Source organism: Pseudophryne corroboree, unplaced genomic scaffold (genome assembly GCF_028390025.1).
Source record: "Pseudophryne corroboree isolate aPseCor3 unplaced genomic scaffold, aPseCor3.hap2 scaffold_505, whole genome shotgun sequence".
In the NCBI taxonomy this organism is placed as follows: Eukaryota; Metazoa; Chordata; class Amphibia; order Anura; family Myobatrachidae; genus Pseudophryne; species Pseudophryne corroboree.
Window position 1 is genome coordinate 321,978 of NW_026970110.1, and position 72,089 is coordinate 394,066.

Here is a 72,089-nt window from a genome sequence, read left to right on the forward strand (position 1 = left end):
GAAGTCTGTTTAATGTGAAAACAAGGTGAAATCTAATTAGCACACAAGTAAGGAATTAAGAAAATCTTTATTTAAGGGTGAAGATGTTTCTCACAAAATCGTTGCCCCAATGCATCATTGAAATTCAAGCTGGAAAGATGATTTTAATATATCACTTGTACATTTTGTATTGCTCTTCTGGTGACAATGTAGTTTGTTTTTGTCAATTACCATTTTAATAATAGGGTAAAGAAAATTAAGTGGATTTTTGAAAGAAAACAATACTGTCAATATACTATTAAAACAAATTAAAATGGTAAAAGTTATTGTACTTTAAGTAAAAATAAAAGAGCCAAAATATCAATCCCAGTTTTGGATTACTTTAATTAACAAAAAAAAATGCATATAGCAAAGGATAGTTTCAATCTGCCTACCTCTGGGTTATGGGCCCAGCATGCTTCCATTGCTGTACTCTGCTGCACATGTAAGTGCAAGAGATCCTGAAGCACTCACTCATCATGGGAAAGTACCAATGTGTTTCTTCGTTGGTTGATGGAAGAAACATCTTACAAAAACTCTCCAGATTATTGACTTTTTAAAGTTTTTCTAGGAAACGTTTTAGATGAATGCTTATTAGCCTTTGTCAGTAATTACTTCTGCAAAGTGTCTCTGTGGCGCAATCAGTTAGTGTGTACGGCTACTAACCAAAAGGTTGGTGGTTCAATCACACCCAGGAACGTAATTGACCTTGTGATCAGATTTTGGTGATCTTTAAGTAGACAAGTCAAAATTTCAAACCCCCTGTTATGGTTTAGGGTACCTGGCCTTCTCTGATGTAATCAGAGTTAGATTTGATTCAGTGATTTTATAAAAACAGCTAGGAAGCACAATTTAGCAGTGGGATGCAGAGAAAAAGAAATATGCTGGCAAAAAAATCCAATTGAGTGATTAAACAGCTCTTCATTTTCTGGCTTTATTTTTATGCTAACAAATTTGTTCTCTGAAAAGTGTCCACAAAGCCAAGTCTCTGATTAACACCTTTGTAGGGATGGTTTTTCACCTATTACTAAATTAAACTTGCTTCATTGGAAAGGCAGCAAGATGCATCCTCATTTCAATGTCTACTGAAATAATACAGGTTGACACCAGGAAACATTAACGCCACTGCATCCTTGCTGCTTTCTCATGTGGAAGTCTGTTTAATGTGAAAACAAGGTGATATCTAATTAGCACACAGGTAAGGAATTAAGAAAATCTTTATTTAAGGGTGAAGATGTTTCTCACAAAATCGTTGCCCCAATGCATCATTGAAATTCAAGCTGGAAAGATGATTTTAATATATCACTTGTACATTTTGTATTGCTCTTCTGGTGACAATGTAGTTTGTTTTTGTCAATTACCATTTTAATAATAGGGTAAAGAAAATTAAGTGGATTTTTGAAAGAAAACAATACTGTCAATATACTATTAAAACAAATTAAAATGGTAAAAGTTATTGTACTTTAAGTAAAAATAAAAGAGCAAAAATATCAATCCCAGTTATGGATTACTTTAATTAACAAAAAAAATGCATATAGCAAAGGATAGTTTCAATCTGCCTACCTCTGGGTTATGGGCCCAGCATGCTTCCATTGCAGTACTCTGCTGCACATGTAAGTGCAGGAGATCCTGAAGCACTCACTCATCATGGGAAAGTACCAATGTGTTTCTTCGTTGGTTGATGGAAGAAACATCTTACAAAAACTCTCCAGATTATTGACTTTTTAAAGTTTTTCTAGGAAACGTTCTAGATGAATGCTTATTAGCCTTTGTCAGTATGTACTTTTGCAAAGTGTCTCTGTGGCGCAATTGGTTAGTGTGTAAGGCTATTAACCAAAAGGTTGGTGGTTCAATCCGACCCAGGAATGTAATTGACCTTGTGATCAGATTTTGGTGATATTTAAGTAGACAAGTCAAAATTTCAAACCCCCTCTTATTGTGTAGGGTACCTGGCCTTCTCTGATGTAATCAGAGTTAGATTTGATTCAGTGATTTTATAAAAACAGCTAGGAAGCACAATTTAGCAGTGGGTTGCAGATAAAAAAAATATGCTGGCAAAAAAATACAATTGAGTGATTAAACAGCTCTTCATTTTCTGGCTTTATTTTTATGCTAACAAATTTGTTCTCTGAAAAGTGTCCACAAAACCAAGTCTCTGATTAACACCTTTGTAGGGATGGTTTTTCACCTATTACTAAATTAAACTTGCTTCATTGGAAAGGCAGCAAGATGCATCCTCATTTCAATGTCTACTGAAATAATACAGGTTGACACCAGGAAACATTAACGCCACTGCATCCTTGCTGCTTTCTCATGTGGAAGTCTGTTTAATGTGAAAACAAGGTGATATCTAATTAGCACACAGGTAAGGAATTAAGAAAATCTTTATTTAAGGGTGAAGATGTTTCTCACAAAATCGTTGCCCCAATGCATCATTGAAATTCAAGCTGGAAAGATGATTTTAATATATCACTTGTACATTTTGTATTGCTCTTCTGGTGACAATGTAGTTTGTTTTTGTCAATTACCATTTTAATAATAGGGTAAAGAAAATTAAGTGGATTTTTGAAAGAAAACAATACTGTCAATATACTATCAAAACAAATTAAAATGGTAAAAGTTATTGTACTTTAAGTAAAAATAAAAGAGCCAAAATATCAATCCCAGTCTTGGATTACTTTAATTAACAAAAAAAATGCATATAGCAAAGGATAGTTTCAATCTGCCTACCTCTGGGTTATGGGCCCAGCATGCTTCCATTGCTGTACTCTGCTGCACATGTAAGTGCAAGAGATCCTGAAGCACTCACTCATCATGGGAAAGTACCAATGTGTTTCTTCGTTGGTTGATGGAAGAAACATCTTACAAAAACTGAGCGAGTGTCCACGAGTCCTCTGTGTTGATCTAACCAGAAACAGGTCCAGCGCAAGCTCTGTGTATTGTCCCCTTACATATTTGTAGATGTTGATCATATCCCCTCTTAGTCTCCGCTTTTCCAATGTAAACATGCCTAGTCTTTCAAGCCTTTCCTTGTATTCCATCATCTCCATGCCCTTAATTAGTTTGGTCGCCCTCCTCTGTACCTTTTCAAGCTCCAGGATATCCTTTTTGTAGTACGGTGCCCAGAACTGTACACAGTATTCAAGGTGTGGCCTCACTAGTGATTTATATAACGGGAGTATAATACTCTCGTCCCTAGCATCAATACCCCGTTTTATGCATGCTAATATCTTATTAGCCTTCTTTGCTGCAGTCCTACTTTGGGTACTACTGCTTAGCTTGCTATCTATGAGGACACCTAAGTCCTTTTCCAGTACAGAATCCCCTAATTTTACCCCATTTAGTAGGTAGGCATATGTCTTATAACTTTTTTTTTCAATATATAAACATTTTTATTATAAGATTTTCAATGACACAAGTACATCCAAGTTGCAGATTATGGATTGTGAAGGACAAATCAACCATATAAACAATTTAAGCAATTTAAATTGCACGCAGGTAGTAGAATATCAAACTCCTTGGATGAAAGTTGGTCGTAATAAACTAGGATAGAAAATAATAAAGTAGAAAATAAGATTTTAAACCTACCGGTAAATCTTTTTCTCGTAGTCCGTAGAGGATGCTGGGGACTCCGTAAGGACCATGGGGATAGACGGGCTCCGCAGGAGACATGGGCACTTTAAGAAAGACTTTAGTTCTGGGTGTGCACTGGCTCCTCCCTCTATGCCCCTCTATGCCACAGTTAGAGAAACTGTGCCCAGAGGAGACTGACAGTATGAGGAAAGGATTTTGTTAATCCAGGGCAAGATTCATACCAGCCACACCAATCACACCGTATAACTTGTGATAAACTACCCAGTTATGAGTACGAAAAAACAACATACTGTAGCATCAGTGCAGGACCGATGCAACTATAACATAACCCTTATTGAAGCAATAACTATATACAAGTATTGCAGAAGTAGTCCGCACTTGGGACGGGCGCCCAGCATCCTCTACGAACTACGAGAAAAAGATTTACCGGTAGGTTTAAAATCTTATTTTCTCTAACGTCCTAGAGGATGCTGGGGACTCCGTAAGGACCATGGGGATTTTACTAAAGCTCCAAAACGGGCGGGAGAGTGCGGATGACTCTGCAGCACCGATTGAGCAAACATGAGTTCCTCCTCAGCCAGGGTATCAAACTTATAGTATTTTGAAAAGGTGTTTGAACCTGACAAAGTAGCAGCTCGACACAGCTGTAGTGCCGAGACCCCTCGGGCAGCCGCCCAAGAAGAGCCCACTTTCCTCGTGGAATGGGCCTTGACCGATTTCAGTAACTGCAATCCAGCCATAGAATGCGCTTGCTGAATCGTGTTACAAATCCGGCGAGCAATAGCCTGCTTTGAAGCAGGGGCACCAATCTTGTTGGTTGCATACAGGACAAACAGCGCTTCAGTTTTCCTGACTCTAGCCGTCCTGGCTACGTAAATTTTCAAAGCCCTAACCACATCAAGTAACTCGGAATCCTCCAAGTCACGCGTAGCCAAAGGCACCACAATAGGTTGGTTCATATGAAAAGATGAGACCACTTTTGGTAGGAATTGAGGACGGGTCCGCAATTCCGCTCTATCCACATGGTACACCAAATATGGGCTTTTATGTGACAAAGCCGCTAATTCCGACACTCGCCTAGCCGAAGCCAAGGCTAATAACATGACCACCTTCCATGTGAGATATTTTAACTCCACCGTTTTAAGTGGTTCAAACCAGTGTGAGTTTAGAAAACTTAACACCACGTTAAGGTCCCAAGGTGCCACCGGAGGCACAAAAGGAGGCTAAATATGCAGCACTCCTTTTACAAAAGTCTGAACTTCTGGAAGAGAAACCAATTCTTTTTGAAAGAAAATGGATAAGGCCGAAATCTGGACCTTAATAGAGCCTAATTTTAGGCCCAAATTCACTCCAGTTTGTAGGAAGTGAAGGAAACGGCCCAGATGGAATTCTTCCGTAGGAGCATTCCTGGCCTCACACCAAGAAATATAATTTCGCCATATTCGGTGTAATGTTTTGACGTTACATCCTTCCTAGTCTTTATCAGCGTAGGGATGACCTCAACCGGAGTGCCTTTCACTGCTAGGATCCGGCATTCAACCGCCATGCCGTCAAACGCAGCTGCGGTAAGTCTTGGAACAGACAGGGCCCCTGATGCAACAGGTCCTGTCTTAGAGGAAGAGGCCACGGATCTTCTGTGAGCATTTCCTGCAGATCCGGATACCAGGTCCTCCGTGGCCAATCTGGAACAATGAGGATAGTTCTCACTCCTCTTTGTCTTATTATCCTTAACACCTTGGATATGAGAGGAAGAGGAGGAAATACATAGACCGGCCGGAACACCCACGGTGTCACTAGGGTGTCTACAGCTACTGCCTGAGGGTCTCTTGACCTTGCGCAATACCTCTGTAGCTTTTTGTTGAGCCGGGACGCCATCATGTCTATCTGTGGCAGTTCCCACCGACTTGTAATCTGTGCAAAGACTTCCTGATGAAGTCCCCACTCTCCCGGATGTAGGTCGTGTCTGCTGAGGAAGTCTGCTTCCCAGTTGTCCACTCCCAGAATGAACACTGCTGACAGTGCGCTTGCGTGATTCTCCACCCAGCGAAGAATTCTTGTGGCTTGTGCCATCGCCACTCTGCTCCTTGTGCCGCCTTGGCGGTTTACATGAGCCACTGCGGTGACGTTGTCTGACTGGATCAGAACCGGTTGGTCCCGAAGTAAGGTCTCCGCATGACGGAGCATTGTATATGGCCTCTAGTTTCAGGATGTTGATGTGAAGACAAGTCTCTTGACTTGACCAAAGACCTTGGATATTTCTTCCCTGTGTGACTGCTCCCCAACCTTGGAGGCTTGCCTCTGTGGTCACCAGGATCCAGTCCTGAATGCCGAATCTGCGTCACTCGAGAAGGTGAGCACTCTGCAGCCACCACAGGATCGATACCCTGACCCTGGGGGACAGGGTGATCAACCAATGCATCTGTAAATGTGACCCAGACCACTTGTCCAGTAGGTCCCATTGGAAAGTCCTCGCATGGAACCTGCCGAATGGAATGGCTTCGTATGATGCCACCATCTTTCCCAGGACTCAAGTGCAGTGATGCACTGACACAAGTTTTGGTTTCAATAGGTTCCTGACAAGAGTCATGAGTTCCTTGGCCTTTCCTATCGGGAGATAAACTCTCTTCTGGTCTGTGTCCAGAATCATGCCCAAGAAAGACAGACGAGTCGTAGAAACCAACTGCGACTTTGGGATATTGAAAATCCAGCCGTGTTGCTGTAACACTTTCAGTGAAAGTGATACGCTGTTCAGCAACTGCTCTCTTGATCTCGCTTTTATGAGATCGCTCAAGTACGGGATAATTGTGACACCTTGCTTACGCAGGAGAACCATCATTTCCGCCATTACCTTGGTGAAAATTCTCTGGGCCGTGGAGAGACCAAACAGCAACGTCTGAAATTGGCAATGACAGTCCTGTACCGCAAATCTGAGGTACGCCTGATGAGATGGATAAATGGGGACATGAAGGTATGCATCCTGTACATAAATGCGGACAACAGGTGTCAAGCCGTGTGTTGCCTTTGTCAAGCTGTAATAAGTAGGGGTAAGGACGTTAACCACCTCAGAACATCCTCACTTATACGTCACCTGCAGCGCATTAATCATAAGTCAGTGACAAGTTCAAAAACTTTGGATGACAGCGGAAGCAGTCCACTGACCACTAAATCCCTTCCTCTTGTAACCAAGCTCCTGCAAACCACACCACCAACTCCCTTAGTGTCAATTTCCTCCTTAGACAGGAAAGCCAATAGTCCTGCAGGCCATGTCACTGGCAAGTCTGACGAATCCTCTCCTGCCTGGGATTCCTCCGATGCATCCTTGAGTGTAACGCCTACTGCTGCTGGCGCTGCTGTTGTTGCTGCTGGGAGTCGATCGTCATCCCAGAGGGGAAGTTGGAAGACCACTTGTACTACTTCCAGTAGGCAATTGACTGTCCAACAGTCCTTTGCGAGGAAGATGAAATATCACAGCAGTCATCCTGCTGCAAAGCGGATAACTCAGGTCTTGTCAGCCTGGGTGGTGAGAAACGTGGTTCCGGTATCCATCGTTAATTCAGAGGCAACTAGAGACTTGATTGAGGTACTGTGTCCCCGGTACCAAATGCCATCTAGGTTCCATTTCTCTAGGCAGGCGATACCGAAAATGTACACAGACCTCAGAAAAAGAGTCACCAGTGTCCTAAAAAATGCAGTTGTACCCAAGGTCCACTAGTCCACATGTCCGTGGTTAAGTGGAGCAGGGCAGACTCAGGACTATATGACTGTGACAGCCCACTGGGTAGATGTATTGCCTCCCGCAGCAAGAACAGCAGCGGCGGCCCCAGTAGCAGCATCTCGCAAATGTCAACTCGTTCCTAGGCAGACTACGCTTTGTATCACCGCTTTCCATAAGAGGCACACAGCTGACAACCTCTTACGGAAACTGAGGAACATCATCGCAGAATGGCTTACCCCAATTGGACTCTCCTGGGGATTTGTGACATCGGACAATGCCACCAATATGGTGCGTGCATTACATCTGGGCAAATTCCAGCACGTCCCATGTTTTGCACATACATTGAATTTGGTGGTGCAGAATTATTTAAAAAAACGACAGGGGCGTGCAAGAGATGCTGTCGGTGGCCCGAAGAATTGCGGTCCACTTTCTGCATTCAGCCACCGCGTGCCAAAGACTGGAGCACCACCAAACATTCCTGAACCTGCCCTGCCATCCTCTGAAGCAAGAGGTGGTAACGAGGTGGAATTCAACCCTCTATATGCTTCAGAGGATGGAGGAGCAGCAAAAGGCCATTCAAGCCTTTGTGCGTTGGAAGGCACAAAGTAAGCAGACGGGAGAAGTCAGGATAGTGCGCAAGGGCATAGAAGGGAGCGGCTCAAGAAAAGAGAAGTGGAAACAGACAGCAAACTAGGCTGGAGAGAGACCTGAGACAAAGAGATCTGAATTATACGAAAGCCGACCAGGGGAAACACAAATTATGCAGTCAAGTTTCCCACATTTGGGGAAATCGCAGGAGCAGCACACCCAGAGTGCAATGGGAGAGCCTTGCCCTGGGAGACGCACCTTCATGATCATAGTATCTCACCTGGCAGGTAAGTAGGATTTGGGATAGAGCTGGGGAGGGTCGCTGCTCGGGCACCCCCCTGTCAAGTGAAGGAGATCCAACTGAGGCAGCACAAGGAAACTCTCGAAAGAAGAACAAGGCTAGAGGAAGATCTGAGACAAATAAATCTGACTTTTACCAGAGCTGACCAGAGGAAAGCACAAACACAGTCCCCCACTACCACAAATAATGCAGTCGAGTTTCCCACATTTGGGGAAATCACAGGGGTCAGCATACCCAGAATGCAATGAATGAACCTCACCCTGGGAGAACAATCTTCATGAAAATGGTATCTCCTATGCAAAATAAGTATGATTTGGGATAGGGCTGGGGAGGGCCGCTGCTCAGGCACATCTCTGTCAAGTAAAGGAGATTCAACTGAGGCAGCACAAGGGAACTCTCATCTGGGGACAACAACTGCAGGTAGAACACATATTTTCAGATGAACATGGTAGGGCAGAAGGCTGCCAAATACTGAAGCACCCCCAAACAACAAACCAAATGCAACAACTAGTGCAAGCATTCCCGGGGGAAGGCATGCAGCAGATGGATTTGCATATGGTGATGTCATCCAAGCAGTGGGTCAAAGTTGGCTTCAACCCTCGTCTGCATATGAAAAGAGAAAAGGGGCGTGCAGGGCATGGCGGCCTTTTGCGGCGCTTGGATGACCCCTAGTTCGCATTAAACACCTCCACCCTCCTTCGGTGTGGGGCTCATGTTGGCTATGCCCCAACCCCTGAAGCATTCAAGCTGATTTCTTGCAGCAGCTGGGCACTGTAACAGCTCCAGAGCTGCTCTGTAAGGCAAGTAAAAAGGCATGGGCCCTGCAACACTACCTGTAGTTTGCATTGTGCATTGGAAGGCACAAAGTAAGCAGACGGGAGAAGTCAGGATAGTGCGCAAGGGCATAGAAGGGAGCGGCTCAAGAAAAGAGAAGTGGAAACAGACAGCAAACTAGGCTGGAGAGAGACCTGAGACAAAGAGATCTGAATTATACGAGAGCCGACCAGGGGAAACACAAATTATGCAGTCAAGTGTCCAACATTTGGGAAAACCGCAGGAGCAGCACACCCAGAGTGCAATGGGTGAGCCTTACCCTGGGAGAAGCACCTTCATGATCATAGTATCTCACCTGGCAGGTAAGTAGGAGTTGGGCTAGAGCTGGGGAGGGTCGCTGCTCGGGCACCCCCCTGTCAAGTGAAGGAGATCCAACAGAGGCAGCACAAGGGAACTCTCGAAAGAAGAACAAGGCTAGAGGAAGATCTGAGACAAAGAAATCTGACTTTTACCAGAGCTGACCAGAGGAAAGCACAAACACAGTCCCTCACTACCACAAATAATGCAGTCCAGTTTCCCACATTTGGGGAAATCACAGGGATCAGCATACACAGAATGCAATGAATGAGCCTCACCCTGGGAGAACAATCTTCATGACCATGGTATCTCCTATGCAAAATAAGTATGATTTGGGATAGGGCTGGGGAGGGCCGCTGCTCAGGCACATCTCTGTCAAGAATTTATAAAGTCTATACATATATATAACCAAATGTCAATATATATATATAGAACCCAGCGCTCCTATCAAAACGTATCTATTTCACCAATTTGTTGCTTATTTCATCTTTATACATCTATTAATTTTCACCATATATTATAAAATGCTGCTCCCATAGGTAGTACTGTTCTACCAATAATAAACCAAATTTTAAAGATAATCACACTTGTTATCAAGGGAGCGCAAAAAATAAAATATACAAGCTCTTTATTTTTAAAAAATATATATAGACAGAAGAAACCTACATTCAATAAAATACAATGGAGTCAACATATATAGGCACCACTATCCATATCTAAATGTAATCAGTATCTATTTCATATTGCCCTTGATGACAACGGAATGTCTATTAAAGTGTCCAAAAAATCCTCCTGGATACAGCTGTTGTAATTTAATCGTTACTTTCCAATTGTAATTGATACATTAAATTCCTTCTTGTGGATGAACAGCAACAGTTGTAACCAACGCCTCTTATTTACTGCAGTTAAAGTTCATATGTAATTCACGTGAGTAATGAAAGAAAACAGGGGGAGAGCGCTGTGATGGTTGGTGAAACACAGCGGTATGCTACGACCCCCGTTAACCGTGGCTGGATCTTATTGGCACTTGCGGTCGGGATATTCCTCCCTGCCGTGGGGTAGAGACCTCCTTTTGCTCGCTCTCAAATTGCTTTTTCCCCTTCACCGCTGTCTTTGCATCAGACGTCCGCCGTGATGTACCTCGTTCATGAACGGGCTTATATCTCAGCAATCAGAGTGTCCGGTAGTCACCTTCCTTACGCGTTTCTCCGCTGTTATCCAAGAGCGGTTTCGTCAGAGGATACATCAGCAGCCTAGCAGGCTCTTTTTAAAATGCACCGGACCAATAGCATTACTAATTAGTTGATTGGATACATACATATACTAATTGGATGCATACATGTAATGACTCATATATGGAACAACTTTCTAATAGCAATTGCACATATAAAGGCATTTCATAATATAAAAATAAGCAACATGGTGATTAAAAATAATAATAAAATAAGCAACAAGGTGGTTTAAAAAATAACAGAAAATATATAATCTATATACAGATTAACCTCTAATCTTTCAATCAATACCTCATATCTATAATCACATATACATAATTCAGAGACTCAGCACTAAGGATCCCCATTTACTTATATAAAACCTTTTAGGGTAACATAAATCCAGGCCACTACTAAAGCTGCTCTTGTGGCGCAGGGGAAACATCACCTGCACTCTATGCAGCGAGTCCCATGTTAGAATCCAACCGGCTCAGCTTAACATCCATATTATTTATTTACTTTTAATGGGATCATTCTATCAATTCATTTTTACCTTTAATTTTTGTTAATATTATTTCTATATTTCATTATTTTAACCCCTGGAATAATTACATTGCTGCTTAAACAACAAAAAGAATTGAATAAAAAATAAATATTAAACAGACAATTTAAGGATTCGAAGATTTAAAGATTTAAAGATTTTAAAATTTAAAACAGGGAGGGGGGGGGGAAGGGAGGGGGGCCTTTTGGGAGAAGGAGGGGAAAAAAATAAAAATAAAAATATATATATATAGAACCAAGAGAAAGTGTAAAAAGAGGATGGAGGAAGAAATCTGATGTTCATCATTACTAGTGGATTTTACTAAAGAACTTTAAAGGAACACACACAACAGGATTATACAGTTTCATCCTAAGAGGAAAGCTGTTCCCAAAATAGCTACTTCTAATAATTTTGTTTATTTATTAAACATACAATAAATGGATATTCAATAAATAATATATTAGGTAAATCAATAGATAAAATCTTCAGAGACTGCCAATGTTGTTAAGTTCGATGCTCTCATTCAGACCATCAGGTGTAAGGGTACCCAAAGAAAAAATCCAAAATGCCTCCCTTGTCAAGTAAAGGAGATTCAACTGAGGCAGCACAAGGGAACTCTCATCTGGGGACAACAACTGCAGGGAGAACACATATTTTCAGATGAACATGGGAGGGCAGAATGCTGCCTAATACTGAAGCACCCCCAAAACAACAAACCAAATGCATCAACTAGTGCAAGCATTCCTCGGGGAAGGTCTGCAGAAGATGGATTTGCATACGGTGATGTCAGCCAAGCAGTGGGCCAAAGTTGGCTGGAACCCTCATCTGCATATGAAAAGAGAAAAGGGGTATGCAGGGCATGGCGGCCTTTTGCGGCGCTTGGATGATCATGAAGGTGCTTCTCCCAGGGCAAGGCTCATCCATTGCACTCTGGGTGTGCTGCTCCTGCGATTTCCCCAAATGTGGGAAAGTTGACTGCATAATTTGTGTTTCCCCTGGTCGGCTCTCGTAGAATTCAGATCTCTTTGTCTCAGGTCTCTCTCCAGCCTAGTTTGCTGTCTGTTTCCACTTCTCTTTTCTTGAGCTGCTCCCTTCTATGCCCTTGCGCACTATCCTGACTTCTCCCGTCTGCGTACTTTGTGCCTTCCAACGCACAATGCGAACTACAGGTAGTGCTGCAGGGCCCACACCCTTTTAGTTGCCTTACAGAGCAGCTCTGGAGCTGTTACAGTGCCCAGCTGCTGCAAGAAATCAGCTTGAATGCTTCAGGGGCTGGGGCATGGCCAACATGAGCCCCACACCGAAGGAGGGTGGGGGTGTTTAATGCGAACTAGGGGTCATCCAAGCGCCGCAAAAGGCCGCCATGCCCAGCATACCCCTTTTCTCTTTTCATATGCAGATGAGGGTTCCAGCCAACTTTGGCCCACTGCTTGGCTGACATCACCATATGCAAATCCATCTGCTGCAGGCCTTCCCCCAGGAATGCTTGTACTAGTTGTTGCATTTGGTTTGTTGTTTGGGGGTGCTTCAGTATTAGGCAGCCTTCTGCCCTCCCATGTTCATCTGAAAATATGTGTTCTACCTGCAGTTATTGTCCCCAGATGAGAGTTCCCTTGTGCTGCCTCAGTTGAATCTCCTTTACTTGACAGAGATGTGCCTGAGCAGCGGCCCTCCCCAGCCCTATCCCAAATCATACTTATTTTGCATAGGAGATACCATGGTCATGAAGATTGTTCTCCCAGGGTGAGGTTCATACATTGCATTCTGGGTATGCTGACCCCTGTGATTTCCCCAAATGTGGGAAACTCGACTGCATTATTTGTGGTAGTGGGGGACTGTGTTTGTGCTTTCCTCTGGTCAGCTCTGGTAAAAGCCAGATTTCTTTGTCTCAGATCTTCCTCTAGCTTTGTTCTTCTTTCGAGAGTTCTCTTGTGCTGCCTCAGTTGGATCTCCTTCACTTGACAGGGGGGTGCCCGAGCAGCGACCCTCCTCAGCTCTTGCCCAACTCCTGCTTACCTGCCACGTGAGATACTATGATCATGAAGGTGCTTCTCCCAGGGCAAGGCTCACCCATTGCACTCTGGGTGTGCTGCTCCTGTGATTTCTCCAAATGTGGGAAACTTGACTGCATAATTTGTGTTTCCCCTGGTCGGCTCTCGTATAATTCAGATCTCTTTGTCTCAGGTCTCTCTCCAGCCTAGTTTGCTGTCTGTTTCCACTTCTCTTTTCTTGAGCCGCTCCCTTCTATGCCCTTGCGCACTATCCTGACTTCTCCCGTCTGCTTACTTTGTGCCTTCCAACGCACAATGCGAACTACAGGTAGAGCTGCAGGGCCCACACCCTTTTACTTGCCTAAGGGCTGTAACACACTACCCGGTTTTGGCCGGACGGCAATAAGCCGGACAAAAGCTGTCCGGTTTTTTGCCGGCCGGCTGAGCCTTTCACATGCAACAGCTTTTAGCCGGTTTTAATGCTGTGGTTCTAAATTGGGATGAAGTAGGCATGTGCAGCAGCAGCAGCAGCAGCATTTCACAGTGTGTGTGTGACTGAGCAGCATTATCACATGGATCGCAAACGTATTATTGCGTTGTGGTTGTTATATCGTCGCCGACGAGCACAGAGGCATAAGCCTCTTTATTGGGTTTGTCAAAGTCAGAAAAATATCACGATGCACACTGCCATATTTGCACCTCATATGTGTCCCTGCTGCGCATGCGTGCGCTCTCCCGTGCGTGCGCATACTCGCTGTTGCGGGCACCCGCAGGCGCACGGTATGCGCATTTACGGTAGAGTTTGTGTGCGTCTAGCGGGCGACTCGTTCATAACATATTTTAACTATATAATGTATTTTGTAGATAATGGTCCCTTTGATAGAATCTGAAAGTTTGGTTAATTTAGCATGTTCATGGACAGAGAGATCCCTCTTTGTTTGATACGAAGGGTCAGACAGGAGTAATACAGTGGTGTTTAGTATCCATCGGAAGAGTATTTAATTAGCAATATTCCGGTGTTGGTTTGAAACAGATTAATCGCTTGTGCGAATAGTTATGGACATAAGAAGTTTATGTCCATTTACTATTATTTGCACTTACTTATCCATGCGGCGGGAAACCTAGTTTCCCACCCACCTGAGCAGTTGGAAATTGTCACAGCCCACCTGTATGAATCAACCTATGACCTTTTGTTATAATGCGAAGAGGAATTCCTGTGTCCAATGAACAATGAGATTGTAGGGACCATTGAATTGTATTGTGTGTGAGGCATAAATAGACAAGCCGACCACATCCAGCTCTCACTCTTCAACGGTTCTCATTGCTGATAATCGGGAGCTGGATGTCCAGAGGCGCATGCGATCGTTCCCTTTGTGCGTAAGTTTTCTCCGCAATCATATTGTCTTTCTCGTTATTATGGGCCATATCTCTCTCTCTCTCTCTCTTCTCCTTTTTCTCTCATTTTCCCTTAAAACGTAATTGTATTGTATTGTATTTTACTGTGTAGTTATCTGGTTAGTTAGTCTATGTTATATTGTAGTGTATGACTTGTATTGTATTATTCTTTTTTCAAGTATAACATTCATATAAGGCGTTAGACCCTAAGCACGGTATCTGTGTATTTCTTATAGTGTTAAGTATTCTCAGAGCGCTTTTTAGTTAATAAGGTTACACTGTGTTGCATCCACACTCTATCTCTACACCAAGGTTTACTGCATAATACACTGTTTTATGGTATAGTTATAAGGGTTTAACATTGTGAGCGTTTGCGCCGCTGGTGATCTCCTCGTGGTCCTGAGCGTTCGCATCGCTATAGCGAATCATTACGTTAGTCGGCAGCCAATAGCGTGCCTGCCTGTGATCTCTTGGCCGTAAGCGAACGTGACGCTTGAGCGTCTCGACTACGGCTAAGCGATTGTTACGCAACGTGCGTACCCTTACGGTACTCCATACGTCAATAGCGTACAGTGTTCTTAGACCTCTTAAAGGGTTTTAAATAAGATAAATATTTAGCTTTATCAATTGGCGGCTCGTCCGTCCTTCACATATCTCTGCTAGGTAATTTCAGCAGACATTATCCATCAGCAAAGGGCGGGAGATCATATTCCCCGTAGTGCTGTCTGGCTAAGCGTCTGCTTCGCTTAGTAAAGGGTGCTGAAGGAATCCGGAACCGGAGGTAAGAACAAAAGCTAGTGTCTTTTAAAACTGTTTATTTCTGTCTTGCGTACGCACGCACATATCTGCATTTCTTTTTCATTCGTGTATTTTCATATCACTCTCCTGTTTGCCATTTTATAATTGATAAAACGTGCTAAGAGAGATTTGTCGCTATTTCATAGTTAAAGTGTAAAAGTAATATATTAAGGGATAAAGTGTAAAAGCACACACGCAACTCTACCTAAAGGTACAAGGAGAGATTGGTGTGGTGCGTGGTAGACGATCGAGGATCATCTACATTGATAAACGTGTTAGTTGTGTTACGGTGGAGATTTGCTTTGCGTACACGTGTCTCTAACAAAGGGTGAGACTCGCGTACGCAACTCAAAGGCCGACGCACGCAGCGTATATTACGCAAACGGAGCATCCGGGCACGCTCACGTAACTCAAATCACACGGTAGTGTTATTTTAACAGGCGAAAAGGTGGGAACGCGATAAATGGCGCAAGTTTATTTTAGTGTCCGAAATTTAGACTAACAGATCCTTCTCCAAATTCACAACACATCTGGTTTAAAGAAAATTTCTGCGCAGAAATAGAAATAGAAACAAAAGTATATATGTGGTGAGTGAGTGTTTTTGTATATATAAGTTTATACAATTTTCAAGGTTGAACCACAAGAAGTCGAGTTCTCGCAGAGGTACATGCATGTAAGTGTCGTACATGGTGGCGAGGGAGGCATCCCTTGTTAAATATAAAATTTGAGCAGTAGAGTATAGCAGACCAGGAGGTCATACTGTAGCACAGACCAGGAGGTCCAGAACAGACCAGGAGGTCCAGGTACAGCAGACAAAGAAGTCCGCTATAAATAAGAGAAAAGGGCACAACCCAGGGGGTTGGTGCAAAACCCATATAGGCCAATAAAGCTCTGGCTGAAGGAATTCGCAGCCGAAATTTTCGATTCCACTGGTCGCTCAGTACATAAGATTAGTTGCTTATGTGCTGAACGATTGTACCGCACGTAATTGTGTGCATTAGTTAATCTGACCAGTACCATTTGTGTACGCAACCGGTTATAAAACTATTTGTACATTCTGACGTGATTTGTGTAATTTTTTATTTTCTGAAGGGAAGTTCGCTGGTCACTCAGGAATTGTCCAACAACCAACAGTTACTGGAAAGGGTCAATGCTCTGCGGAACACACTCACATGTTCCAGTAAACGAAGGTTCATAGGGGCCCTGGGTCGAGTACGCCAGCACTAGGGCAGTGTGTAGGTCGTATTGGTCGGCGTGGGCGAGTGAGTGGGGTACTCGGTAAACCGCCACCGTCAGCCTATCGTGAACATTTTGGTTATTGTAAGGGTTCGCTGAAGACCCTGATTGAAGGTCAGAGGTGGTGAAAGCAACGCCTGCAAGTTATGGGGGCCAATTGTTCAGGAAGGGGGCGATCAACCTCGGTTCGGGTTGATTCAGTAAACCGACCAGTCGGGTCGGCAAGGTACGTAATGTGTGAAAAATATGGTTCACACACAGAGGTTTTATGTGATGAATGGGAGAGAATGACTGTGCATGACGGGGAGAAATTCCCAAGAGTAGGTAGCTTTAGCCCAGAAGTGTTACAAAATTTAAGGAGGAGGATATGTCTCATTAAATCAACAAAGAGACGAATCCAACATTATGATTATTTGCAGTTATGGCAACAGGAGGGTGAAATACAGAGAGGATTGGCTCTGGCGGCGGGATCTAATCCTGTCAAGAAATTGATAGCCACGGCCCCGCCGCCACCATACATATCGGGAGAGAAATTGGTTGCGGAGAATGACGCATTAGGGTGTAACAAACAAACACTTAGCAACTGCGTAAATGTTAATAAGTTAACCAATGCAAGTACTAACCCGTGCAAGTTGTACCCTGTTTTGAACTTTCCCCAGGAGTGTGATCAAGAGGACGAATCGGCAACAATATCAGCGCTCTCTCTAGCAGCCACCATATCAGAAACAACAGTAGGCACGGCCCAACCCTTAAGATTAGTAACAAAGGCCCCTAGCGGAGGGACAGGTGAGGTCGTATCTACGGGTAAGTACGGCACCATACACTATGCTGAAACCATTTCACCACAGGCTGTAGAATCTACACAGAATGATGTTAGTAGACTTAATCCTGTTAGGGTAATAGCAGTGCCAAATGGGAAAACTGACACAACAGGAATCACTCCTGTTAGGAACATTGCCATGTACAGCCCATTTTCCCGAATGGAATTAAGAACCATAGTGTCCGAATTCCCTGACCCTAGGAAAGATTTAGTTGCCTGCCAGAAATACATCAGAGACCTAGGGAACACTTTAGAGCCCAATAACAAAGACTGGCAGATATTGCTGAGGGCATGTTTACCCTCCAATGTCGACGCAGCTCAATTTTTAGCTGACTGTGGATTGGATCAGGATGTACCTCTTACAGATGTGTACAACAAAGATAATGTAAAAAGAATAAATTTACAATTAAAGGAGTATTTTTCAGCAGTAGTTAAATGGAACAAGATTTTCTCCATTAAACAGAAAGAGTCAGAAACTGCTGCAGACTATTTTCACAGGGCATTACTAGATATGGCAAAATACACAGGTATAGAGGACATTAAAACAAACATAAACCATCGAGAAGTAGCAGTATCTGTACTGATGGATGGTTTAAAAGAGACATTAAAGACAAGGGTACAGACCACGCAACCATGTTGGCGAGGTCTGTCGGTGGCTACTTTGAGAGAGGCAGCTGTGGATCACGATCGGAATATCACCAGACACAGGGAATCACAAGGTGATAAGTTAATGGCCGTAAGTATACAGGCCCTGACCACAAGGCAGCCTTTGTATAAATCACCAAACCCTGTGGGTAAGTCAAATGTGGTAACTTGTTTTTCTTGTCATAGACAGGGACACATGGCACGAGACTGTAGAGCAGGCATTCCCAACCACGGTCCTCAAGGCACACTAACAGTGCATGTTTTAGTGATATCCAGGCCTCAGCACAGGTGACTTAATTAGTAGCTCAGTTATTTTGATTTAACCATCTGTGCTGCAGCCTGGATATCACTAAAACCTGCACTGTTGGTGTGCCTTGAGGAGCGTGGTTGGGAATGCCTGCTGTAGAGTGAAACATTCACAAAACTCATATCAACCCCCTAGACAACGACACGACACACGACATTGGGAGCAGGGTCCGCAGAAACGGAGTTATGAGCCACATGCAGGGGAAACAAAGAGATACCCCCCGAACAGAGACTGGCAAGCCTCTGGTAGTTCCCATTTAACCCCTTCACAAGTAGTTGCTGCCAGCGGGATTCAGGGAGGTCACCATACCCAATAGGGGTGTGGCCATACCTGTAATCTGCAGCCAGTAAAATTGATTGCAAGTCTTGGGAGTGAACCCGAAATTGCAATTAATGTAGCTGGTAAAACATTAAACTTCCTTGTAGATACGGGGGCGGCCAAATCAGTGATAAATTCGACAGTGGGCATGAGAACCACTGGTAAGACAATTCCAGCCATGGGAGTAACGGGAGTAGTCCAGCACTACCCTGTTAGCAAACCAGCCGAGATCACAGTAGGGCCTTTACATACCAAGCATTCCTTTTTGCTGGCTGCATCGGCACCGACTAATCTCCTGGGAAGAGACTTATTGTGTAAAATGGGGTGCGTCATTTATTGTACTCCTGAAGGTGTATTCTTGGACATACCTGAGAATCACGCTCAGGAAGTGCGAGACATGTTAGACTCCCCATCAAAATTAATGTCACATACCATTATGACAAATAGGACTCCATCCCAAGTAGAAGAAATGACATCCCAGATACCAGAGTCACTGTGGACTAAAGACGGACAAGACACTGGATTGATGGCAAACGTAGCTCCAGTAGTTGTGCAAGTAAAAGATGGTAGGATAGCTCCAAAAATCCCACAGTACCCTCTGAAGCCAGAGGTGGAGTTAGGAGTTTACCCAGTAATAGAGCGCTTGCTACAACAGGGCATCCTGGTAAGAACGTCCAGCACTGCCAACAGTCCCATCTTCCCTGTTAAAAAGAGTGGGGGGAGGGGTTACAGGCTAGTGCAGGATCTAAGGGGGATTAACAAAATAGTTGAGAGTCAGTTCCCCGTAGTGCCAAATCCAGCTGTCATCCTTATGCAAATCCCTCCCACTGCGAAATTTTTCATTGTTATTGACCTCTGCTCCGCTTTCTTTTCGGTACCTCTGCACCCTGACAGCCAGTATTTGTTTGCATTTACATACAGAGGAGTCCAATACACATGGACCCGATTACCACAAGGTTTCATAGACAGTCCAAGTATATTTTCCCAGGCTTTGCATGATTGTTTACAGTCTTTCCAACCAGAGAGTGGATCAGTATTAATACAGTACGTGGATGATCTACTACTGTGTTCTGATTCATTGGAAGCATCCCTGAAGGATACGAAACAGCTCCTGTTTCATCTTTCAGACACTGGACACAAGGTTTCCAAAGACAAGTTGCAATTATGCCAAACTAAGGTAAAGTATTTGGGACACTGTCTAACACAAGGACTGAGACACCTGACCGCTGATAGAATTCAAGCAATTAGAGACATGACTCTGCCACAAACCCAGCAACAGATCAGAACGTTTTTAGGAATGTGTGGGTATTGCCGTAACTGGATCCCAGGATTTTCCATTCTAGCATTACCTTTGCAGGAGATGGTTTCCTCAAACAAGCCTGATCGGATTTCGCATACAGACGAGTCTGAGATGGCATTTGAGAGACTTAAACAGTGCCTAACGCAGGCACCAGCATTAGGTATGCCAGACTATGGGAAACCCTTTGAGCTGTACGGAACAGAAAGCGCTGGTTGCGCAGCAGGCGTCCTAACCCAAAAGCACGGTGATGCCAGCAGACCAGTAGCATACTACAGCGCTCAGCTAGACACAGTAGCGCGATCCCTCCCCACATGCTTGCGAAGCGTTGCTGCGATAGCATTGCTAGTAACGAAAAGCGAAGATGTAGTGCTATGTCACAACCTCACAATTCATACACCACATGCAGTGTCAGCCTTGCTAAATTCTGCCCAAACCAGGCACGTCTCATCAGCGCGGTTTACAAGATGGGAATTGGCACTAATGGCCCCCGTAAACATCACCATAAGGAGATGCAGTGCATTAAATCCTGCAACATATCTCCCAGGTGTGCCTGGACAGGCACAAAGGGTGGAGGATGAGAGTGGTGGGGAAGGAGAATTTAATACAAAGGAGGACACACATGATTGTATGGAATATTTGACCCAAAATTTTACCGCAAGGCCTGACATCAGTGACAACCCACTGGAAGATGTAGATCTAACTTTCTACACGGACGGTAGTTGTCACAGACAGTCAGACTCGGGAGACTTGTGTACTGGATACGCAGTCGTAGATGACCAAGGCACCATAGAAGCGGAACCGCTAGGCCCACCTCACTCAGCCCAGGTTGCTGAACTGGTCGCCCTAACCAGAGCATGTGAATTGGCTAAGGGCAAATCAGCCAATATCTACACCGACTCTAGATACGCATTCGGGGTAGTCCATGATTTCGGAGCCCTATGGCGCCTCAGAAACTTCATGACGGCAGCTGGTACACCGGTAGCGCATGCAGCTCACATCAAAAGGCTTCTAACAGCGATACAGGAACCCGACAGAGTGGCTGTTATCAAGTGTAAAGCACACACATATAGCCAAGACCCAGTATCACTTGGTAACAGCCGAGCAGACGAAGCTGCTAAATTAGCAGCTGGTACCCCCAGACAGACAGACACCACACAACTGATGGTATTTAATACCATCAACACACAGAAGTTGTGTGAGATGCAAAATTTGTGTTCCACACAGGAAAAGGCAGTCTGGAAGGCAAAGGGATATGGCCAGGAGTCCTCAGGACTCTGGACAGATGGACAAGGTAAACCGGTGGCCCCCAGAGCATATCTTCCATGTTTAGCTGAGGCAGCTCACGGGCTGACTCATCTGGGCAAGGAAGGAATGTGCAAGTTGGTAAGAGCATATTGGTGCGCCCCAGGATTTTCATCTCATGCAAGTAAGAGAGCAATGTCATGCCTTACCTGTCTGAGAAAGAATATCGGAAAGGCAATACCAACAGAACCATCTCATATCCCACCTACAGGCGGTCCTTTTCAGGTAATACAGATTGACTTTATTCAATTACCCCCTTGTCGAAATTCGAAATATGTACTTGTTTGTATAGATGTATTCTCAAATTGGGTCGAAGCATTTTCTGCGGCCACAAATACCGCTATGTTTACTGCTAAGAAAATTGTGCAGGAATTTGTATGTAGATATGGTATCCCTAGAATAATCGAAAGTGATAGGGGTACCCATTTTACAGGTGATGTCTTTCAAGGAATGTGTAAGTTGATGGGAATTGATAGCAAGCTGCACACTCCATACCGTCCACAGGCGAGTGCGAAGGTGGAAAGAGTGAACAGCACTATTAAAAATAAACTGAGCAAAGTTATGGCAGAGACAGGATTGACATGGCCAGAAGCTTTACCCATTGTACTGTACAGCATCAGAACCACTCCCAGGTCCCCTCTTAATCTGTCTCCCTTTGAAATCTTGTTTGGTCGACAACCGCATGTTATGATTAACCCTCAGGATGATTTGAAGTGTAACAATGAAGTGACTGTAAAGTACCTGGTTAACATGAGTAAACAGCTAAGGAATCAAAATGATAATTTGAAGTTAGTGATTCCTGATTTGCCAGATAGTAATTGTCATGACATTGAACCTGGGGATTATGTAATGATACGAAATTTTCTACGCTCAGGTTGCCTTATTGACAGATGGGAAGGACCATACCAGGTCTTATTGACTAGCACTACAGCATTGAAAGTTGCCGAGAGAGAGACTTGGGTTCATTTGTCCCATTGTAAGAAGGTTGCTGATCCAGAGAGGTCCCGTGATAAGGAACAGACGGTAGAGGAAGTTGTATCACTGGAGTGTCTGTTCCAGGAGGACTGAGGCGGCACCTGAGCATCGAGAATCACAAGATCAAAAGCAGTTGTCGATTCCCTGTTCCCTTTTATTGTTTTTCTCCACTTCCCATCCCCTCTCCCTCAAATTATTTTTCCCCCTTCTCATTCTTCTTCGTTTCCTCCTAAGATGGACTTGCCTCAAGAGACTGTGATCCGGATTTTCCTGTTGACCATGATGTTGACCAGAGCAGTCTGTTCCGGCGAGAGTACCATGGAGGTCGAGAGAGGTTCTGGAATGGGTTCTGATGACAGAGATGGAGGCGTAGTTTTCCAAGAACAACTTAACCAACAAGTAAAGGCGAGTATCAGAAAACGATCCGATAGCATTGACAATAGAAGGAATTGTGAAGGATTGTTAGCTGAAGAAAACTGTATCTGTAGGCTCTGTGACAATGTAGTTGAGGATGGGTGCATCAAGAAATGCCAATCCAGTTTTAATATCCACATGGACCGGCATCCCTTGAGTGACTATCACTCCTTAGTGGGTAGTGTGTTAAATCAAACAGATTGTTGGGTATGCTCTCAAGTACCTCAAGGTCATAGCAAATCAGGACTAGTACCATTTCCTTTAACGGTAGGGGAGGTACTTGAGCTAAAGGGTGGGAGACCGGTGGATAGGAGGTTTAATATCTCCAGTCCTCCTAGTTTGAAGCTCCACCAATATCATGTGGATAGATCCCTAATATGTTTTAACATTACCAATCCCCGAAAGCCGGGAAATTGGGAAGTGTCATGGAGTAACCAAACCATGACCCTTTCATATAGGGCAGATAGAATGCCTACAGATACAGAGCTTATACGCCACATAGCCAGTAGAGAAAAGTCTTTCCGATATAGGTATACCCTAGGAAATAGGATTACGAGAGTTGGAGAGGTATCACCAGGATACTGTGCACATATCGTACAAACTGGTACGTGTACTAGACAGATGGGAGAATTAGGGTTAGGAGATTTCACATGGAAGATGTGTAATATGGTTATGTCCTACTCCGTCCCATATGTTCTCCCCGATGATGCATATTTCATATGCGGGAGGAAGGCGTATAAGTGGCTTGCCCCAAACTCTGAAGGATTGTGTTATATTGGAAAAGTACTGCCTGAAGTAATGACTGTATCACATGCCAAAATGAAAGATATTCACCGTGGTGCCCAAACTCCTTATACTCATACTCATTATGAGCACGTAGTTAAACGGCACCTGATAGAAAGAACAGAGCATCCGGCCTCTGACATGATCCATGAATCCACCGGGATTCAGTTTCTAATCGCGTTAGATATCACTCGCACCGCTAGAGGAGTGCTGAACTATAGATACATCTCTGCGCTTGCAAATTTGTTAGATAATATCACAGAAATGTATGATGACACGTTTAGGTATACTGGAAGAGAACTTCAAGCTTATAAAACAGAACTAGTTCAGCATAGAATGGTTCTCAATTATCTCACAGCAGTAACAGGTGGATATTGTGTCACACTGGCAACGCAGTACGGCGTGAAATGTTGCACATATATTACAAATAGTACCGAGGACCCGGTCGAGGTCATAGACCAAAAGATGGACGACATTCTCCAATTAAAATGGGAATTCCGCAGGAGACACAATCTCACCCTTGCTGCTGTGAGTAATGAGCTGACTAGTTGGGTGTCATGGTTGAACCCGCAAAATTGGTTCTCTGGTTTAGGAGAATGGGCTCAAGGAGTCATAATGGATGTAGGGAAGTTTCTCCTATGTATCTTAGGTGTTGTCATAACGATTGGTTTGATATTTAGATGCGGTCAGGCTTTAATGAAGTGCAAACGTAGTACCAGGGTAATGAGTCTAAGGAGTGAGGAAATTGTAATTCCAATGGATTTGATTTATGACCCAACTGTAGAAACAATGATGTGATGAAAATGCGATTATACGGTCCGTTTCTTTCACCTGTTTTTCCGGTTTCTCCAAGGTAAAAAGACCTACGTTTGACGAGGAATTTGATGATCCTGTATACAGACAACTGGTGGATTAAAGAAGAAGTTTTGACAACCTTATACACAGAGATTTGATGAACTATGCCATAGACCCCCAGTTTCCCTAGAAATTTTAAAATTACGCTAGCCCAACACTTTTTGTAAGTCTATGGACATTGACAAAGCTTTTTGCCCACGCCTTTTGGCAAAAGCACAAAGAAGACTGCATTCAACAGACACCGAACAAGACTTCAACCGACAAATGTTCATTAACCTGACATAGAATACCACTGCATTTACCATAATTATGTCTTATCTTCATCTCTACAACCTTCAGGTAATGACACACATAGTCGATAGGGAATACAGGCACAGATACCAGCAATCACATATCCCCCCCATTCATGTATCATCAACTAAAATGTGCTCCCCATTTTGTTGCAACCAAAAGCCGAAGAGAGCTCGGTAAAGTTTGACAGCCCATCCACAGACCCGTACCACGGGATAAGAAGGAATTCAAATGTATACTTCGCAATACCTCGTAGCTTGATTTAAAACACGTACGGCACGATGATACATGACCCCCCAAAACACGGATTCATACACACATGCTTCTGCTATCTCACTAGGTCATACCCTTTTCTCACCTCCTCCTCTCCTCCCCTACCCAACCATAGAAATATTTACACATGACATATATTTTTCTCTTTTTGAAATGTTTTAGGAAGTGGCAGTTATTGCTGACTGCCAAAGGGTGGACTGTCAAAGTCAGAAAAATATCACGATGCACACTGCCATATTTGCACCTCATATGTGTCCCTGCTGCGCATGCGTGCGCTCTCCCGTGCGTGCGCATACTCGCTGTTGCGGGCACCCGCAGGCGCACGGTATGCGCATTTACGGTAGAGTTCGTGTGCGTCTAGCGGGCGACTCGTTCATAACATATTTTAACTATATAATGTATTTTGTAGATAATGGTCCCTTTGATAGAATCTGAAAGTTTGGTTAATGTAGCATGTTCATGGACAGAGAGATCCCTCTTTGTTTGATACGAAGGGTCAGACAGGAGTAATACAGTGGTGTTTAGTATCCATCGGAAGAGTATTTAATTAGCAATATTCCGGTGTTGGTTTGAAACAGATTAATCGCTCGTGCGAATAGTTATGGACATAAGAAGTTTATGTCCATTTACTATTATTTGCACTTACTTATCCATGCGGCGGGAAACCTAGTTTCCCACCCACCTGAGCAGTTGGAAATTGTCACAGCCCACCTGTATGAATCAACCTATGACCTTTTGTTATAATGCGAAGAGGAATTCCTGTGTCCAATGAACAATGAGATTGTAGGGACCATTGAATTGTATTGTGTGTGAGGCATAAATAGACAAGCCGACCACATCCAGCTCTCACTCTTCAACGGTTCTCATTGCTGATAATCGGGAGCTGGATGTCCAGAGGCGCATGCGATCGTTCCCTTTGTGCGTAAGTTTTCTCCGCAATCATATTGTCTTTCTCGTTATTATGGGCCATATCTCTCTCTCTCTCTCTTCTCCTTTTTCTCTCATTTTCCCTTAAAACGTAATTGTATTGTATTGTATTTTACTGTGTAGTTATCTGGTTAGTTAGTCTATGTTATATTGTAGTGTATGACTTGTATTGTATTATTCTTTTTTCAAGTATAACATTCATATAAGGCGTTAGACCCTAAGCACGGTATCTGTGTATTTCTTATAGTGTTAAGTATTCTCAGAGCGCTTTTTAGTTAATAAGGTTACACTGTGTTGCATCCACACTCTATCTCTACACCAAGGTTTACTGCATAATACACTGTTTTATGGTATAGTTATAAGGGTTTAACATTGTGAGCGTTTGCGCCGCTGGTGATCTCCTCGTGGTCCCGAGCGTTCGCATCGCTATAGCGAATCATTACGTTAGTCGGCAGCCAATAGCGTGCCTGCCTGTGATCTCTTGGCCGTAAGCGAACGTGACGCTTGAGCGTCTCGACTACGGCTAAGCGATTGTTACGCAACGTGCGTACCCTTACGGTACTCCATACGTCAATAGCGTACAGTGTTCTTAGACCTCTTAAAGGGTTTTAAATAAGATAAATATTTAGCTTTATCAGGTTCACCCAATAAACTTAAGAAGAGATGAACTGAATACATTCAACTCACTATTTGAAGACCTAAGAGCAGATGAGAATAAATTCTTCAATTATTTCCGCATGTCCTTGTCATCTTTTGACGAATTACATATGCGGCTGAGAGCCCATATTCAACATGAGAACACTACAATGCAAAATTGTATTCCACCTGTTCAAATGTTAGCAGTTACACTGAGGTAAGTAAATCAAAGACATTTGAAAGTACAATGTTTTTATTTCACACTGAAAATGGACATATTTAAAGTATGAGCAATATTTGCAATTAACTTATATCCAAAACATTAGGTAACAAATGTAACAAACAGCCAACGGTGGAAATTAAATTGCATGTGTTATGCACCATGTGTGTGATTTGTAACAAATTTGGTTGAATCAGGGCTAGATTGGTATTTATAATGGGTGCAGTGATGAAAAGTCCACGGAACTGTATGAACCAGAAGACGGTGCAGGGGATGGAGTTTGAGAGGGACAACTTTGAGGGCTATTTATTGGAGGCATGTTTCCAAAATGTGGGTACAATTGAGATGTTAGCGGAGGTTGGGCTTGTTGCATAGGATTTTGGCCATAAGGTTGTTGTAGAGGCATTGCTTGCAATAGTGTTTGGTGCATTGGCATAGACTGATAAGGCAGGGGCGAAGGCTGCAAGGATCTCCGCTTCTGCTGATTTATATTAGAAATCAGTTGAAGAACCCCCATTTGGAACTGTAATATTTCATCTTCGTCTAATTTCTCTAAAGCAGGCATGATCCCCTGAAAGAAAGATATATGACGATTTGGCTTTTCAGGTTCCAGAGCCTTTAGCAGTTTTAATTCTACTTCATCTGGCTTACGGCGGCGTGTTTGTGGTCGAAAAACCACCATGTGTGGCACTGGCTGCTGGTGTTAGTAGAGTCTCTGTTGTATTTTTGGGCTCATTTTCAGGAACTGAGTTTTCCCTCACAGCATCTTCAACTGGGTTATCTGGTATGACATCCTCCAGAGTGAATTTTCTTCAGTATCCCGACACACATACAATTTTTTTAAGAATTGCATCTGGTCATGAAACACATATTTCCTATGCTTCACTGCCCCAGCTCCAGATCTCTTGCTTTCTTCGATTTTTTTGAAAGACTTTGCAAAGGAGTCTCGAATATTGCTCCATCTTCTCATGACTTCTTTACCTAGAACAATATCATTCAATAACAATATAAATGTTTTACATTTTGTAATGTTTACCAAAGACCTACTGACCAATTACTCATAGTTTGCATTTGTTCTTTTCAGATATCTGGCAAGTGGGTGCACTTTTACTGATCTACACTATAGTTATCGAATTGGAATTTCAACTGTAAATCAGATAATTAAAGAAGTTTGCCGAGCCATTTGGTCAGTCATGCAATCAGAATGCCTACCTACACCTACAAAAGAACACTGGCAATCGATAGCAGCTGATTTTGAGAAAAACGCAAACTTCCCACATTGCATAGGGGCATTAGATGGCAAACATATCCGACTAATTTGTCCATCCAGCAGCGGCTCAATGTACTTCAATTACAAAGATTACTATTCTGTAGTGTTAATGGCCATTGCAGACTCCAAATACCGCTTTGTCTACGTGAATATAGGAAGTTTTGGTAAAGACTGCGACTCTGCTATCTGGAAAAGATCTAGTCTGTGGAGGTCAATTATAACAAACACACACCAACTTCCAGACGAGAAATGTCTACCAGGAACAGAAAGTCCTAAAGTGCCATATGTGTTTGTGGGTGACGAAGCATTTGCACTTCATAAGCATCTACTCCGACCTTATGGTGGGCCAAACCTGACGCAAGACAAAAGAATTTTTAACTACCGCCTGAGTCGAGCCCGTAGATATGGCATTCTAACTAATAAGTGGAGAATTTTCCATAGACCAATTAATGTCAATCCCGATTTTGCCGTTGACATTGTCAAGACTTGTATAATTCTCCATAATTTTGTTAGGGCTAGAGATGGGTTTCAGATTGAGGACACTACATCAATAACAGGCTTGGAAGATTGGCAACGTGAACCCACAGCACGAGGAGGCATGACCGCAAACAACGTCAGACAAATATTTGCCAAATACTTTGTAACAGACATTGGAGCTGTGTCCTGGCAAATGTCAAAAATCTGACTGTAGTCATTTTCATTAAACTGTGCTAAAAATGTAAACACAACAGGAGATTTATGGTCAGCTGGGCCCCAGTCGTGTTTCGCACAGTCCTCCCGCACCTTGTTTGATGACGTTCACCTGTCACATCAATGACCCGTGGTGCTCCCCAGTTTTGGTTTTGGTTATGCACAATGTCAGCAACAAGTGATATGTGTGCAAACTGAGTATTGCATATATACCTTATATACCCGCAAAGTCACTGTTCTACATGTGCGTTTTTTTATGCACAATTTGTGCGCACCTTAAAATTGTTTAAGTTGCCATACTAATGTCGCTCATCTGTGTTGTGCTTTTGTTTAATAAATCACGAAGATGTTGCGTTGTGCACCTAAACGTAGATGTGCTGCCTCATGTTACTTTGTGAATAAATTCCTTTGTGTTCCCAAAAGCCTCTGAGTGCCATCACTTCTACAATTGATCACTTTTCAAGCCTAGTACATGCTGGACCAGGCCAGGATATCAGGGTAACTTGCGTGCATCTGAGTACCGAACTACCTGTAAGTGTGTGTATGTATGTATATATATATATATATATATATATATATATATACACACACACACAACGAAGTCTGGTGCCACTAAAGGGTCTGCACAGTTAGTCCGACAGACAGTAGATCTTGTAGATCAACGTTTCCATTTCATGTCTAAATCGGCCTCAGTTTCACATCCTGATGACGATTTAGTCATTAAATCAAAACGTTGATTTACAAGATCCACTGTCTGTTGTACTAACTGCAGAGACCCTTGAGTGGCACCCGAGTTCGTAGTGTATTTGTGAGGTATCTTACCTGGGTGAGCACCTGGCCGGTACGGACTTTAGTGGGAGTAACGGTGGATGTACATTGTGTGTGTGTGTGTGTATGTGTGTGTCAGTGCCGTAACTAGGCATTTTAGCGCTGTGTGCAAGAAACGATAGTGGCGCCCCCCCCAATGTAAGATAGGGGCAGTGCACGCCTAACGTGCGCAAAAAATTTATAGGGGCGTGGCTTAAAGGGGAAGGGTGCGTGGCCACAAAATAATAGCAATTCATACTACGGTGCACAGTAATCTACATTATTCAAATTTCGCTGCACAGTAGCGCCCCTTTTATACATTACAATAGACAGCGTCCCCCTTTTTACACATTACAGCAGCCAGTCCCCCTTTTTACACATTGCGGCAGCCAGTCCCCCTTTTTACACATTGCGGCAGCCAGGCCCCCTTTTTACACATTGCGGCATCCAGGCCCCCTTTTTACACATTGCGGCAGCCAGTCCCCATTTTTACACATTGCGGCAGACGGGACCCCTTTTTACACATTGCGGCAGACGGTGACCAAGAGAGAGAGAGAGAGAGAGAGAGAATATACTTACTTTCTCCCCGCTGACAGGCTCCTCGTGCAGCTTCCTCTCGGTGCAGGCTGTGTGAGATGAGAAGGAGGAGGAAAGAGGGGGAGCAGGGAGCCGCAGCAGCGCTATTTGATTGGTAGTAAGCGCCGCTGCAGCATCCCCCTCTCCTCCTGTATTGGTTGCCTGGCGCTGCTGTGGATGCTGGGAAACCGCATCCCAGCATCCTTAGCAGCGCCGGGTAGCCAATACAGGAGGAGAGGGGGATGCTGCAGCGGCGCTTACTACCAATCAAATAGCGCTGCTGCGGCTCACTGCTCCCCCTCCTTCCTCCTCCTTCTCTCCGCTGCCCGGCGCTGGTCCTCTTCTCCCTACACAGCGGGGCGCACGGCGCAGACTTCGGCGGCATGTAATGAGTCAATTTGACTCATTACATGCCGCTGGCCGTTGCGCCCTCAGGGCAACTGCGCTGTGTGCCAAGCCCCCTTGGCACACACGTAGTTACGGCCCTGGTGTGTGTGTATATATATATATATATATATATATATATATATGTAGGATGCGGTCAAGATACCGCCGACGGAATCCCAACTGCCACAATCCCAACATATTCTCCCTCCGTGGGTGTCCAGGACACCCATAGAGGGAGAATATAATAGTGTGCCGAGCGTAGCGAGGCACCGTGCCCGCAGTGTGGCGAGCGAAGCTAGCCCGCAAGGGGCTGCGTTCCGCTCGCCACCCCTGTCGGCATTGTGTTGTTGGGATTCCGGCGTCGGTAAGTCATCAGCGGCATTGTAATGAGTCACTACAAGCCGCCTGTGTGCGTGTGCTGCCGCCGGAGAGGAGCAGCTCCGGGGGCAGGGGAGGAGTAGGGGGACTCTGGAGCTGCAGCAGCGCAGTGTAATTGTTGGTGGCGCTGCTGCAGTTGTCCCTCTCCTTCTGCATTGTCTGGACGCCGCCGCTGTGAATGCTGGGATGCGCCTCCCTCATCCCAGCATTCACAGCGGCGGCGGCCAGCCAATGCGGAAGGAGAGGGACAGCTGCATGTGACGCTGCCACCAATTACATAGCGCTGCTATTTGTCTGTCTATCTATCTATCTTTCTATCTATCTATCTATCTATCTATCTATCTATCTATCTATCTATCTATCTATCTATCTATCTCTCTCTCTCTCCTGTTTACCTAATGTATGAAAGGTGGACTGGCTGCCGTAATGTGGAAAAAGGGAAATCCTGTGTGCCAGAATGTGTGAAAAGGGGGACTGGCTGCCGTAATGTGCTTAAACAGGGATTGTCTTCCGTAATGTGTAAAAGGGGGGACTCTAGGGGTCATTACAAGTTGTTCGATCGCTAGGAAATTTTTGCAGCGCTGTGATCATGTTAAAACTTGGCCAAACTGTGCATGCATATGCACTGCAATGCGCAGGCGCGTCCTACGGGTACAAAGAGGATCGGTGCTGGCCGATAGATTTTACGAAGAATCCATTCGCACAGTCGATCGCAAGGTGATTGCCAGGAAGAGGGTGTTTATGGTTGGCAACTGTCCGTTTTCTGGGAGTGTTTGCAAAAACGCAGGCGTGTCCAAGCGTTTGCAAGGCGGGTGTCTGACGTCAATTCCACGACCAAAAAGACTAAAGTGATCGCAGTGGCTGAGTAAGTCCAGAGCTACTCAGAAACTGCAAAAACTGTTTTGGGGCCACTCAGCTGCAAAGGCGTTCCCACACTTGCCAAGTGAAAATACACTCCCCCATAGGCGGCGACTCTATGATCGCAGCGCACCCAAAAGTTGCTAGTGAGCGATCAAATCCGAATGACCCCCCTCTGTCTGCCGTAATGTGTAAAAAGGGGAATCTATCAGCCGTACTGTGTAAAAGGGGCTCTACCTGGTGTAGTGGCGCTACTGTGCGGTGTAATTTAAATAATAGAGACTACTGTGCACCGTAGTATGAATTGGGATTCTTTTGTGGCCACACACCTTCCCCATGAAGCCATGACCCTATATTTTTTGGAACGGCTGCGGCGCACACTGCCCTTATATTACATAAGTGTGGGGGCCGCTGATGCTGTTTTTTGCACACAGCGCTAAAATGTCTAGTTACGGCACTGGTGCACAGTTGCTTGACACAGAAAACTACAACAAAAAAGTATTCCCAGTTTGGCCCAATAGAAAGTTGATTAGAAAAATGTACTGAGTCCGAAAAGAACACAAACACACACATATACATAGACATATATATATATAAATGACACAACTGTATTATAAATCGAAACAATAAATCAAATACTAACCAAACAGTTCTTTATCATTCTCAGCAAGCTCATTGAAATCAGCTTTCAAATCACAGCAAAGCTCGTGCCAAGCCTTTCTGGTGGCATTTCTGTCTTTATAAACTTCAAGAGTTTTATCCCACAAAACTGGTCTGATTTCTACCAAGGAAATCAGTCTCTCAGTGTCAATATCTAGCTCTGCCATTTTCTCCAAACTACGCCTGCAGTGAGTGCACTGATGTGGGCGGGTTGTAGTGTTTTTATCAATAAACCATGTGATGTATGGGTGAGGAAACACATCGTTCCCGGCGAATAGCTGTTGTGTGTGTAAGCACTCATTGACAGTGCTTATACACTGAATCAGACAGACGGCAGGAGCACGGGCCGGCAGCCGGACTATTCAGTGGTGAGTCCCGGCTGTTACCCGGCAGCTGGGCCGGCACCGTGCCGTGTGTAAGGACACATTGCGCTGCATGTGTCTTTACATCACGGCAGCAGTTAAAAGCCGGCCGTGTGTTTGCCGGGCGGCGACAGCCGCCTCGTGTGTTTTAGCACTTACAGAGCAGCTCTGGAGCTGTTACAGTGCCCAGCTGCTGCAAGAAATAAGCTTGAATGCTTAAGGGGCTGGGGCATAGCCAACATGAGCCCTACACCGAAGGAGGGTGGAGGTGTTTAATGCGAACTAGGGGTCATCCAAGCGCCGCAAAAGGCCGCCATGCCCTGCACGCCCCTTTTCTCTTTTCATATGCAGACGAGGGTTGAAGCCAACTTTGACCCACTGCTTGGATGACATCACCATATGCAAATCCATCTGCTGCAGGCCTTCCCCCAGGAATGCTTGCACTAGTTGTTGCATTTGGTTTGTTGTTTGGGGGTGCTTCAGTATTAGGCAGCCTTCTGCCCTCCCATGTTCATCTGAAAATATGTGTTCTCCCTGCAGTTGTTGTCCCCAGATGAGAGTTCCCTTGTGCTGCCTCAGTTGAATCTCCTTTACTTGACAGAGATGTGCCTGAGCAGCGGCCCTCCCCAGCCCTATCCCTAATCATACTTATTTTGCATAGGAGATACCATGGTCATGAAGGTTGTTCTCCCAGGGTGAGGTTCATTCATTGCATTCTGGGTATGCTGACCCCTGTGATTTCCCCAAATGTGGGAAACTCGACTGCATTATTTGTGGTAGTGGGGGACTGTGTTTGTGCTTTCCTCTAGTCAGCTCTGGTAAAAGTCAGATTTCTTTGTCTCAGATCTTCCTCTAGCCTTGTTCTTCTTTCGAGAGTTCCCTTGTGCTGCCTCAGTTGGATCTCCTTCACTTGACAGGGGGGTGCCCGAGCAGCGACCCTCCCCAGCTCTAGCCCAACTCCTACTTACCTGCCAGGTGAGATACTATGATCATGAAGGTGCTTCTCCCAGGGCAAGGCTCACCCATTGCACTCTGGGTGTGTTGCTCCTGCGATTTCCCCAAATGTGGGAAACTTGACTGCATAATTTGTGTTTCCCCTGGTCGGCTCTCGTATAATTCAGATCTCTTTGTCTCAGGTCTCTCTCCAGCCTAGTTTGCTGTCTGTTTCCACTTCTTTTTTTTTGAGCCACTCCCTTCTATACCCTTGTGCACTATCCTGACTTCTCCTCCTGTCTGCTTACTTTGTGCCTTCCAATGCACAATGCAAACTACAGGCAGTGCTGCAGGGCCCACACCCTTTTACTTGCCTTACAGAGCAGCTCTGGAGCTGTTACAGTGCCAAGCTGCTGCAAGAAATCAGCTTGAATGCTTCAGGGGCTGGGGCATTGCCAACATGAGCCCCACACCGAAGGAGGGTGGGGGTGTTTAATGCGAACTAAGGGTCATCCAAGCGCCGCAAAAGACCGCCATGCCCTGCATACCCCTATTCTCTTTTCATATGCAGATGAGGGTTCCCGCCAACTTTGGCCCACTGCTTGGATGACATCACTGTATGCAAATCCGTCTTCTGCAGACCTTCCCCCTGGAATGCTTGTACTAGTTGTTGCATTTGGTTTGTTGTTTGGGGGTGCTTCAGTATTAGGCAGCCTTCTGCCCTCCCATGTTCATTTGAAAATATGTGTTCTCCCTGCAGTTGTTGTCCCCAGATGAGAGTTCCCTTGTGCTGCCTCAGTTGAATCTCCTTTACTTGACAGAGATATGCCTGAGCAGCGGCCCTCCCCAGCCCTATCCCAAATCATACTTATTTTGCATAGGATATACCATGGTCATGAAGATTGTTCTCCCAGGGTGAGGTTCATTCATTGCATTCTGGGTATGCTGACCCCTGTGATTTCCCCAAATGTGGGAAACTCGACTGCATTATTTGTGGTAGTGGGGGACTGTTTGTGCTTTCCTCTGGTCAGCTCTGGTAACAGTCAGATTTCTTTGTCTCAGATCCTCCTCTAGCCTTGTTCTTCTTTCGAGAGTTCCCTTGTGCTGCCTCAGTTGGATCTCCTTCACTTGACAGGGGGGTGCCCGAGCAGCGACCCTCCCCAGCTCTAGCGCAACTCCTACTTACCTGCCAGGTGAGATACTATGATCAGGAAGGTGCTTCTCCCAGGGCAAGGCTCACCCATTGCACTCTGGGTGTGCTGCTCCTGTGATTTCCCCAAATGTGGGACACTTGACTGCATAATTTGTGTTTCCCCTGGTCGGCTTTCATTTAATTCAGATCTCTTTGTCTCAGGTCTCTCTCCAGCCTAGTTTGCTGTCTGTTTCCACTTCTTTTTTTTTGAGCCCCTCCCTTCTATACCCTTGTGCACTATCCTGACTTCTCCTCATGTCTGTTTACTTTGTGCCTTCCAACGGACAATGCGAACTACAGGTAGTGCTGCAGGGCCCACACCCTTTTACTTGCCTTACAGAGCAGCTCTGGAGCTGTTACAGTGCCAAGCTGCTGCAAGAAATCAGCTTGAATGCTTCAAGGGCTGGGGCATTGCCAACATGAGCCCCACACCGAAGGAGGGTGGAGGTGTTTAATGCGAACTAGGGGTCATCCAAGCCGCAAAAGGCCGCCATGCCCTGCATACCCCTTTTCTCTTTTCAGATGCAGACGAGGGTTGAAGCCAACTTTGACCCACTGCTTGGATGACATCACCATATGCAAATCCATCTGCTGCAGGCCTTCCCCCAGGAATGCTTGCACTAGTTGTTGCATTTGGTTTGTTGTTTGGGGGTGCTTCAGTATTAGGCAGCCTTCTGCCCTCCCATGTTCATCTGAAAATATGTGTTCTCCCTGCAGTTGTTGTCCCCAGATGAGAGTTCCCTTGTGCTGCCTCAGTTGAATCTCCTTTACTTGACAGAGATGTGCCTGAGCAGCGGCCCTCCCCAGCCCTATCCCAAATCATACTTATTTTGCATAGGAGATACCATGGTCATGAAGATTGTTCTCCCAGGGTGAGGTTCATTCATTGCATTCTGGGTATGCTGACCCCTGTGATTTCCCCAAATGTGGGAAACTCGACTGCATTATTTGTGGTAGTGGGGGACTGTGTTTGTGCTTTCCTCTGGTCACCTCTGGTAAAAGTCAGATTTCTTTGTCTCAGATCTTCCTCTAGCCTTGTTCCTCTTTTGAGAGTTCCCTTGTGCTGCCTCAGTTGGATCTCCTTCACTTGACAGGGGGGTGCTTGAGCAGCGACCATCCCCAGCTCTAGCCCAACTCCTACTTACCTGCCAGGTAAGATACTATGATCATGAAGGTGCTTCTCCCAGGGCAAGGCTCACCCATTGCACTCTGGGTGTGCTGCTCCTGTGATTTCCCCAAATGTGGGACACTTGACTGCATAATTTGTGTTTCCCCTGGTCGGCTTTCATTTAATTCAGATCTCTTTGTCTCAGGTCTCTCTCCAGCCTAGTTTGCTGTCTGTTTCCACTTCTTTTTTTTTGAGCCCCTCCCTTCTATACCCTTGTGCACTATCCTGACTTCTCCTCCTATCTGCTTACTTTGTGCCTTCCAACGGACAATGCGAACTACAGGTAGTGCTGCCGGGCCCACACCCTTTTACTTGCCTTACAGAGCAGCTCTGGAGCTGTTACAGTGCCAAGCTGCTGCAAGAAATCAGCTTGAATGCTTCAAGGGCTGGGGCATTGCCAACATGAGCCCCACACCGAAGGAGGGTGGAGGTGTTTAATGCGAACTAGGGGTCATCCAAGCGCCGCAAAAGGCTGCTATGCCCTGCACGCCCCTTTTCTCTTTTCATATGCAGACGAGGGTTGAAGCCAACTTTGACCCACTGCTTGGATGACATCACCATATGCAAATCCATCTGCTGCAGGCCTTCCCCCAGGAATGCTTGCACTAGTTCTTGCATTTGGTTTGTTGTTTGGGGGTGCTTCAGTATTAGGCAGCCTTCTGCCCTCCCATGTTCATCTGAAAATATGTGTTCTCCCTGCAGTTGTTGTCCCCAGATGAGAGTTCCCTTGTGCTGCCTCAGTTGAATCTCCTTTACTTGACAGAGATGTGCCTGAGCAGCGGCCCTCCCCAGCCCTATCCCAAATCATACTTATTTTGCATAGGAGATACCATGGTCATGAAGATTGTTCTCCCAGGGTGAGGTTCATTCATTGCATTCTGGGTATGCTGACCCCTGTCATTTCCCCAAATGTGGGAAACTCTACTGCATTATTTGTGGTAGTGGGGGACTGTGTTTGTGCTTTCCTCTGGTCACCTCTGGTAAAAGTCAGATTTCTTTGTCTCAGATCTTCCTCTAGCCTTGTTCCTCTTTCGAGAGTTCCCTTGTGCTGCCTCAGTTGGATCTCCTTCACTTGACAGGGGGGTGCTTGAGCAGCGACCCTCCCCAGCTCTAGCCCAACTCCTACTTACCTGCCAGGTAAGATACTATGATCATGAAGGTGCTTCTCCCAGGGCAAGGCTCACCCATTGCACTCTGGGTGTGCTGCCCCTGTGATTTCCCCAAATGTGGGAAACTTGACTGCATAATTTGTGTTTCCACTGGTCGGCTTTCATATAATTCAGATCTCTTTGTCTCAGGTCTTTCTCCAGCCTAGTTTGCTGTCTGTTTCCACTTCTTTTTTTTATGAGCCCCTCCCTTCTATACCCTTGTGCACTATCCTGACTTCTCCTCCTGTCTGCTTACTTTGTGCCTTCCAATGCACAATGCAAACGACAGGTAGTGCTGCAGGGCCCACACCCTTTTACTTGCATAACAGAGCAGCTCTGGAGCTGTTACAGTGCCAAGCTGCTGCAAGAAATCAGCTTGAATGCTTCAGGGGCTGGGGCATTGCCAACATGAGCCCCACACCGAAGGAGGGTGGGGGTGTTTAATGCGAACGAAGGGTCATCCAAGCGCCGCAAAAGGCCGCCATGCCCTGCATATCCCTAATCTCTTTTCATATGCAGATGAGGGTTCCAGCCAACTTTGGCCCACTGCTTGGATGACATCACTGTATGCAAATCCGTCTTCTGCAGACCTTCCCCCAGAAATGCTTGTACTAGTTGTTGCATTTGGTTTGTTGTTTGGGGGTGCTTCAGTATTAGGCAGCCTTCTGCCCTCCCATGTTCATTTGAAAATATGTGTTCTCCCTGCAGTTGTTGTCCCCAGATGAGAGTTCCCTTGTGCTGCCTTAGTTGAATCTCCTTTACTTGACAGAGATATGCCTGAGCAGCGGCCCTCCCCAGCCCTATCCCAAATCATACTTATTTTGCATAGGAGATACCATGGTCATGAAGATTGTTCTCCCAGGGTGAGGTTCATTCATTGCATTCTGGGTATGCTGACCCCTGTGATTTCCCCAAATGTGGGAAACTCGACTGCATTATTTGTGGTAGTGGGGGACTGTTTGTGCTTTCCTTTGGTCAGCTCTGGTAACAGTCAGATTTCTTTGTCTCAGATCCTCCTCTAGCCTTGTTCTTCTTTCGAGAGTTCCCTTGTGCTTACTCAGTTGGATCTCCTTCACTTGACAGGGGGGTGCCCGAGCAGCGACCCTCCCCAGCTCTAGCGCAACTCCTACTTACCTGCCAGGTGAGATACTATGATCAGGAAGGTGCTTCTCCCAGGGTAAGGCTCACCCATTGCACTCTGGGTGTGCTGCTCCTGTGATTTCCCCAAATGTGGGACACTTGACTGCATAATTTGTGTTTCCCCTGGTCGGCTTTCATTTAATTCAGATCTCTTTGTCTCAGGTCTCTCTCCAGCCTAGTTTGCTGTCTGTTTCCACTTCTTTTTTTTTGAGCCCCTCCCTTCTATACCCTTGTGCACTATCCTGACTTCTCCTCCTGTCTGCTTACTTTGTGCCTTCCAACGGACAATGCGAACTACAGGTAGTGCTGCAGGGCCCACACCCTTTTACTTGCCTTACAGAGCAGCTCTGGAGCTGTTACAGTGCCAAGCTGCTGCAAGAAATCAGCTTGAATGCTTCAAGGGCTGGGGCATTGCCAACATGAGCCCCACACCGAAGGAGGGTGGAGGTGTTTAATGCGAACTAGGGGTCATCCAAGCGCCGCAAAAGGCCGCTATGCCCTGCACGCCCCTTTTCTCTTTTCATATGCAGACGAGGGTTGAAGCCAACTTTGACCCACTGCTTGGATGACATCACCATATGCAAATCCATCTGCTGCAGGCCTTCCCCCAGGAATGCTTGCACTAGTTGTTGCATTTGGTTTGTTGTTTGGGGGTGCTTCAGTATTAGGCAGCCTTCTGCCCTCCCATGTTCATCTGAAAATATGTGTTCTCCCTGCAGTTGTTGTCCCCAGATGAGAGTTCCCTTGTGCTGCCTCAGTTGAATCTCCTTTACTTGACAGAGATGTGCCTGAGCAGCGGCCCTCCCCAGCCCTATCCCAAATCATACTTATTTTGCATAGGAGATACCATGGTCATGAAGATTGTTCTCCCAGGGTGAGGTTCATTCATTGCATTCTGGGTATACTGACCCCTGTGATTTCCCCAAATGTGGGAAACTCGACTGCATTATTTGTGGTAGTGGGGGACTGTTTGTGCTTTCCTTTGGTCAGCTCTGGTAACAGTCAGATTTCTTTGTCTCAGATCCTCCTCTAGCCTTGTTCTTCTTTCGAGAGTTCCCTTGTGCTTCCTCAGTTGGATCTCCTTCACTTGACAGGGGGGTGCCCGAGCAGCGACCCTCCCCAGCTCTAGCGCAACTCCTACTTACCTGTCAGGTGAGATACTATGATCAGGAAGGTGCTTCTCCCAGGGCAAGGCTCACCCATTGCACTCTGGGTGTGCTGCTCCTGTGATTTCCCCAAATGTGGGACACTTGACTGCATAATTTGTGTTTCCCCTGGTCGGCTTTCATTTAATTCAGATCTCTTTGTCTCAGGTCTCTCTCCAGCCTAGTTTGCTGTCTGTTTCCACTTCTTTTTTTTTGAGCCCCTCCCTTCTATACCCTTGTGCACTATCCTGACTTCTCCTCCTGTCTGCTTACTTTGTGCCTTCCAACGGACAATGCGAACTACAGGTAGTGTTGCAGGGCCCACACCCTTTTACTTGCCTTACAGAGCAGCTCTGGAGCTGTTACAGTGCCAAGCTGCTGCAAGAAATCAGCTTGAATGCTTCAAGGGCTGGGGCATTGCCAACATGAGCCCCACACCGAAGGAGGGTGGGGGTGTTTAATGCGAACTAGGGGTCATCCAAGCACCGCAAAAGGCCGCTATGCCCTGCACGCCCCTTTTCTCTTTTCATATGCAGACGAGGGTTGAAGCCAACTTTGACCCACTGCTTGGATGACATCACCATATGCAAATCCATCTGCTGCAGGCCTTCCCCCAGGAATGCTTGCACTAGTTGTTGCATTTGGTTTGTTGTTTGGGGGTGCTTCAGTATTAGGCAGCCTTCTGCCCTCCCATGTTAATCTGAAATTATGTGTTCTCCCTGCAGTTGTTGTCCCCAGATGAGAGTTCCCTTGTGCTGCCTCAGTTGAATCTCCTTTACTTGACAGAGATGTGCCTGAGCAGCGTTCCTCCCCAGCCCTATCCCAAATCATACTTATTTTGCATAGGAGATACCATGGTCATGAAGATTGTTCTCCCAGGGTGAGGTTCATTCATTGCATTCTGGGTATGCTGACCCCTGTGTTTTCCAAATTAATTAGGTCGTCGCCAAACAAGGCTTCACCTTCATAGGGAAGAGACTCCCTTTCTTCTTGGAGTCAGCATCAGCATTCCCTTGGTGAATCCACAATGCCCTCCTATCCGAGACTGCCATGAAATTGGCCCGTGAGCACTTGTGCCCGGTGTAGGATTTTTAAATATGTGTAGTTTACTGTATGCACGGGTTTAAAACCTTTTAGGAACTGAGATCTAAGGTGTATTACATGTAGTTTAAAAAAAACAAAAAAGGTTTATTTTATGGCAGTAGTTTCCAAACTGGGGTTCTTGCACTGGTAGCATAGTTTGGTGGTCCAGGACCAATTAAAATTATTTATACTTTATTAAATTGGCAAAACCATTCCCTCACAACATAACTGAACCTGAGGATGACATGCTATAAACACAATTTACTTAATTTTATATTTTTTTCTGAATTTCTCAATAAAAAAAACTTTGGCCTAGGGGTGCCGTGAAACAAATTTTGATACTCTAGGGCAGGGGTGTCAATCCCATGGGCCGCATGCCGCCCCCAATGCATCCTTTTGTGGCCCACAGGCCGGGGTCCGACAGGGGTCCTTTTGTGGCCCGATCACCTTGCTTAGAGCGAGGGCAGGAGAGTGCAGCCAGAGTCTTTGCTTTCTATGTGCGGCACCATCTTCCCGAAGAGATCACAGGGAAGATAGTGCCCCTTCCACTGGCTACAGCACAGGTATACTGGGGTGGGGTAGCAAACTGGGGGCCCCAATGGGCCCCTCCAGCAGTCCCTCTACCAAAACACGTCTTTTGGTGGTTTTGCGGTGTTGTTATAACTACATGGTGACGATACTGTAGCACAGAGATTTTCAACCATTTACAACTCACGTCACACAGAACAAGATTTAAATATTGACAAGGCACACTGAAATATAATGGTGATGCATGGTGCAGTATCGTGTCCTAGGATGTCATGTCGCAGCTTCTCCATAGGTAACGCCTGAACAGGCCCGGTGACAGGGGGGACAAAGGGGACACTTGTTCAGGGCTCCAAGTATTAAGAACAGAAATAATGGGGCCACAGTGCCAATATTGCTTTTTAAAGTGTATCCACCAACTGCTCAATTTAAGCAGGAAAACAATTAACAGGCCAACTAAACCCTCCCCCCTCCTTTTACCCCATCACTTTGTCCAGTCCCTGTGGTCCATACTGTATTGCCATTATTATGCATGTTGCTGTGCTGGCCCTTTTCTGAATGTCCCTGCCACCGCCACCGAAGAGCTGGATAGCCCAGTATGAAAACCACCTGCCGGCCTCACTGACGGTCCGAGTCAAAGGCTCCATTTTTTTTAAAGATCCCTCTGCCAAGTTAAGGGGGGGTTGAGGGGGCCCCAGAGATATCAGTGCACTGGGCCCCGAGATTTCTGTTGCTGGCCCTGACCCTCAGGGGCGTATCTACCCCTTGGCCAGGATGGCACTTGCCAGGGGCACCATCCAGCTGTGCCAACCGTGGCTAAGGGATAGAGTTCTGCAGTCTCGAAAGGGCGCTATGGCAATCAGCGTGGGACTGACCAATTAGACGGTGAGGGAAGGATACTGAAATTGTCCCAACCCTGTTACAGTTTGAAACGCCCCTCAACTGCTGTCCACTGCTTCACTCCTAGCTCTGCCCCTTTGAAATTATTAATCCCTACCCCCCGGTAGGCGGAGTTCTCCAGGCCCATACTCAGGAGTCACCACTGCTGTACATTATGTGCCGGTTGTAGAGGCAGAGCGGGGAACATCAGAGAACGCCACAAATTACACAGTGGGCAAGGAGATGGCTGGAGACAGCTGCACAGCCATGCCTTGCAAGTTCGAGAGAGCTGTTGAATTTCAGCACTTCAAGTCAGAGCCTGCCCCCTGCTGCCCAAGCAGTCCGTGACAGTTAGTGTCGAGGAGGGGGGGATTTGTGCATGTGTGCCATCAGTGTGTGTGTGGGGGGGTGGAGGATGTGTGTGACTGTGAGGGAGCTGTCAGTGTCAGTGGGGAGAGGAGCAGGAGGGAGTTGTCAGTGTGTGGAAGTGATGAGAGTCAGTACTGGGGAAATGTGTGTGTGTGTGTGTGTGTGTGTGTGTGTGTGTGTGTGTGTGTGTGTGTGTGTGTGTGTGTGTACTAGATTTAGGAGTGTGTGTTTGTGAGAGGTTTCAGTTGGGGAATTAGAGTTCATACAGTAATTAAATGTTTTCATATTGAGAACTACATCTCCCAGCATATACAGTGTGCTGGGGATGCTAACAAGCTTTATTTAAAAGTTTAAAAAACATTGCTTTTATGACTGCAATGGTTAAAAAGGGAGAGCTATAAATCAATTTATCAGTGAATGATCGCAGTTTGAGCTGTTACATTTTACTGAACCACCTATCCCTCCACACTCACTACCTGTCCTCAGGATACATTTACCATCCCGGCAGACGGTATACCGGCGGTCATTTGACCGATGTTGGAATCCTGACACCACTTGGGAGACTGGTGCCGGCACACAGACAGCCAACATCCCGAAGGCGAGTATTGGAGGGAGGGTTAGGACCGGGGGAGCGGGTGTTAGGGAAGGCACTAGGAGGGGGGGGGGGTTAGTCCTAGCTGCCACCCCCTGAGGGTTAGCCCTATCCGCCACCCCCCCAGAGGGTTAGGATTAGGTATCATGTGACTGCTGGAATCCAGAGCGCCGGATGCCATACCCAACCCCCTTTACTTTTTCAGGCATTTCTATCTCTCCTCTCTCTATGGTGTTCCGATTGCCCACTTTCCCTTGTGCTTTTCTCTCTCTCTCTCTCTCCTTTGTTTAGAGCATCAGTTTCTGTAGTCCACTTTATCCTTATTTTTTCCAGTGTTTCACTATCTCTCTGATGTAATGAGGATGTATGGTCTAGAGGGATCAGTAATGCATTGTACTGTATAGAGGCGTCAGGGATGTAGCGTAGGGTATAGAGGCGTCAGGGATGTAGCGTAGGTTATAGAGGCATCAGGAATGTAGCGTAGGGAATAGAGGCATCAGGGATGTAGCGTAGGGTATAGAGGCGTCAGGGATGTAGCATAGGGAATAGAGGCGTCAGGGATGTAGCGTAGGGAATAGAGGCGTCAGGGATTTAGCTTAGGGAATATAGGCATCAGGGATGTACTAGCAGGTATATAGAGGTCAGTGTACTGTATAGAGGGGTCAGTAATGCAGTGATGGTTATAGAAAGGTCAGTGATGTAGTCAGGGCCGGTGCAAGGTTTCTCGGCACCCTAGGCAAAACTTCAGCCTCCCTCCCTCCGCCCCCCTCCCCAAACCCCAACCCCCCCCCACCACCCCCATTGGGCACCACAGGAAAAAATAAAACACATTGGCATCCACAGGAAAATGTATAACAAATACATTGGCCCCTTTCAGGAAAAAAACACTTTGGCCTCCACACAATAAAAAAACATACACATTTGCTCCCCAGTACATAATTTGCATTTACCCCTTTATTATTGACAGAACAGCAAATTAATGTCCTCCTGCTAAGTACAAAGGGAAAATGTGATGGCTTCTCCAACATGTGTGCAAGGCCCTATCTTAAAGTATCAAAACTATTGTTATTGTTTACTTAGATAGTGCCACTAATTTGCACAGCGCTGTACACATAACAACATCAGAATTCGTATCACTCCCTGTCCCACTGGAATGAGAGTGATATTCCCTAAAATAAAAACACACACAGACAAATCCACATAACCTTCCCATATGTTTTTGGAGTGTGGGAGGAAACAGGAATACCCAGAGGAAACCCACACAAAAAGAAAATGCAAACTCCGCACATTCAGGCCATGACCAGGAATTGAACTAATGACCTGAGTGCTGAGGCGGTAATGCTTACCCTATGCCACTGTCCCGCGGATTGGATTATAACGTATAAAAAATGTTGCAGGCTGCATAGAGAATACACCCTACAGCAGGTTGGGAAAGGGATCCTGCCGCTTAGAATCCCAACACCTCGTTGGAAAGTATGCTAATCCTCTCCCCTTCCCTCCCCTTCCTGCAGCCTAACCCTAACTTCCCCCCTGCAACCTAACTACCCTCCCCAGCACACTTACATTCAGTATGCTGACTCTTGTGATTCCGGCATCGGGATTCTGAGCGTTGTCGGGCAGCACCTTTTTTTAGTGTGTGCAGTTAGATTTCAGTACTAATATACTGTATGGCAAAAAAATAGAACACGACAAATTGACAAATGCGTTTTCTAAGCAACAGGTACGGATGTCTTGTTCAGCCATACACTATATATCTGGTGATATACTATGTTGGTGCATTAACAAACAGTTTTTATTTGCAAATATAGGGAAATGTGCCCCCCCAGCCAATGTGGAAATACGAGTCCCAGCATATCCTGCTAAAAAGAAGCAGGTCATACTGGGAAATGTAGTTTCACATTAGCTACAGATGACACATGGAAAAAAAACTCCACTACCTACTTGTAAGGAGGAGAAACCATCAGATGGAGAAGCAATCAGTCAGCATCCATCACAGCCTATGGACCTACAGGTGTTCCGTAGCTCTGTAGGACAAAGTAAAAAAAAGTCTGTAGTAGGATCACAGGCTGGTGCTGGTCCCACAGTGACAGTGGGATTAGGCGGCAGACACATAAACCACTGGACCACTAGGGCACTTTCTGTAAAGGAGGCGACAAAGGACATACTGAGAGACACACACACACACACACTCATACTGAGACACACACACACTGACACTCATACTAAGGCAGAGGCACACGCACACACACTCATACTGAGACTGAGACACACTCACACTGACACTCATACGGAGTCAGAGGCACAGACATTCATACTGGAGCACACACACACTGACACTTATACTGAGGCAGAGGCACACATACACTCATACTGAGGCAGAGGCACACACACTCATACTGAGACTGAGACACACTCACACTGAGGCAGAGGCACACACACACACTCATACTGATACACACACACACACACACACACACACACACACACATACTGACACTCATACTGAGGCAGAGGCACACACACACACACTGAAACTGAGACACGCTCATACTGTGGCAGAGGCACACACACTCATACTGAGACACACACACAGTGATACTGAGACATACACACTGACACTCATACTGAGGCAGAGACACACATACATTCATACTGAGACACACACAGTGAAACGGAGACACACACACTCATACTGATACACACACACAGTGATACTGAGACACACACACAGTGACAGAGAGACACACACACACTCATACTGAGACACACACAGTGACAGAGAGACACACACACACACTCATACTGAGACACACACAGTGATACTGAGACACACAGTGACAGAGACACACACTCATACTGAGACACACAGTGATACTGAGTCAGAGGCACATGTACACTCACATTGAGGCACACAAACACACACTCACACTGAGGAACACACACACTCATTCTGAGGCACACACTGATATTGAGAGACACACACGCACTGACACATATACTAAGGCAGAGGCACACACACTCATACTGAGACACCCACAGTGACAGACACACACACACACACACTGATACTGAGACACACACTGATACTCATACTGAGGCAGAGGCACACATACACTCATACTGAGGCAGAGGCACACACACACTCATTCTGAGGCACACACACTCATACTGAGGCACACACTGATATTGAGAGACACACACGCACTGACACATATACTGAGGCAGAGGCACACACACTCATACTGAGACACCCACAGTGATAGAGAGACACACACACACACACACACACACACACACACACACTCATACTGAGACACACACTGATACTCATACTGAGGCAGAGGCACACATACACTCATACTGAGACTGAGACACACTCATACTGAGGCAGAGGCATACACACACTCAAACTGAGACTGAGACACACTCACACTGACACTCATACTGAGGCAGAGGCACACACATACACACACACTCATACTGAGACACACACACAGTGACAGAGAGACACACACACACACACACACACACACACACACACACACACACACTCATACTGAGACACACAGTGATACTGAGACACACACTGACACACAAAGTGACAGAGAGAGACACACAGTGATACTGAGTCAGAGGCACATGTACACTCACATTGAGGCACACAAACACACACTCACACTGAGGAACACACACACTCATTCTGAGGCACACACTGATATTGAGAGACACACACGCACTGACACACATACTGAGGCAGAGGCACACACGCTCATACTGAGACTGAGACACACACACTCATACTGATACACACACACACACACATACTGACACTCATACTGAGGCAGAGGCACACACACACACTGAAACTGAGACACGCTCATACTGAGGCAGAGGCACACACACTCATACTGAGACACACACACAGTGATACTGAGACATACACACTGACACTCATACTGAGGCAGAGACACACATACATTCATACTGAGACACACACACAGTGAAACGGAGACACACACACTCATACTGATACACACACACAGTGATACTGAGATACACACAGTGACAGAGACACACACACACACACACACACACACACACACACACACACACACACTCATACTGAGACACACACAGTGATACTGAGACACACAGTGACAGAGAGACACACACACACACACACTCATACTGAGACACACACAGTGATACTGAGACACACAGTGACAGAGAGACACACACACACACACTCATACTGAGACACACACAGTGATACTGAGACACACACAGTGACACTGAGACACACACAGTGACAGAGACACACACAGTGACAGAGACACACACAGTGACAGAGACACACACTCATACTGAGACACACAGTGATACTGAGTCAGAGGCACATGTACACTCACATTGAGGCACACAAACACACACTCACACTGAGGAACACACACACTCATTCTGAGGCACACACTGATATTGAGAGACACACACGCACTGACACATATACTAAGGCAGAGGCACACACACTCATACTGAGACACCCACAGTGACAGACACACACACACACACACACACACACACACACACACACACACACACTGATACTGAGACACACACTGATACTCATACTGAGGCAGAGGCACACATACACTCATACTGAGACTGAGACACACACTGACACTCATACTGAGGCAGAGGCACACACACACTCATTCTGAGGCACACACACTCATACTGAGGCACACACGCACTGACACATATACTGAGGCAGAGGCACACACACTCATACTGAGACACCCACAGTGATAGAGAGACACACACACACTCATACTGAGACACACACAGTGATACTGAGACACACACTGATACTCATACTGAGGCAGAGGCACACATACACTCATACTGAGACTGAGACACACTCATACTGAGGCAGAGGCATACACACACTCATACTGAGACACACACACAGTGATACTGAGACACGCTGACACTCATACTGAGGCAGAGGCACACACACACTCAAACTGAGACTGAGACACACTCACACTGACACTCATACTGAGGCAGAGGCACACACATACACACACACTCATACTGAGACACACACAGTGACAGAGACACACACACACACACACACACACACACACACACTCATACTGAGACACACAGTGATACTGAGACACACACTGACACACAAAGTGACAGAGAGAGACACACACTCATACTGAGACCCACAGTGATACTGAGTCAGAGGCACATGTACACTCACATTGAGGCACACAAACACACACTCACACTGAGGCACACTCATACTGAGGCACACACTGATATTGAGAGACACACGCACTGACACACATACTGAGGCAGAGGCACACACGCTCATACTGAGACACACAGTGACAGAGAGACACACACACTCATACTGAGACACACACAGTGATACTGATACACACACTGATACTCATACTGAGGCAGAGGCACACATACACTCATACTGAGACTGAGACACACTGACACTCATACTGAGGCAGAGGCATACACACACTCATACTGAGACACACACACACACACACACAGTGATACTGAGACACGCACAGTGATACTGAGACACACTGACACTCATACTGAGGCAGAGGCACACACACACTCAAACTGAGACTGAGACACACTCACACTGACACTCATACTGAGGAAGAGTCACACACACTCATACTGAGACACACACACACAGTGATACTGAGACACACACACTGACACTCATACTTAGTCAGAGGCACACGTACACTCACATTGAGGCACACAAATACACACTCACACTGGGGCACACACACTCATACTGAGGCACACACTGATATTGAGAGACACACACGCACTGACACATATACTAAGGCAGAGGCACACACACTCATACTGAGACAAACACAGTGACAGACACACACACACACACACACACACACACACTGATACTGAGACACACACTGATACTCATACTGAGGCAGAGGCACACATACACTCATACTGAGACTGAGACACACACTGACACTCATACTGAGGCAGAGGCACACACACACTCATTCTGAGGCACACACACTCATACTGAGGCACACACGCACTGACACATATACTGAGGCAGAGGCACACACACTCATACTGAGACACCCACAGTGATAGAGAGACACACACACACACACACACACACACTCATACTGAGACACACACTGATACTCATACTGAGGCAGAGGCACACATACACTCATACTGAGACTGAGACACACTCATACTGAGGCAGAGGCATACACACACTCAAACTGAGACTGAGACACACTCACACTGACACTCATACTGAGGCAGAGGCACACACATACACACACACTCATACTGAGACACACACACAGTGACAGAGAGACACACACACACACACACACACACACACACACTCATACTGAGACACACAGTGATACTGAGACACACACTGACACACAAAGTGACAGAGAGAGACACACACTCATACTGAGACCCACAGTGATACTGAGTCAGAGGCACATGTACACTCACATTGAGGCACACAAACACACACTCACACTGAGGAACACACACACACTCATTCTGAGGCACACACTGATATTGAGAGACACACACGCACTGACACACATACTGAGGCAGAGGCACACACGCTCATACTGAGACTGAGACACACTCACACTGAGGCAGAGGCACACACACACTCATACTGATACACACACACACACACACTGACACTCATACTGAGGCAGAGGCACACACACACACTGAAACTGAGACACGCTCATACTGAGGCAGAGGCACACACACTCATACTGAGACACACACACAGTGATACTGAGACATACACACTGACACTCATACTGAGGCAGAGACACACATACATTCATACTGAGACACACACACAGTGAAACGGAGACACACACACTCATACTGATACACACACACAGTGATACTGAGATACACACAGTGACAGAGAGACACACACACACACACACACACACACTCATACTGAGACACACACAGTGATACTGAGACACACACAGTGACAGAGAGACACACACACACACACACACTCATACTGAGACACACACAGTGATACTGAGACACATACAGTGACAGAGACACACACAGTGACAGAGACACACACAGTGACAGAGACACACACTCATACTGAGACACACAGTGATACTGAGTCAGAGGCACATGTACACTCACATTGAGGCACACAAACACACACTCACACTGAGGAACACACACACTCATTCTGAGGCACACACTGATATTGAGAGACACACACGCACTGACACATATACTAAGGCAGAGGCACACACACTCATACTGAGACACCCACAGTGACAGACACACACACACACACACACACACACACACACACACACACACACACACACACTGATACTGAGACACACACTGATACTCATACTGAGGCAGAGGCACACATACACTCATACTGAGACTGAGACACACACTGACACTCATACTGAGGCAGAGGCACACACACACTCATTCTGAGGCACACACACTCATACTGAGGCACACACGCACTGACACATATACTGAGGCAGAGGCACACACACTCATACTGAGACACCCACAGTGATAGAGAGACACACACACACACACTCATACTGAGACACACACAGTGATACTGAGACACACACTGATACTCATACTGAGGCAGAGGCACACATACACTCATACTGAGACTGAGACACACTCATACTGAGGCAGAGGCATACACACACTCATACTGAGACACACACACACAGTGATACTGAGACACGCTGACACTCATACTGAGGCAGAGGCACACACACACTCAAACTGAGACTGAGACACACTCACACTGACACTCATACTGAGGCAGAGGCACACACATACACACACACTCATACTGAGACACACACACACACACACACACACACACACTCATACTGAGACACACAGTGATACTGAGACACACACTGACACACAAAGTGACAGAGAGAGACACACACTCATACTGAGACCCACAGTGATACTGAGTCAGAGGCACATGTACACTCACATTGAGGCACACAAACACACACTCACACTGAGGCACACTCATACTGAGGCACACACTGATATTGAGAGACACACGCACTGACACACATACTGAGGCAGAGGCACACACGCTCATACTGAGACACACAGTGACAGAGAGACACACACACTCATACTGAGACACACACAGTGATACTGATACACACACTGATACTCATACTGAGGCAGAGGCACACATACACTCATACTGAGACTGAGACACACTGACACTCATACTGAGGCAGAGGCATACACACACTCATACTGAGACACACACACACACAGTGATACTGAGACACGCACAGTGATACTGAGACACACTGACACTCATACTGAGGCAGAGGCACACACACACTCAAACTGAGACTGAGACACACTCACACTGACACTCATACTGAGGAAGAGTCACACACACTCATACTGAGACACACACACACAGTGATACTGAGACACACACACTGACACTCATACTTAGTCAGAGGCACACGTACACTCACATTGAGGCACACAAATACACACTCACACTGGGGCACACACACTCATACTGAGGCACACACTGATATTGAGAGACACACACGCACTGAAACACATACTGAGGCAGAGGCACCCACAGACTCATACTGAGACACACATAATTACACACACTTATACCGAGAGACACACACACAGTAGCACAGTAGTAACCTTCAGGCAGCTCAGATCACAGGAGCCAGTCTCCGAAAGAGTAGGCATGCCAGGCAGCAGAGCCACAGAGACAGACTATGGAGAACCTAGCATACTCAGGGGCGTGGCCTAATCATGGAGGTGTGGCCACGCCCCTTTTTTAAAAAACCCATCAAGCAGCAGGCTATAGAGCTACCCGGTAGAGAGGAAACACCGGACTGGCCGAGGGGGAAACCACCTCTCTGCTCACACTACATAGTGGAGCGGTGGTGAATGAAAGAAAATCACTGGTGGATCCCAGGACACAGGGTAGTGTATAGTGCATCAGCTGCCTGTCAGTCCACTTAGCAGAATTGCAGGACTACCCGCAGCGTTGCTATGTGTGTCTATGACGCCGGGTGCCCTGCTGCTGCTATTGCGTGGGGGCTATATGGCGGGGGAGGGGGGGCAGCCTCAGCGTACCGCCCACTCAGGTCCAGGCGCCCATAGGCAGCTGCCTAAAGCTGCCTAATGGAAGCGCCGGCCCTGGATGTAGTGTAGGGTATAGAGGGGTCAGTTATGTAATGTGGGGTTAAAGAGGGGTCAGTAAAGATACTAAGCTGAAGTACTTAGAACACTTCTTGAATTAAGACACAACCTGCAAGAAAAAGTATGCAATATGGGTGAAAAGGCAAATGTCAGAGGTCTGATACAAGTAACCAGCTCCACACCTTGCACCACATAGCGTTATGTTAAACTGGGATATGTTCTTTTTTGGTGTGTGTGTGTGTGTGTGTATGTGTGTGGGGGGGGGGGTGCCAAAGGAAATTTTTGCCATTGGCTCCTTTGGTCTAGAACCAGCCCTGATCACAAAATATTTTTGTCTAAGCAGACTGGACACTGATCAGCGTTGGCTCATTCTCAGCCCCCCGCCCAGCCTCTGCTGCCAACAGACTGCTATTAGCTAGTTAACCTTCTGCCTTCCCTATCTATGACACAGACTGCTGCTAATGCTACCAGACTGTTCCCAGTGGCTTCACACCAACAGTGAATCCCAGCCGATGATGTAGGGCAGCGTGTGGGGGAGGGGGTCAGTTGCTGTGGCTCCAACATGGTAACCGCCAATGGACTGCAATGCTTTATCGAAAGGGGGGGCGCCAGTCCCTTACTTTGCCAGGGGCGCTTGGACCCCTAGCTACACCTCTGTTGACCCTAACCGATACCCCTAAACTAACCATAATTCCTGCAGTAAAAATCCATGTTTCTATGTATATAGGGGGTCATTCCGAGTTGATCGCATGCTGCCGTTGTTCGCTGCGTAGCAATCAGTTGAAAAAAAATGGCTAATCTGTGCATGCGCATGCTCCGTAATGTGCATGCGCATCATACGGGTACAAAGTCCATTGTGGTTTTGCACTAGTTCTAGCGATTATTCCAATCACAGAACAGGCCACAAGGAGATTGACAGAAAGAGGGCGTTTCTGGGTGGCAACTGACCGTTTTCAGGGAGTGCTTGGAAAAATGCAGGCGTGGCAGAAGAAATGCAGACGTGGCTGGGCATTCGCTGGATGGGTGTGTGACATCAAAAGCCGTCCCTCGGTTGTTAGAATCAACGCACACGAAGTGTAACTACAGTGCTGGTCTTATTTTGAAACGATTTTGCAGGCGCTCTGCTGCTCAAGTGTTCGCACTTCTCCAAAGTGAATATACACTCTCCAGTGGGCAGCGACAATGCGTTTGCATGGCTGCTAAAAACTGCTAGCGAGCAATCAACTCAGAATGACCCCCATAGTGTATTGCAAGAAAATATCTGTAAATCCAATGGTACCGTAAGTGCGGTATATACTCGCACTTCTTTGCGGGGTGAGAACATCTCCCCTAAGTGAAGTCAGCCCTATGAATAGAGTTTGTGTGATCCCTGTGCAGCAGTCACAGAAAGGGTTCATCTCTGCAGTTTGTCACTCAAATTACATTGCTGCATTTTTTCTAGAAGTGGATCTGAGAGCTGTTACCCGCAGACCAGCTACAATAATTATCCTGGGTACTCACTAGACCAGTGGTTCTCAAACTGCACCCTGGGGTGCCTCAGGACACTTGCAGGGGTGCCTTGGATTGGTGGTCCAGGACCAATTCAAAATATTTATAGTTAGTGTTATAGGCAAAACCAGTGCTGTTGGCTGGCAATCATAACATATGTGCACAAGCAGAAGCAAATCCTGTCCCCTACCAAAGGGCCAGTGCTAGGGTGTTTGGCGCCTCCCTGCAAACTATTAATTTGGGCCCTCTCTCCAATACTTAATAAAGGGACAGTGCGCTCCTTAAAAAAAGAAGGTGTGGTATCACAAGGAAGGGGCATGGCCACACAATAGCACCCCAAATCAAAATACGCCACACAGTAGCACTATCTTATTGTCATTACACCGCATATAATAATAATAATAATAATAATAATAATAATAATACCCACAGTCGCAGTGCCCTTTATACACATAACCACCATATCAGTGCAGCTTACACACATAATGCCAACAGTAGCAGTGCCCCTTCTACACATGCCCACGGTGGCAATCCTTTACATGGCAAATATCAACCTGGTTTTGCCATGTAAAGGATTGCCACTTTAAAAACAAACAATCAAACAAAAAAAAAAAAAAACAACAGGAAAAAACACAAAATCTCTCACTTTCTGATTCTCACACCCTATTACATTCCTCCCTATATATTTAAATGTTTCTATTACTGTATGTTCCCTCTTCCCTTCTCCAAACTATACACATCAACATTTTTTAGTATTTCCAGGTAAGTTTTGTGATGTAGGCCATGCACAATTTTAGTTGCCCTAATGTATTTACAGCCTTCTGGAGATATGGCTTCTGGAACTGAACACAGGATTCTAAATGTGGCTGTACCAAGGACCTATACAGTGGCATTACAGGTTGAGTATCCCTTATCCAAAATGCTTGGGACCAGAGGAATTTTGGATATCGGATTTTTCTGTATTTTGGAATAATTGCATACCATAACGAGATATTATGGTGATGGGACCTAAATCTAAGCACAGAAGGCATTTATGTTTCATATACACCTTATACACACAGCCTGAAGGTCATTTTAGGCAATATTTTTTATAACTTTGTGCATTAAACAAAGTGTGTGTACATTCACAGAATTCATTTATGTTTCATATACACCTTATACACACAGTCTGAAGTTCATTTAATACAATATTTTTAATAACTTTGAGTATTAAACAAAGTTTGTGTACACTGAGCCATCAAAACACAAAGGTTTCACTATCTCAGTCTCACTCAAAAAAGTCTGTATTTCGGAATATTCCGTATTTCGGAATATTTTGATATGGGATACTCAACCTGTATTACTTTTTTCTGCTACTGGTTCTTTAACCTATGCAAACAAGCATCTGACTTGCCTTTCCTATTGCTTTGTTACATTGCTTACCTGAAATAGTAATACTTAGATAGCTTTCCTCTTGCCATTATAATGCCCTTAATATTATAGTTAGCCTTTGCATTTTTGAGACGTGTATGATTTTGCATTTTTTGGCATTAAATGTTGCCATGTTCTTGACCATTCCCCTAGTCCAGGGGCGGAACTGCCAGAGACAACGGAGTCAGTTGCCGCCGGGCTCCAGCCCTAAAGGGGCTTCCTCCATTGCCCCCCGGCTGTTACGTGCCCTTCCTACTAAATAGACAAAGGCGCTACCAGCAGGGTCTCGCAGTTTGTACATTCCATGCCGTAACACCCTTCTTTCCACCTTCACAATGAAGCTATTGGTACTTTGCAAAAAAAAAAAATTATTAGCATTGCAACTCAGCAGATCAATGCAGTGTGCAGCCACACACTCCATATATCTGCTCAGCCACAAAGCTGATTATTTCTTCACAAAGTACAAGGTGAGCTCCAAATAGAATTCTCTAGCTTAGATTATACCTTTCTATGCAAGGGTAAATAGCTCAATTGTTTGACTGCAATGCCACAGGAAATGGTTTGGATCCAAGACAGTGTGACTGAATAATAAAGAAACCTTAAGATGAGTTCATGAATGTTGTATAAGTATTAGTGAGAGAAGGGGTCAGGAGCATGCTAGGCTGCAAAAAATAAGGTAGGCTGCAAGTGAAAGTAATGATCTCCTATATATTTTCCCAGATCTGTCACTCTGTGTGGCTAACTCTGGGGGAAGTCACAGCAATGGGCGGAGACGGCAACTGCAGGACGATACACCAGTGCCAGCAGCAGACCGTAACAAAGTGACAGATCAGGGAGAATATATAGGAGGTAGGGAGGTGGCTGGCCAAGGGACACTAGCTCATGTACCCCTTTACCATTGAGGCTGGCCACCAAGGATGGACCTGTCACCAGTGCACATGCAATAACCTCTTCTGCTGCCCTCTTTGCAACTCAGATTGCCCAGTGCTCCCCTTCGCTAACAGTCCACAAAGTTTCCCCATCTCACGATCTGCCTCCTCACCCCCACTTTCATCTCTACAGCACACGCGCATATCATACAAGATCCCATCATGCGTACGTAGGTCTGAAATGCAAGAGGGAGGTTGGGGGGAGATTGGCATGCGCCAGCAACACCACACAGCTCACTGTGACCACAGTGGAGAGGCGCTGCAACAGGACAATACACCAACCTCGGAGCAAGGAACTGCGTCGGTCAGGAGGAGAACTATTTCAATAGCATAAAAAGGTTAATGCGTCCCACCCTATGGACACCAGACTCATCAAGTCACTGTTGCCAGAGTCTCATACAATGACTCTGAACCTCTAAGCACACTATTTGACTGTCCACACCCTGCTGTGCCTATTACCCATCTCCTCCACCACCCTCAACACTGACCCACACATCATTCACCCACAAAGATACAATAAAGGTAGTTTGGATAAATTAGCTAAATGAAATGGATTTAACCAATTTATCTAAATGACCATTTTTGGATGTTTTCCAGTGTTTGTGAGCAAATGGTCAATTGTAATTTGCTGCCACATATTAGCATAATTTTGTTTCAACTAGAAAAAAAAATTGGACAGATAATCTAAGTGTGGATCCAGTTTAAAGGTCCGTATTCACGGCCCGATTTTGGGGAGAGATGTGTGCTGAGCGAACTGCTCAGCACACATCTCTCCCCCCGCTCAGCACAGCGTGATGTGTGCTGAGCGTACGGGGGGTGGGGGGGGGCGCTCATTTCACCCCCTGTGTAGGGCATTCTGTGTGTATCCAGCTTAACAGGTGTGAGCATCATACAACTACTGACTTGCGAGTAACTATACAGCAGCTCCATACCTTGTGACTTGAAGAAACACCAGTTAACCCCGGGAATGCTGCAGTCAAAGCAACAATTCCTCTTCTTACATTCCGCTGCACTTATTGTGGGGTAGCCGCAATCCCTTCTGCTGTACGGTTCCACATTACATTGTTTCTTGTCACTTCCTGTTGATGCAGTAAGGAAACATCCAGGAATTACAGCAGCTTAGTTTTTTTTTTTTTTTTAACTGGGGCAATTTAGCTAGATCACAGGGCAATTTAGCTCCTTTGGTCCTTTTTTAGGACCAGTTAATCAGACAGTTGAGCAAACTGAAAAACAGCTAACAGGAAATTTCCACTTAAATGGTATTTTCTAATCTTATCTGACCATGACTAAGAATAAAGGATACACAAGATAAACTCTTAGAGCCATGGACCTTATCCATGTTTAAGCTCCATCAAATCTGTAATCAATAGCACTACATGCTCCCACTTTACCACTGTACTATATACTCTACCTGTGTTTTTAAGGTAAAAACACCATTTAACCCCAGTGACACTTGAATTAAAGCAGCAGCCTCTGGAATAGCATTCCTTAGCATTAATCCCAGGAAATCTGCAATCTTCACGCTCTTTGATAGCCATGCTACATTGCTGTTTACTTGGATGGAGCAGAGAGCACAACATCAGGACATAGGAAATATTACAATGCATGATAAGAAAGGTGTGAGCTCTACAGCAAGGCCTCTAACCCTTTGCCAGTGCCAAATACATAGGGCTTAACTCAGATCTGATCACAGCAGCAAATTTATTAGCTAAAACCATGTACACTGCAGGGGGGGGGGTGTATAATATGTGCAGAGAGAGTTAGATTTTGGTGCGGTGTGTTCAAACTGAAATCTAAATTGCAGTGTAAAAACAAAACAGCCAGTATTTACCCTGCACACAAACAATATAACCCACCTAAATCTCTCTGCAAATGTTATATCTGCCCCCCCATCCCTGCAGTGCACATGGTTTTGCCCACTAGCTAACAAATTTGCTGCATCTGGGAATTACAGCAGCTTAATATTTCTTTTTACAGAAGGTTCAGCAAATTAAATTATTTAGTGAAATACTGTAATCATAACAGTTACAGGGATATTGTAGGTAGATTTATTGTCAGTGGATAAATGTAAAAATTAAACCCTTAGGCATAGTTCCAAAATGCTGTCATTGCAATCCAGATTTTAAGGATATCATGCTTGAGCACAGGTGACTTAATTAGAACTTCGGTCAATGTGAATTAACCATTGGACTCAACCATGGTTATCCTTAAAACCCAGGGGTCTATTTAAGATCGATCTTAATCGATGTTGGGCTTCCAGGTTGAAAAAAACACACACATTTACTAACATTTTAAAATTTATATAAAAAAATCATCTGTTCGTAAATGCAGTGCACATGGGCCCTCATTCCGAGTTGGTCGGTCGCAAGGCGAATTTAGCAGAGTTGCTCACGCTAAGCCGCCGCCTACTGGGAGTGAATCTTAGCTTCTTAAAATTGCGACCGATGTATTCGCAATATTGCTATTACAAACTACTTCGCAGTTTCAGAGTAGCTCCAGACTTACTCTGCCTGTGCGATCAGTTCAGTGCTTGTCGTTCCTGGTTGACGTCACAAACACACCCAGCGTACGCCCAGGCACTCCCACCGTTTCTCCAGCCACTCCTGCGTTTTTTCCGGAAACGGTAGCGTTTTCAGCCACACGCCCCTAAAACGCCGTGTTTCCGCCCAGTAACACCCATTTCCTGTCAATCACATTACGTTCGCCGGAGCGAAGAAAAAGCCGTGAGTAAAAATACTTTCTTCATAGTAAAGTTACTTGGCGCAGTCGCAGTGCGAACTTTGCGCATGCGTACTAAGCGGATTTTCACTGCGATGCGATGAAAAAGAACGAGCGAACAACTCGGAATGAGGGCCATGGTTTTGCCCAACTGCTAACAAAAATCCTGCTGCGATCAACTCAGAATTACCCCCCATGGCCCTCATTCCGAGTTGTTCGCTCGCAAGCTGCTTTTAGCAGCATTGCACACGCTAAGCTGCCGCCTACTGGGAGTGAATCTTAGCATCTTAAAATTGCGAACGAAAGATTTGCAATATTGCGATAAGACATCTCTGTGCAGTTTCTGAGTAGCTCGAGACTTACTCTGCCAGTGCGATCAGTTCAGTGCTTGTCGTTCCTGGTTTGACGTCACAAACACACCCAGCGTTCGCCCAGACACTCCTCCGTTTCTCCAGCCACTCCCGCGTTTTTCCCAGAAACGGTAGCATTTTTCCCACACGCCCCTAAAGCGGCCTGTTTCCGCCCAGAAACACCCACTTCCTGTCAATCACATTACGATCACCAGAACGATGAAAAAACCGTGAGTAATATTCCTAACTGCATAGCAAATTTACTTGGCGCAGTCGCAGTGTGAACATTGCGCATGCGCATTAAGCGGAAAATCGCTGCGATGCGAAGAAAATTACCGAGCGAACAACTCGGAATGACCACCTATGTGCACTGCAGGGAAGGCAGATTTAACATGTGCAGAGAGAGTTAGATTTGGGTGTGGTGTGTTCAATCTGCAATCTAATTTGCAGTGTAAAAATAAAGCAGTCAGTATTTACCCTGCACAGAAACAAAATAACTCACCCAAATCTAACTCTTTCTGCACATGTTATATCTGCCTCCCCTGCAGTACACATGGTTTTGCCCAACTGCTAACAAAATTCCTGCTGCGATCATCTTGGAATTACCCCCATCGATTGATGTTTTCACACTGCTCGTGTATATAAGACATATAGGGCCTAATTCAGTTTGGATCGTAATACGCGTTCCAACCGCAAAAACTATGAAGAGGATGGGGGCATATACGCAGGGTCCATCCTGTGCGTGTGCCTACATTTTCTCCGGGTGCCCCGCAGAAAATGCGAATGCCTCTGCCTGTCAATCAGTAGAGGGCGTACCTTCGCAGGTATATCGCGATCATGAGCCATGTCTCCCATTTTTGTCATTATAGGTGCTCTGTGAGCTGCTGGCCATGCCCCAGCCCCTCTGTCTCCCGTGAATAGACATTGAGGCTTATTCAGACCAGATCGCTTCAATTTATTTTCACCCAGCGGGCAATCTGGTCTGCACTGCACATGCGTATGCGCCACAATGCGTAAGTGCGACGGTCCGGAGATCACAAGAAGATTGACAAGAAGAGGGTGTTTGTGTGGGTGGCAACTGAATGTTTCTAGGGAGTGTCCGGAAAAACACTGGAGGGACCCGGCGTTTTGTGGGAGGATTTGTGACGTCACCTCAATGGCTGAGTAAGTGCTGAGCTGTGCAGCTCTTGTGCACATGTGATCACACACCTGCACAGCAAATTTTCCCTTCCGCTGTAGGCGGCAACTACCTGATTACAGGGATGCAAAAAACACACCCTAGCGATCAGGTCTGAATTACCCACAATTAGAGATGAGCGGGTTCGGTTTCTCTGAATCCGAACCCGCACGAACTTCATGTTTTTTTTCACGGGTCCGAGCGACTCGGATCTTCCCGCCTTGCTCGGTTAACCCGAGCGCGCCCGAACGTCATCATGACGCTGTCGGATTCTCGCGAGACTCGGATTCTATATAAGGAGCCGCGCGTCGCCGCCATTTTCACACGTGCATTGAGATTGATAGGGAGAGGACGTGGCTGGCGTCCTCTCCATTTAGATTAGGAGAGAGAGAGAGAGAGAATGACCTGAGGCTGATACTGTAGAAGAGAGTGCAGAGTTTAGTGACTGACCACAGTGACCACCAGCAGTGCAGTTGTTTTATTTAATATATCCGTTCTCTGCCTGAAAAAAAGGTACACACAGTGACTCAGTCACATACCATATCTGTGTGCACTGCTCAGCCCAGTGTGCTGCATGCCTGCATCATCTATGTATATATTATATATCTGACTGTGCTCAGCTCACACAGCTTATAATTGTGGGGGAGACTGGGGAGCACTGCAGTGCCAGTTATAGGTTATAGCAGGAGCCAGGAGTACAAGACAGTCACATACCATATCTGTGTGCACTGCTCAGCCCAGTGTGCTGCATCATCTATGTATATATTATATATCTGACTGTGCTCAGCTCACACAGCTTATAATTGTGGGGGAGACTGGGGAGCACTGCAGTGCCAGTTATAGGTTATAGCAGGAGCCAGGAGTACATATTATATTAAAATTAAACAGTGCACACTTTTGCTGCAGGAGTGCCACTGCCAGTGTGACTGACCAGTGACCTGACCACACTGACCACCAGTATAGTTAGTAGTATACTATATTGTGATTGCCTGAAAAAGTTAAACACTCGTCGTGTGACTTCACTTGTGTGGTGTTTTTTTTTTTATTCTATAAAAAACTCATTCTGCTGACAGACAGTGTCCAGCAGGTCCGTCATTATATAATATATATACCTGTCCGGCTGCAGTAGTGATATATATATATTTTTTATATCATTATTTATCATCCAGTCGCAGCAGACACAGTACGGTAGTTCACGGCTGTAGCTACCTCTGTGTCGGCACTCGGCAGTCCATCCATAATTGTATACCACCTACCCGTGGTTTTTTTTTCTTTCTTCTTTATACATACATACTACTACATCTCTTTATCAACCAGTCTATATTAGCAGCAGACACAGTACAGTACGGTAGTTCACGGCTGTGGCTACCTCTGTGTCGGCACTCGGCAGTCCGTCCATAATTGTATACCACCTAACCGTGGTTTTTTTTTCTTTCTTCTTTATACATACATACTACGACATCTCTTTATCAACCAGTCTATATTAGCAGCAGACACAGTACAGTACGGTAGTTCACGGCTGTGGCTACCTCTGTGTCGGCACTCGGCAGTCCGTCCATAATTGTATACCACCTAACCGTGGTTTTTTTTTCTTTCTTCTTCATACATACATACTACGACATCTCTTTATCAACCAGTCTATATTAGCAGCAGACACAGTACAGTACGGTAGTTCATGGCTGTGGCTACCTCTGTGTCGGCACTCGGCAGTCCGTCCATAATTGTATACCACCTAACCGTGGTTTTTTTTTTTTTCTTCTTTATACATACATACTACGACATCTCTTTATCAACCAGTCTATATTAGCAGCAGACACAGTACAGTACGGTAGTTCACGGCTGTGGCTACCTCTGTGTCGGCACTCGGCAGTCCGTCCATAATTGTATACCACCTAACCGTGGTTTTTTTTTCTTTCTTCTTCATACATACATACTACGACATCTCTTTATCAACCAGTCTATATTAGCAGCAGACACAGTACAGTACGGTAGTTCACGGCTGTGGCTACCTCTGTGTCGGCACTCGGCAGTCCGTCCATAATTGTATACCACCTACCCGTGGTTTTTTTTTCTTTCTTCTTTATACATACATACTACTACATCTCTTTATCAACCAGTCTATATTAGCAGCAGACACAGTACAGTACGGTAGTTCACGGCTGTGGCTACCTCTGTGTCGGCACTCGGCAGTCCGTCCATAATTGTATACCACCTACCCGTGGTTTTTTTTTCTTTCTTCTTCATACATACATACTACGACATCTCTTTATCAACCAGTCTATATTAGCAGCAGACACAGTACAGTACGGTAGTTCACGGCTGTGGCTACCTCTGTGTCGGCACTCGGCAGTCCGTCCATAATTGTATACCACCTAACCGTGGTTTTTTTTTCTTTCTTCTTCATACATACATACTACGACATCTCTTTATCAACCAGTCTATATTAGCAGCAGACACAGTACAGTACGGTAGTTCACGGCTGTGGCTACCTCTGTGTCGGCACTCGGCAGTCCGTCCATAATTGTATACTAGTATCCATCCATCTCCATTGTTTACCTGAGGTGCCTTTTAGTTGTGCCTATTAAAATATGGAGAACAAAAATGTTGAGGTTCCAAAATTAGGGAAAGATCAAGATCCACTTCCACCTCGTGCTGAAGCTGCTGCCACTAGTCATGGCCGAGACGATGAAATGCCAGCAACGTCGTCTGCCAAGGCCGATGCCCAATGTCATAGTACAGAGCATGTCAAATCCAAAACACCAAATATCAGTAAAAAAAGGACTCCAAAACCTAAAATAAAATTGTCGGAGGAGAAGCGTAAACTTGCCAATATGCCATTTACCACACGGAGTGGCAAGGAACGGCTGAGGCCCTGGCCTATGTTCATGGCTAGTGGTTCAGCTTCACATGAGGATGGAGGCACTCAGCCTCTCGCTAGAAAAATGAAAAGACTCAAGCTGGCAAAAGCAGTAGCACCGCAAAGAACTGTGCGTTCTTCGAAATCCCAAATCCACAAGGAGAGTCCAATTGTGTCGGTTGCGATGCCTGACCTTCCCAACACTGGACGTGAAGAGCATGCGCCTTCCACCATTTACACGCCCCCTGCAAGTCTGGAAGGAGCACCCGCAGTCCAGTTCCTGATAGTCAGATTGAAGATGTCAGTGTTGAAGTACACCAGGATGAGGAGGATATGGGTGTTGCTGGCGCTGGGGAGGAAATTGACCAGGAGGATTCTGATGGTGAGGTGGTTTGTTTAAGTCAGGCACCCGGGGAGACACCTGTTGTCCGTGGGAGGAATATGGCCGTTGACATGCCTGGTGAAAATACCAAAAAAATCAGCTCTTCAGTGTGGAGGTATTTCAACAGAAAAGCGGACAACAGGTGTCAAGCCATGTGTTGCCTTTGTCAAGCTGTAATAAGTAGGGGTAAGGATGTTAACCACCTCGGAACATCCTCCCTTATACGTCACCTGCAGCGCATTCATAATAAGTCAGTGACAAGTTCAAAAACTTTGGGTGACAGCGGAAGCAGTCCACTGACCAGTAAATCCCTTCCTCTTGTAACCAAGCTCACGCAAACCACCCCACCAACTCCCTCAGTGTCAATTTCCTCCTTCCCCAGGAATGCCAATAGTCCTGCAGGCAATGTCACTGGCAATTCTGACGAGTCCTCTCCTGCCTGGGATTCCTCCGATGCATCCTTGCGTGTAACGCCTACTGCTGCTGGCGCTGCTGTTGTTGCTGCTGGGAGTCGATGGTCATCCCAGAGGGGAAGTCGTAAGCCCACTTGTACTACTTCCAGTAAGCAATTGACTGTTCAACAGTCCTTTGCGAGGAAGATGAAATATCACAGCAGTCATCCTGCTGCAAAGCGGATAACTGAGGCCTTGACAACTATGTTGGTGTTAGACGTGCGTCCGGTATCCGCCGTTAGTTCACAGGGAACTAGACAATTTATTGAGGCAGTGTGCCCCCGTTACCAAATACCATCTAGGTTCCACTTCTCTAGGCAGGCGATACCGAGAATGTACACGGACGTCAGAAAAAGACTCACCAGTGTCCTAAAAAATGCAGTTGTACCCAATGTCCACTTAACCACGGACATGTGGACAAGTGGAGCAGGGCAGGGTCAGGACTATATGACTGTGACAGCCCACTGGGTAGATGTATGGACTCCCGCCGCAAGAACAGCAGCGGCGGCACCAGTAGCAGCATCTCGCAAACGCCAACTCTTTCCTAGGCAGGCTACGCTTTGTATCACGGGTTTCCAGAATACGCACACAGCTGAAAACCTCTTACGGCAACTGAGGAAGATCATCGCGGAATGGCTTACCCCAATTGGACTCTCCTGTGGATTTGTGGCATCGGACAACGCCAGCAATATTGTGTGTGCATTAAATATGGGCAAATTCCAGCACGTTCCATGTTTTGCACATACCTTGAATTTGGTGGTGCAGAATTATTTAAAAAACGACAGGGGCGTGCAAGAGATGCTGTCGGTGGCCAGAAAAATTGCGGGACACTTTCGGCGTACAGGCACCACGTACAGAAGACTGGAGCACCACCAAAAACTACTGAACCTGCCCTGCCATCATCTGAAGCAAGAAGTGGTAACGAGGTGGAATTCAACCCTCTATATGCTTCAGAGGTTGGAGGAGCAGCAAAAGGCCATTCAAGCCTATACAATTGAGCACGATATAGGAGGTGGAATGCACCTGTCTCAAGCGCAGTGGAGAATGATTTCAACGTTGTGCAAGGTTCTGATGCCCTTTGAACTTGCCACACGTGAAGTCAGTTCAGACACTGCCAGCCTGAGTCAGGTCATTCCCCTCATCAGGCTTTTGCAGAAGAAGCTGGAGACATTGAAGGAGGAGCTAACACGGAGCGATTCCGCTAGGCATGTGGGACTTGTGGATGGAGCCCTTAATTCGCTTAACAAGGATTCACGGGTGGTCAATCTGTTGAAATCAGAGCACTACATTTTGGCCACCGTGCTCGATCCTAGATTTAAAGCCTACCTTGGATCTCTCTTTCCGGCAGACACAAGTCTGCTGGGGTTGAAAGACCTGCTGGTGAGAAAATTGTCAAGTCAAGCGGAACGCGACCTGTCAACATCTCCTCCTTCACATTCTCCCGCAACTGGGGGTGCGAGGAAAAGGCTCAGAATTCCGAGCCCACCCGCTGGCGGTGATGCAGGGCAGTCTGGAGCGACTGCTGATGCTGACATCTGGTCCGGACTGAAGGACCTGACAACGATTACGGACATGTCGTCTACTGTCACTGCATATGATTCTCTCACCATTGAAAGAATGGTGGAGGATTATATGAGTGACCGCATCCAAGTAGGCACGTCACACAGTCCATACTTATACTGGCAGGAAAAAGAGGCAATTTGGAGGCCATTGCACAAACTGGCTTTATTCTACCTAAGTTGCCCTCCCACAAGTGTGTACTCCGAAAGAGTGTTTAGTGCCGCCGCTCACCTTGTCAGCAATCGGCGTACGAGGTTACATCCAGAAAATGTGGAGAAGATGATGTTCATTAAAATGAATTATAATCAATTCCTCCGCGGAGACATTGACCAGCAGCAATTGCCTCCACAAAGTACACAGGGAGCTGAGATGGTGGATTCCAGTGGGGACGAATTGATAATCTGTGAGGAGGGGGATGTACACGGTGATATATCGGAGGGTGATGATGAGGTGGACATCTTGCCTCTGTAGAGCCAGTTTGTGCAAGGAGAGATTAATTGCTTCTTTTTTGGGGGGGGTCCAAACCAACCCGTCATATCAGTCACAGTCGTGTGGCAGACCCTGTCACTGAAATGATGGGTTGGTTAAAGTGTGCATGTCCTGTTTTGTTTATACAACATAAGGGTGGGTGGGAGGGCCCAAGGACAATTCCATCTTGCACCTCTTTTTTCTTTTATTTTTCTTTGCGTCATGTGCTGTTTGGGGAGGGTTTTTTGGAAGGGACATCCTGCGTGACACTGCAGTGCCACTCCTAAATGGGCCTGGTGTTTGTGTCGGCCACTAGGGTCGCTAATCTTACTCACACAGTCAGCTACCTCATTGCGCCTCTTTTTTTCTTTGCGTCATGTGCTGATTGGGGAGGGTTTTTTGGAAGGGACATCCTGCGTGACACTGCAGTGCCACTCCTAAATGGGCCCGGTGTTTGTGTCGGCCACTAGGGTCGCTAATCTTACTCACACAGTCAGCTACCTCATTGCGCCTCTTTTTTTCTTTGCGTCATGTGCTGATTGGGGAGGGTTTTTTGGAAGGGACATCCTGCGTGACACTGCAGTGCCACTCCTAAATGGGCCCGGTGTTTGTGTCGGCCACTAGGGTCGCTAATCTTACTCACACAGTCAGCTACCTCATTGCGACTCTTTTTTTCTTTGCGTCATGTGCTGATTGGGGAGGGTTTTTTGGAAGGGACATCCTGCGTGACACTGCAGTGCCACTCCTAAATGGGCCCGGTGTTTGTGTCGGCCACTAGGGTCGCTAATCTTACTCACACAGTCAGCTACCTCATTGCGCCTCTTTTTTTCTTTGCGTCATGTGCTGATTGGGGAGGGTTTTTTGGAAGGGACATCCTGCGTGACACTGCAGTGCCACTCCTAAATGGGCCCGGTGTTTGTGTCGGCCACTAGGGTCGCTAATCTTACTCACACAGTCAGCTACCTCATTGCGCCTCTTTTTTTCTTTGCGTCATGTGCTGATTGGGGAGGGTTTTTTGGAAGGGACATCCTGCGTGACACTGCAGTGCCACTCCTAAATGGGCCCGATGTTTGTGTCGGCCACTAGGGTCGCTAATCTTACTCACACAGTCAGCTACCTCATTGCGCCTATTTTTTTCTTTGCGTCATGTGCTGATTGGGGAGGGTTTTTTGGAAGGGACATCCTGCGTGACACTGCAGTGCCACTCCTAAATGGGCCCGGTGTTTGTGTCGGCCACTAGGGTCGCTAATCTTACTCACACAGTCAGCTACCTCATTGCGCCTCTTTTTTTCTTTGCGTCATGTGCTGATTGGGGAGGGTTTTTTGGAAGGGACATCCTGCGTGACACTGCAGTGCCACTCCTAAATGGGCCCGGTGTTTGTGTCGGCCACTAGGGTCGCTTATCTTACTCACACAGTCAGCTACCTCATTGCGCCTCTTTTTTTCTTTGCGTCATGTGCTGATTGGGGAGGGTTTTTTGGAAGGGACATCCTGTGTGACACTGCAGTGCCACTCCTAGATGGGCCAGGTGTTTGTGTCGGCCACTAGTGTCGCTTAGCTTAGTCATCCAGCGACCTTGGTGCAAATTTTAGGACTAAAAATAATATTGTGAGGTGTGAGGTATTCAGAATAGAGTGAAAATGAGTGGAAATTATGGTTTTTGAGGTTAATATTAATATGGGATCAAAATGACCCCCAAATTCTATGATTTAAGCTGTTTTTAAGTGTTTTTTTAAAAAAACACCCGAATCCAAAACACACCCGAATCCGACAAAAAAAATTCGGTGAGGTTTTGCCAAAACGCGGTCGAACCCAAAACACGGCCGCGGAACCGAACCCAAAACCAAAACACAAAACCCGAAAAATTTCAGGCGCTCATCTCTACCCACAATGTGCATATTTGCAGAGCAACAAGCTACAGGGAGCCTTCCACCCCCCCCCCCCCTTCCCCATGGGAAGGGGGGGGGTTGTTTGGGTTAGCTGGACATTCCCCAAAAAAGTGACTGTCCTGCAAAAATTGGGATAGTTGGGAGGTATGTTCAAATACATTTATTGTTTTGCATGCAGGGTAAATACTGGCTTCTTTGACATTTAGCCACAAATGCTGCACAGCTGAATTACAGTATTACACTGCAATTAACAGTTATGCTAGGACATTCCCCCTCCCAAATCTACCTCTCTCTGCATGTTACATCTGTCCCACAGTGGCGTGCGGTGAGGTCAGTGGCTAGTGAGGCACTACAGCCATAATGTCCGCCGAATCCTGCCGATGACCCTTAGCCAATGCCCGCTACTGCCTCTGAGCCGATACCCGCTGCCACCGCCAATGGCTTACAAACTCGCCCACAATCAACTGACCCAGCCCTCCACCACTAATTTCTATCTCAGTCCGATGCCGCCAATGCCCGCTGCCTGCCTGCTCATTGTTCTCGTTATATATTATAAATTTTTAATGAAAAAAAAATGAGTGTTTGGGACTGGGAAGGGTGAGGGAGGAGGACATGAATGCAATTTTGTTGTCCAGGGCTTCCATTAACTTAAAGGAGAAGGGTCTGAATGGGTAAAAAAAAAATGCGTGAGGTCCCCCCTCCTTAGTATAACCAGCCTCGGGCTCTTTGAGCCGGTCCTGGTTATTTAAATACTGGGGGAAAAATTGGACAGGGGTTCCCCGTATTTAGACAACTAGCACCGGGCTCTTAGACCGGTCCAGGTTCCAAAAATACGTGGGACAATAGATGTAGGGGTCCCCCATATTTTTAAAACCAGCACCGGGCTCCACTAGCCAGAGAGATAATGCCACAGCCGGGGGACACTTTTATGTAGGTCCCTGCGGCCCTGGCATTACCCCTCCAACTAGTCACCCCTGGCCGGGGTTCCCTGGAGGAGTGGGGACCCCTTAAATCAAGAGGTTCCTCCCCTCGAGGCACCCAAGGGCCAGGGGTGAAGCCCGAGGCTGTCCCCAGCACCCCTGGGTGGTGGGTGCCGGGCTGATAGCCATGTGTGTAAAAAAAGAATATTGTTTTTTCGTTGTGGAACTACAAGGCCCAGCAAGCCTCCCCCGCTTGCTGGTACTTGGAGAACCTCAAGTACCAGCAGGCGGGGAAATAACGGGCTTGCTGGTACCTGTAGTTCTACAACAACAAAAAATACCCAAATAAAAACACAAACACACACAGCGTGACAGTAAAATTATTGAGACAGGCTGTAGCATGTGGGTGCATGCAACCCTATAAAAGTGATGGGTTGGGTGACTATTACAATACCCACTGTTGCTGTCTGAAAAATGATGGATTTATAGATTGCTCTGCCGAGACATGTTTTTTTCTAAAATGCACCACAGGTATGGATGGATAGTATACTTGACGACACAGAGGTAGGTAGAGCAGTGGCCTACTGTACCGTAATGCTATATATTATATTATTTATAATTATTATTATTATCCTTTATTTATATGGCGCCACAAGGGTTCCGCAGTGCCCAATTACAGAGTACATAAACAAATAATCAAACAGGAAAACAGCAACTTACAGTTGACGACAATATAGGACAAGTACAGGGTAAATAAACATAGCTACATCAGCAGATGACACTGGAATAAGTATCAGGTGGCAGAAGACTGCTGGATTTGGTGCAGCTGAAGATTATTAAAGTAAGAAAAGAGTAAGCACATGAGGGAAGAGGGCCCTGCTCGTGAGAGCTTACATTCTAAAAGGGAGGGGTAGACAGACAGGGGTGAGACAGATGGGGTACATAGAGAGCATGGAACAGAGGTTTAGGATGAGATTTGGCTGGGTTTGGTGAAGAAGTGGGTCTTGAGAGCCCGTTTGAAGTTTTGTAGAGAGGTGGAGAGTCTGAGGGGGAGAGGTAGGGAATTCCAGAGAAGTGGTGCAGCACGTGAAAAATCTTGGAGGTAGGAGTGGGAGGAAGTAATCCGTAGGCAGGAGAGTCGGTGTGCATTAGCAGAGCGAAGAGGACGGGTGGGAGTGTAAAGCGAGATAAGATCAGAGATGTAGATGGGAGAGGAGTGGGTGAGGGCTTTGTAAGCAAGTGTGAGAAGCTTGAAATGGATTCTGAAAGGGAAGGGGAGCCAGTGAAGGACTAGTAAGAGAGGAGAGGTGGACGTAGTGCGTTTGGTGAGGAAAATGAGCCGGGCAGCAGCATTGAGGATAGATTGGAGTGGAGAGAGGTATTTGTCAGGAATGCCAGTCAGGAAGAGATTACAGCAGTCCAGTCTGGAGATGACCAGTGAGTGGATAAGAGTCTTAGTAGCATCCTGGGTCAGAAAAAGTCTGATCCTGGAAATATTTTTTAGATGAAAACGGCAGGTTTGTGAGAGGTGCTGAATGTGTGGTTTGAAGGAGAGGGAGGAGTCAAGGATTACTCCAAGACAGCGCGCTTGGGGGGTAGAGGAGATAGTAGTGCCATCAATAGATAATGAGATTGTAGGAGGTGAGATTATGCGGGAGGGAGGGAAGATGATCAGCTCGGTCTTAGACATGTTAAGTTTAAGAAAGCGCTGGGACATCCAGGAAGAGATAGCAGAGAGACAGTTGGAGATACGAGTGAGGAGAGTAGGGGAGAGGTCTGGAGAGGAAAGATAGATTTGAGTGTCATCAGCATAGAGATGATATTGGAAACCAAAAGAACTAATGAGCTTACCTAGTGAGGACGTATAGAGAGAGAAGAGAAGAGGACCAAGGACAGAACCTTGGGGTACCCCTACAGTTAGTGGAAGTGAGGGGGAGGTGGAGTCATGAGAGGAGACAGAGAATGAACGGTCAGAAAGGTAGGACGACAACCAAGAGAGGGCAGTGTTACGCAGACCAATGGAGTGAAGGATTTGCAGTAGGAGAGGATGGTCCACAGTGTCAAAAGCAGCAGAGAGATCAAGTAGAATAAGTAGAGAGTAGTGTCCCTTAGATTTAGCAGCATGGAGGTCATTGCATACTTTTGTAAGGGCAGTTTCAGTGGAGTGGAGAGGATGGAAGCCAGACTGGAATGGGTCAAGCAGTGAGTGTGAGGAAAGAAAGGAAGTAAGGCGGTTGTAGACAATACGCTCAAGGAGTTTGGAGGCAAAAGGGAGGAGAGAGATGGGTCGGTAGTTGGAGAGAGTGTTTGGATCAAGGGTAGGTTTTTTAAGAATAGGAGAGATGAGAGCGTGCTTGAAGGCAGAGGGGACAGTGCCTGATGAGAGGGAGAGATTGAGAAGGTGGGAAAGATGGGAACAAGCAGAAGAAGAGAGGTGGCAAAGGAGGCGGGAGGGGATAGGGTCAAGTGGGGAGGTGGTGAGGGGACAGGAACGAATGAGGGCCATGACTTCCTCTCCAGATGCATGGGAGAAAGATGACAGAGTTGGTGCGAGGGATGGGGAGGGTTGGTAAGGGATGGGAGAAGGCTGGTTACTGATAGTCTGGTGTGATGTGATGTCCTGACGTATGGAGTCAATTTTGGATGTGAAGTAAGTGGCAAAGTCAAGAGCAGAGAGTGAGGAAGGGAGACGAGGTGGAGGTGGGCAGAGGAGTGAGTTGAGAGTGGCAAAGAGGCGCCGGGGTTGAGAGTGGCAAAGAGGCGCCGGGGGTTGGAAGACTGGGAGGAGATGAGGTTCTTGAAGTATGACTGTTTAGCAAGAGAAAGGGCAGCACTGAAGGATGAGAGCATAAGTTTGAAATGGAGGAAGTCTGCCCTAGAGCGTGATTTCCTCCAGTGTCGCTCAGCAGTACATGAGCATTTTTGCAGATATCTGGTGCATTTGGTGTGCCAGGGTTGAGGTGTTAATTTGCAAGGGTGAATAGTGGTTGGTGGAGCAACAGAGTCAAGAGCAGAAGTAAGGGAAGCATTGTATGTGGAAGTGGCTTGTTCAGGGCATGAGAGAGAGAGAATAGGAGAGAGAAGTGAGTCAAACAGGGAGGAAAGGAATGTGGTGTCAATAGCTTCAATGTTACGCTTAGTGATGGTAGCCTTAGGAGGTAGAGATGGGGAAGTCGAGAGAGATAGGTTGAAGGAGAGCAGGTGGTGGTCAGAGAGGGGAAATGGGGAGTTGGAAAAATCAGAAATATCACAGCGGTGAGTGAAGACCAGATCCAGTGAGCTCCCATTCACATGGGAGGGTGAGGAGGTCCACTGGGAGAGACAGGGGTGACAGGGATAGTGGCTGACTGAGGCAGGGGTGACTGGGAGATAGTGGGTGACTGAGGCAGGATTGACAGGGATAGTGGGTGACTGAAGCAGGGGTGATAGGGTGACAGTGGGTGAC

At 46.1% G+C, this 72,089-nt stretch overlaps 18 non-coding genes across 18 annotated transcripts; 14 read left to right on the plus strand and 4 right to left on the minus strand.

The window, feature by feature from the left end:
* Positions 1-8,047: 8,047 nt before the first annotated feature.
* On the minus strand, positions 8,048-8,210 carry LOC135030772 (U1 spliceosomal RNA). The gene has a single exon (XR_010226711.1). It is a non-coding gene; the product is annotated as a U1 spliceosomal RNA (small nuclear RNA).
* Positions 8,211-8,362: 152 nt separating this feature from the next.
* Positions 8,363-8,526, minus strand: LOC135030872 (U1 spliceosomal RNA). The gene has a single exon (XR_010226801.1). It is a non-coding gene; the product is annotated as a U1 spliceosomal RNA (small nuclear RNA).
* A 671-nt stretch (positions 8,527-9,197) lies between these two features.
* On the minus strand, positions 9,198-9,360 carry LOC135030820 (U1 spliceosomal RNA). The gene has a single exon (XR_010226754.1). It is a non-coding gene; the product is annotated as a U1 spliceosomal RNA (small nuclear RNA).
* Positions 9,361-9,512: 152 nt separating this feature from the next.
* LOC135030725 (U1 spliceosomal RNA) lies at positions 9,513-9,676 on the minus strand. Its single transcript, XR_010226668.1, has one exon. It is a non-coding gene; the product is annotated as a U1 spliceosomal RNA (small nuclear RNA).
* A 3,115-nt stretch (positions 9,677-12,791) lies between these two features.
* LOC135030862 (U1 spliceosomal RNA) lies at positions 12,792-12,955 on the plus strand. The gene has a single exon (XR_010226791.1). It is a non-coding gene; the product is annotated as a U1 spliceosomal RNA (small nuclear RNA).
* A 152-nt stretch (positions 12,956-13,107) lies between these two features.
* On the plus strand, positions 13,108-13,270 carry LOC135030844 (U1 spliceosomal RNA). The gene has a single exon (XR_010226774.1). It is a non-coding gene; the product is annotated as a U1 spliceosomal RNA (small nuclear RNA).
* Positions 13,271-33,217: 19,947 nt separating this feature from the next.
* LOC135030822 (U1 spliceosomal RNA) lies at positions 33,218-33,381 on the plus strand. The gene has a single exon (XR_010226756.1). It is a non-coding gene; the product is annotated as a U1 spliceosomal RNA (small nuclear RNA).
* A 152-nt stretch (positions 33,382-33,533) lies between these two features.
* On the plus strand, positions 33,534-33,696 carry LOC135030765 (U1 spliceosomal RNA). The gene has a single exon (XR_010226705.1). It is a non-coding gene; the product is annotated as a U1 spliceosomal RNA (small nuclear RNA).
* Positions 33,697-34,370: 674 nt separating this feature from the next.
* On the plus strand, positions 34,371-34,532 carry LOC135030734 (U1 spliceosomal RNA). The gene has a single exon (XR_010226676.1). It is a non-coding gene; the product is annotated as a U1 spliceosomal RNA (small nuclear RNA).
* Positions 34,533-34,684: 152 nt separating this feature from the next.
* LOC135030789 (U1 spliceosomal RNA) lies at positions 34,685-34,847 on the plus strand. Its single transcript, XR_010226728.1, has one exon. It is a non-coding gene; the product is annotated as a U1 spliceosomal RNA (small nuclear RNA).
* Positions 34,848-35,519: 672 nt separating this feature from the next.
* LOC135030859 (U1 spliceosomal RNA) lies at positions 35,520-35,683 on the plus strand. The gene has a single exon (XR_010226788.1). It is a non-coding gene; the product is annotated as a U1 spliceosomal RNA (small nuclear RNA).
* A 152-nt stretch (positions 35,684-35,835) lies between these two features.
* On the plus strand, positions 35,836-35,998 carry LOC135030824 (U1 spliceosomal RNA). Its single transcript, XR_010226758.1, has one exon. It is a non-coding gene; the product is annotated as a U1 spliceosomal RNA (small nuclear RNA).
* A 674-nt stretch (positions 35,999-36,672) lies between these two features.
* Positions 36,673-36,836, plus strand: LOC135030704 (U1 spliceosomal RNA). The gene has a single exon (XR_010226648.1). It is a non-coding gene; the product is annotated as a U1 spliceosomal RNA (small nuclear RNA).
* A 152-nt stretch (positions 36,837-36,988) lies between these two features.
* On the plus strand, positions 36,989-37,151 carry LOC135030802 (U1 spliceosomal RNA). The gene has a single exon (XR_010226738.1). It is a non-coding gene; the product is annotated as a U1 spliceosomal RNA (small nuclear RNA).
* A 675-nt stretch (positions 37,152-37,826) lies between these two features.
* On the plus strand, positions 37,827-37,988 carry LOC135030720 (U1 spliceosomal RNA). Its single transcript, XR_010226663.1, has one exon. It is a non-coding gene; the product is annotated as a U1 spliceosomal RNA (small nuclear RNA).
* A 152-nt stretch (positions 37,989-38,140) lies between these two features.
* On the plus strand, positions 38,141-38,303 carry LOC135030782 (U1 spliceosomal RNA). The gene has a single exon (XR_010226721.1). It is a non-coding gene; the product is annotated as a U1 spliceosomal RNA (small nuclear RNA).
* Positions 38,304-38,977: 674 nt separating this feature from the next.
* On the plus strand, positions 38,978-39,139 carry LOC135030708 (U1 spliceosomal RNA). The gene has a single exon (XR_010226652.1). It is a non-coding gene; the product is annotated as a U1 spliceosomal RNA (small nuclear RNA).
* A 152-nt stretch (positions 39,140-39,291) lies between these two features.
* On the plus strand, positions 39,292-39,454 carry LOC135030779 (U1 spliceosomal RNA). Its single transcript, XR_010226718.1, has one exon. It is a non-coding gene; the product is annotated as a U1 spliceosomal RNA (small nuclear RNA).
* The last annotated feature ends 32,635 nt before the right edge of the window (positions 39,455-72,089 follow it).